The sequence below is a fragment of the Lygodium microphyllum genome, chromosome 29, assembly GCF_053477565.2.
Source record: "Lygodium microphyllum isolate KBCC chromosome 29, Lygodium_microphyllum_v1.1.10, whole genome shotgun sequence".
In the NCBI taxonomy this organism is placed as follows: domain Eukaryota; kingdom Viridiplantae; phylum Streptophyta; class Polypodiopsida; order Schizaeales; family Lygodiaceae; genus Lygodium; species Lygodium microphyllum.
Genome location: NC_141163.1, coordinates 4,482,093 through 4,554,181, shown reverse-complemented (window position 1 = coordinate 4,554,181; position 72,089 = coordinate 4,482,093).

Here is a 72,089-nt window from a genome sequence, read left to right as displayed (position 1 = left end):
AGAGAGAGGGTTGATACAAACTTGAGAATGTGCTCTGGCTTATATCAACCCTCTAAAGCTCTCTCCCAAAGAGAATTCAAAGCACCTCGGGGAAGTTACTATATGTATATCCTCTACATCACGTGTGTTGGAAGCCTACTTATAAATATCCTTATATGTGAATTTTTCCTAAATAAAACATAACCCTTTTCTATTCAATTTGTAAATAACCCCTTTATATTACATCCTTTTGTATGTAAAAAATGTATAAAAATGGTATTTTAAAAATACGTCCTTATTTTGAACCCACGTGATGCACACATATATTCATGAGTAACTTACCCGAGCAAGGCACATAACAGTGGAGAGGGTCTATATAGACTTGAGCACGTGCTCATGCTCTGTCCCTCTATCTTGCAAAGTTGCCTTGCCCCTTTTTGTTCCCTCAAAAGAAAAAGAGGGGTGATACAAACTAGACCACACACTCAAGCTCTTTTAACAAAGTTATATCAAAAGTCTTGCCAAAAAGAGATAGTGGATACAAGCTTGCTTATATGCTCAAGATCTATCTCAAAGGCATCTCAATGACAATGGATAAATCATGAAGCTATATTGCCAAGGTCATCTCCTATCAAGAAAGAGTTGAAAAAAGTTTGATACACACCTAAGCACGTGCTCAAGATTTATCCCAAATTACCTCATAGATAGAGAAGAGACTATGAATCTATCATGCCAAGCTTGAGCACATTATCAAGCTATATCTAAAAGAAATTTCAAAAAGTCATATAAAATAGAGAGTATTGATGCAAGCTTGAGCATATGCTCAAGCTTTTTCTCATAGACATATCAAAGGGGATGAGAAACTACCTTGCCATGGCCTCAATGAATGTAGAGGGGACACAACCACGCTGCCTTCCTCCCCTAGAAAGAGAGGTTTAAGAAAAGCTTGAAATCTTGTTTGGAGAGCTATCTCAATAGTCTTTCCTAAAAGAGATAGTTGATATGAGCTTGAGTATGCTCAATCCTTTAGACAGCATAAACTCATATCAAAATATGATAGGGTTAATACATTCATGAGCATGTGCTCAAGTTCTATCTCAAAGCACCTCAAAGATAGAGAAGAGGCTATGAATCTATTATCCCAAGCTCCTCCCCAAGAAAAAGAGGGTTGAGATAAGCTTCACCACATTGTCAAGGTCTATTTAAGAGACATTTGAAAAAGTCATATGAAATAGAGAGTGTTAATGCAACCTTGAGCATGTGCCCAAGCTTTATCTCATAAATATCTCAATGGGGAGAAGAAACTACCTTGCCATGGTCTCAATGAAGAAAGATGAAAAACAATCATGTGGCCTTCCTCATCTAAAAAGGAGTTGAGACAAGCTTGGGTACATGTTCAAGCTTTTTCTCAAGATATCTCAAAGTCATATAGTAGGAGAGAGTGTTGATGCAAGCTTGAGCATGTGCTCTAGACTATATTAACTCTCTAAAGATCTATCCTAAAGAGAACTCAATGACATATAGAAGTGAAGGGGATCTATATAGGCTTGAGCCCCTACTCACACTCTTTCTCTCTATCTTGCAAAATTGCCTCCCCCTCCCCCTCCCCCTGTGAAAGAAAGACATGGGACCGCATGCTCAAGCTCTTTTCCAATGTTATATCAAAAGTCTTGCCAAAAAAAGATAGTGGATACATGCTTGCATATATTCTCAAGCTTTGTGTCAAAGGCATCTTAATGATAATGGAGAATCCATGAAGCTTTATTGTCAAGGTCACCCTCTATAAAGCAAGAGTTTATACAAACTTGATACATGCTTGAGCACATGCTCAAGATCTATCTTTAAACACGTCAAAGATAGAGAAGAAACTATGAATTTATCATGCCAAGCATCTCCTTAAGAAAGAGAGGCTTGAGACTAGCTTGAGCACATTCCTAAACAAGATAGGGAGGGAAAATAATCATGCCACCTTCCTTAGCTAAAAAGAGCGGGCTGATACAAGCTTGAGCAGATACTCAAGCTCTATCCCAAGAGAGATCTCAAAATCAACTAGAAAAAGAGGGTTGATATGGGCTTGAACACATGCTCAACCTCAGTTTGAATATCTTGCCAAGCTCACCCTCCTTCTCTCAATAAATCCATGATTGATATAGACTCCAAAACATATCAAAAAAATCATATAAGAGAGACATGGTTGATATAAGCTTGAAGCTCTATCTCATATACATCTAAATGAGAAAGAAGAACTACCATGGTGCACTCAAATCCTATTAACCCTCCTTGTAAAGAGGGGGTAGATATAGGATCAAACTCTATTGTTGTGTCACTATGTGTTACATCTACGAAATTTAGGATGAGCTATTTGAGCAAAGTGGTGATGCTCTTGAGTAACATGGACATTTGCAATGGTTGGGATAAAGCATAATAGCTATTGTTCAAAGGCAAACCATGAAGTAGTGGAGGCCAACATATGCTCATTAAAGGTGTATTTTTTACACATTATTATGCTTTGCTAAACACCATATGCAATGGATTAAGTGGTGAATGATTCTCTATAAGCCTTGTGGAATGTGGAAGTGACCAAATACCTAAAGACAAACTCTCTCTCCAACTCTAGTGGCTTGCTTTGTGATTAGCTTTATGTTTGAGGATGTGTTAAGGGCTCAATCATCAACCCCTAATTTACTCCCATCTTACTTTTAACATAAATCTGTTCTGAACCTCTCCCCCATACTAAATACAAAAAATAACAATCTTCCTCCCTCAATACATCCATTGCGACACTATTGCATCACTTAAAACAAAACAGATACTCATTTCTCAAAAACCAAAAACAGGGAAATAACATAAAATTGTGTAATCACTAAAATTTGTTCTGATATTCATGGCCAGAAAGCTTTCCTTACCACAACACAGACTTCTCCCGCTTATAGTTATCATCAGATACGTTTTTTACATCGACAAAAAAAACCCCTTACAAGTGTTCTTTCGCAAAAGACACACACCCTTTGATATCTAATTCCTTACAAAGGCTTAAAAACATTAACTCTACTAATAACAAGACCCCTAATGTGTACTTCCTACCATGCCTTAACACTGGCACACGTGGTGGCTACTATTTTCCCAAAATAGTTAACTTGAACCCACAAAATCCCTTGTTTTTCCAACAATGATGATTGTGGTTTTTCGAAAAAGAAGCTTGAACCCGTTTACTGGTTTATTCAGCACTTTGCCCTTGAGATCAGCCAATTGAAAAGTCCCTTGGCCTAAATCTTTAAATACTCTATAGGGTCCAGCAAACCTCAATTTAAGCTTGCCTAGGTGCTTCCCTAACTTGGAGTTGTACATCAAAACCAAATCCCCTTTTTTGAAGAATTTATTTTTTAGATGCTGATTAAGCCATGCAGACCTTCTGTTCTGAATAACAGTGGCTACATAGGCATTGTGAAATCTCTCCTCATCTAGAGCCATCAACTGCTCCAGTCTCCTATCAAGTGAATCTTCCTGTGTCAATCTGTTTTCAATAGCTACCCTCAAAGAAGGTACTATAAACTCCATAGGTACCACAGCCTCTAAACCATAAACCAATCTGAATGTTGTAAGGCATGTACTCACTTTAAATGCTGTCCTAAATGCCCATAACGCTAAATTCAACTTCAGATCCCAATCTTTCCTGTTTTCTGAAATAGTCCTTTTCAAAATCTTCACCAGAATTTTATTACTACTTTCAACCAACCCATTAGCCCGTGGATGATAAACAGAAGACATCTTGTGGCTAATCATATGTGTTTCAGTAAGAACCTTTATCACTTTGTTTAAAAAATGAACTCCCTGATCTGACACAAGTTCTATAGGACAACCAAATCTGGTCATGATGTTATCATATAGGAAAAAGGCTACACTCTTGGCTTTGTTGTCCTTCAGTGCAACTGCCTCCACCCACTTGGTACAATAATTTGTAGCAACCAAAATATACCTGTTTCCTAAAAATTCAGCTGCTGGCTTAAATGGACCCATAAAATCCAATCCCCACTTCTCAAAAGGTCCTAAAGGTAAAATAGGGTTTTGTTTCATTCTATCATGATTTCTTGGATAGCCATCTCTCCGACATCTATCACAAGATTTAGCAAACTTGTGAGAATCCCTGATTACAGTAGGCCACCACAATCCACTCTGAAAAATCTTTCTGCTAGTGATGTCCCCTGAAAAATGTCCTCTAGCATTTCCTGTGTGAGCTTGCATCAAAACACCTGCCTATTGACTGTCAGGAACACATCTTCTTATAACCTGATCCACTCCTCTTTTGTATAAATAGCCTTCGATAACAGAAAAAGTTGCACTCTTCAATGCTAATTTCCTCTTGTGATCCTTAGTCATTCCCTTAGGAGAAACTCCTTCAGTCAGATAATTCAGCATCAGATCATATCAATTATCTGTTTCTATTATCTGAATCTAAAATAAATCTGCATCAGGTGAGTCATCTGAAATTCCATCAAAAATTTCTCCTGAATCCAATCTACTCAAATAATTAGAAATAATGTGTTCTCTTCCGCGCCTGTGAATAATTAAATAATCAAACTCCTCCAGCAACAATATCCATCTGACTAATCTCCCTGATGGTTGAGGTTTATTGACCAAATACATTAGAGCTTGATGATCAACATGAATAATAATAGGATTTCCCAACAAATTATGCCTAAATTTCTTTAAACCAAAGATTACTCCCAGACATTCCCTTTCTGTAACAGAATAGTTTCTCTCAACTCCTGACATGACTTTGCTGGCATAATACACTGGCCTGAACCATCCCTTCTGTTTCTCCCGCAATAATACAGCCCCCATAGCAATATCAAAAGCATCACCAAAGACATGAAAATGTAAATTCCAGTCAGGAGGCTACATAATGGGTGCCACTTGCAACATCTTCTTCAGCAATTTGAATGCCTTCTCTTGTTCTTCTATCCAAGTGTACTTCAGATCTTTTTTGGTCAGCTTTGTTAATGGGACATAGACATGAGACAGATATTTCAGAAATCTGCTATGCCATTTAATTTGACCCACAAATCTACTCAACTCCTTCAAGTTAGTAGGTGCCTTAGCCTTTTGGATAGCCATTACTTTTTTGGGACTCACCTGCATTCTTTCTTCTGATATGATGTGACCCAGTAAAATCCCCCTTCTAACTGCAAAGGCACATTTGGTTGGATTCAGACTCAGTCTAGCCATTCTGCATCTCTCAAAACATAATATGAGCTGAGACAGGTGATCGTCTGTTTTACCAAAAACACTGAAATCATCAAGAAAAACCCTCATGAATGTGGTAAGGTATGGTGCAAAGACCTTCTGTACCCATTTCTAAAAAGTAGAGGGAGCATTCTTCAAGCCAAAAACCATAACATCACTGGCATACACCCCCCATTTTGTTACAAAAGCAATTTTATCCATGTCTTCCTCTATCATGAGGATCTGATTATATCCACTGAACCCATCAAGAAAACTATACATTTGATGTCCTGCAAGTGTATCTAACAAAGTGTCTTGAAAAGGTGAAGGAAAAGGATCTGTAATAGTGGCTGCATTCAACTTCCTGTAGTTCACACAAATTCTTAGTTTACCATTCTTCTTAGGTACTGCACAATGGGTGATAGACATGTCACCTTCTCCAAAGGATAGATGAAGCCAACTTTTAGTCATTTGTCCAATTCCTCCTTTACAACTTTAGCATAATTTGGGTTCATCCTATACCTTTGTGAGATAACAGGAACTGCATCCTTCTTAAGACTGATCCTATGCATACAGAACTAAGGATCTACCCCCTTCATATCAGTATAGCTCCAAGCAAAAATATCCCTGAATTCCTATAAAAGTTCTCCCAAATCTGTTTTAAATTGTCATGCTGCATGAACACTGACCTTTACCATCTGAGGATTCTGATCAATACCCAAATTTAGATCTTGCAGGTCATCTTCCTATACTCTTATTGTCCTAGCCATCTATTCTTCAAAGGCTTTCTCTACTTGAATAATCTGATGGATATGATTTTCTCCTCCTATTCTGTTAATTTCATGTGAATATCCTCTTCCTCAAGAGTTTTCAGGACAGCCCCACTTTGTTATGGTACAACATCAGCAACTTTCTTCTCCTTGAACTGTTCTAAAATTCTAATAACATCAATGTCAAAAACAGGTACCACTGATTCATTCACTTTGAGGAAAGCATCCTCCTCATCATCATCCACTTCCTGGACCATATTCAGACCATGTGCATATAATGCTCTAGCTTCTTTGGGCAAGGTTGCAGTTGGTATCATACTCATATGTACCTTCTTCTTTCCCTTCCTTATTGTTATCTGTGCTGCCCTCCAATCTTGCCTGACTTTAACCTGCTTTAGCCATGGCCTTCCCAACAGAATGGGGTATGGACTGTCCCCTTCATCCATTTTCAATACCACAAAATTAACAGGAAAAGTTAAGCCTGAAACCATGATATGCTGGTTCCTGAGTATTCCCAAAGGCTGGATCCTTCTCTGGTATGCCATTTTCAACTAAAAGGGTGCTTCTTCTAAATCAAGTAGCTTCAGTTTTGAATATAAAAAGTAAGGTAAAATGTTAACACTTGAACCTCCATCCAGCAATGCTCTAGAGATTTCCTGTTCTTGAAAAAACACAGTAATTTTTGGCACCTTATAGTCCACATCCTCAGGTTCAACTTGGCAAGCTTCAGGATCATACTGATGTTCTTCTTCATAACTAAAACTCTTCAACACTTGTCTTTTAAATTCAGGAACTAAACTCAGAATTTGGTCCATTGTCATAGTAGTATTCCTCAGCACTTCCTCTGTCAATGCTGCTTCCTTTGTCTCTTGTTGATATATTTCCTCCTCTATTGTCAGTGGTATTTCAAGTAAGGGTTGCTGTACCTGTTTCCCAATAGAGTGTGTTTTCTGAATTCTCTGAATCTCCTTCACACATCCCTGTCTGACTTGTCTTTGCTTATCCCAAAATTGAGGGTTTTTCATTTCTTTATGAGAAATAACAAGATCAGCTACATAGGTGCTAACTTGTCAGAAATCTCTTGTTGCTACAAAAAATTAGAACAATCACACTGCACATGCAAGACACTCAAATCATCTTCCTGTTGCCTCTACACAACAGCTGCATGAACCTGTTTGCCTTCCTCCACAATTACTACATTAGCTTGTGGTGGCGTGTTCTGCTGTGCATGTGCAGGTGATCTCTTATTATTATATTTGATAATGGGAATACCCCTCTCCTCTCTATGCTTACACCACAAAGGGCAATTGGGTCCTTGCATGTGACCTAAATCTGCAAAGTAATTGCATGGATCATCAGGTCGCTGTTGATTGGGTGGTACCCAACTATTTCTTCCTTGAAATTTGTTTTGCTAGCCATCCATTGCCCTATTCTTGTCAGGTTGCACTGCATTAGCAAATGGTGCATTTGCCCTCTGTGCTTGCTGATTTGGGTTTGCCCTATTGTTAAGGTTATATCAACAGTTAGCATCAATGTGCCCCTGTTTTTTACAGGTATTACAATAGGGTTTCTCCTTTTTGGTAGAAGTGGAAATGCCCATGCTCTTTAAAGTTGCAAAAATCTGTTTGTTTAGATCCTGGACTTTATTTTTGGTCTTGCCCTTTCCTTTCCTATCTTTGTTTCCCTTACTGTTATTTTTCTATTTTTATCTGCTGCTCTTTCTCTTTCTTCTAGATCTCATGTCCTCATCTGAGTCCTCAGAGTTTGAATCTGAGCTAGCATCCTGTGATTCTGAATCTGATTCAGACCGTGTATCTGAGTCTGAATCTGTATCTTTATCTGAATCTGAATCTCTGCTATGTTTCTTCTTCCTTCTCTGTTTTGTGGTTCCCAGTCTCTTCTCTGCCCTTTTGGCAACTGCTACTAATTCATTGAAGCCTCTTGCTCCACTAGGGATCTCTATACTAGCTACTGATGTTTTGAGAGTTTCCCTTAGCCCATTGCAAAAGTACCCTCCTAGCATTTAATTTGTTGGTCTTTCAGGTGGTGCCAGCCTACCATTTAAGTCTAGGAATTATTGTGCATAGTCCTCCACCAGAAGTCTTTTCTGTTTCAATGTTTTCAACTTTTTGAGAATATCTGTTAGTGTTTTCCATTGTCTAAACCTAGACAAGAGAGCTGTCTGCAATGCCTATGTATCAAGGAAATGGGCTGCCCCATACTGTGTGAACCAATTCATGGCTTTATCCTCCAGTGTGGCATCAAATTGCTGCTTCTTCACATCATCACCATACAAAGCTCCAAGTCCACTTGCCTCCCATTTTGTGCTAAACTGAGCTACATGGGCATCAAGGTCTTCCTTTTTGGACTCACCCTTGAAACTGGCAAATTTGACGTTTGCTGGATTTGGGGGTTGTGCCATTTGTGCTAGCTATACAATTGTGGCAACCTGTTTTTTAATTGGTGGTTTAGGTAATGGTTGAAACCTCAACTTCCTTCTAGTCTGTTGCTGTGATTGGGACCATGCTAATGCCCCCAAAAATCTATTCATGTTTTTTCCCTCCTCTCCTGTTATTACTGGTACTTGCAAACTAGCAAAACCATCTATTTTAACTTCCTGACTGGGACTAGCTTCATCTGTTTGCACTTCCCGGTCACTCAAATACCCTATATCCAAAATATCCACCTGACTGCCACTATTTGATCTTTGATGCTCCTTCTATTTCAACTTCTCTTCCTGTTCTAATTTAGCCTATAATCTGGTATAGTATGTCCCAAACCCTTCCCCTCTATACTTCTCTACTGACATAAAACAGGGATCAAGTCTATCATCAGAATATGTTAGCACTGTCATGTAGGTGCCCAATGGTCACAATAATGACTATGATTTCCACGCCGATTTCTTCTCTTCACTCGGACCAGTCTAGGGGTATAACTCCACCCATAAGGTGCACAAAACTGCCAGAGATATTGTGTACACCAGACTTTTCTGAAGACACCTCCTGTGTACTCCAGTCCAAAGGGTGCCACCTATTTTGTTTGCTCTGTACAAGCCGCTTCTCTAATCTTTCGAATTACATCTAGAGGTAAATCAGGAAAATGTGTGGTAAAAAATTCATGATTGTAAACTTCAAAATCCTCTTCTGTTGTAGTCCAATTCTGAAACTCTTTGCACAATGTTTGTGCAAATATTTCATGCTCCTCCTCGTCAGTGTGCCACTAAAACTCCTTCAGCCAAGGATCCATGATTGCCTGTATTCTTCAATTCAGAAGGAAGAACACCTGTTCCATTCCCAATCCTAACTGCTCGTTTCCAATGGAACAATTCGCAGGATCGCCAGTGTTAAGGGCTCAATCATCAACCCCTAATTTACTCCCATCTTACTTTTAACATAAATCTATTCTGAACCTCTCCCCCATACTGAATACAAAAAATAACAATCTTCCTCCCTCAATACATCCATTGCGACACTATTGCGTCACTTAAAACAAAACATATACTCATTTCTCAAAAACCGAAAACAGGGAAATAATAGAAAACTATGTAATCACTGAAATCTATTCTGATCCCGCTTACAGTTATCATCAGATACATTTTTTACATCGACAGAAAAAACCCCTTACAAGTGTTCTTTCGCAAAAGACACACACCCTTTGATATCTGATTCCTTACAAAGGATTAAAAACATTAACTCTACGAATAACAAGACCCCTAATGTGTACTTCCTACCAGGCATTAACAGGATGCTAGCTTTGGGAGAATCCAAAAGTATGTGGAGGAGTATTAATCTTAGTAATGAATGGTGTTTTTTTAAGAAAAATGAAAACAAAGGTGATGAAGGTGTGTTTTTTTTTTTGCATGGGCTAGAAATTTGTCAGCTTTGATGGAGAAGAGAGCAGAAAAGTGGAGAAGACGTGGATCTAGAGGAGATTTGTTTTGCGTGAAGGACAAGTAATGTTGTTGAGGGATCGAGATCTTCATCTTGACAAATATTCAGAGCAACACGAGAACTATGGTTTTGGGGAGAGCATTGTGTAGTCAACACCAGTCTATGGGGGTCTCATCATGAGCGACAGTGCATAATCACGGATTGTTTGTTATGATGAAAATTCTAGAATATCGATAGCTCACAAGGAATAGGGATAACGGTGACTTGGATACTTGCAAGTCTACTAGTAGTGGATACATTTTTATCTTGATTGGTGGGGTAGTTTCTTGGTGCTCTAGATTGCAAAAGATAGTAGCACTTTCTACCATTGAGGTTGAATATATTTCAGCCACCACCATTGAAGCTTCAAAAAAAAAGCTATTTGGCTTGGTTGTTTGGTCAAGGATTTTGGGCTGCCCACTGAAACACCTATACTTGGATGTGATAGCCACAAAGTTGTATGTCTAGCTAAGAATGCCATGTTTCATGCCTATACCAAACACATTGATGTTTGGTATCATTTCATTAGATAGGTTCTTGATGATGGTCTAGTCACACTAACTAAGATCAAAACAAAGGATAAACCTGCAGATGTTCTCACTAAAATTCTTGCAAGAGCTCGACATGGGCATTGCATTGGACTAGTGGGAGTTGGTTAAAGGTTTTCTTAGGACCTTTAAGTGGGAGGTTGTTGGGTGTAAAGGCCCTTATGCTACTCCGATGTGTATATTACTTTACACATGTGAACTCACCCTTGTGGGTGAAAGTATACCATACCCTAAGTATAAATATATTCTTTTATTCTATGCGTACCACACTGGTACACACCTATCTATCAACGTGTGTGCTCTCTCTTTGCTTCCGCTGGTACTCATCATGTTGTTCATGATGAAGAAATGTAAAGAATTTGGTCTTGCAATTAGCTTGTGGGGTTGTGGAGCCTTGAAATTTTGTCACCTTACCAACTTGGAAAACATTCTCAGTAGGCATCTTGAAACCAGGGAGTTGGTGGCTACATGTGGGCTAAATGACTATATTAGGGCAACCAATGGGCCTATTCACTTTGCTAATTGTTACAATTTTGTGTAAAACTATCATCCTGAGACTAAAACTAGTAAGATGAGATACTAGGTAAGAAGAGAGTAGAAAATTAGGGAGGTAGTACTCACATAAAAATTAGTGGAACGAGCCTTAGTTCTCTATTGGAGATCAGGAAGCATGGTAAACCCTTTAAAACTCATCTGGTAGACAATAATGGAGTGATAAGCCTATACCTACTTCGGATGGTCGGTTGATTTCAGTTGTTTGGGAGGAGGATCTTAGGATATTTGCACAAGTTTTTCATCACTTGTTTACTTACAACAGAAGTAACACCCATACAGGAAGGATACCCAAGGACTTTATGGAAGATATCCTATTTGGTAAAATTGCTAAAGGGGATTTGAAATGATTTTTGGTCGGAACAAGTTTGTGACTCCCTTTGCAAGGGCACATCGAGACCTCCCCACAAACCCTAATGATAAGCCTACCACTATTGGGGCCAAGTTTTGCATAATCAACTATGGCAATTTTCTCACTATATTTAGTAAAATATACAGGATTATATTTACAAAATAGATTTTTAAATTATAATTTGAAAGAAATTTGTAAGTTTAGTAAAGTAAAAGGGGTTATTTTAAGGCCTTGTAGCATGTAAAGAAATGTTATTTCTTAATGAGTTTCTTAATACCATTCCAACTTATGTTATATAGATGATTTCTTGTAGGTGGACCCCCCAGGCACACAAATCCATCCATCTTTTCTTGAAATTTCCCTCCAAAAATCCAAATAGACCTTGTTGAATGCTTGCCCTAGCTCCTTTCAATACTACTTTGAACCAATGTGTATCAAATATGATCATGGAGAAGCTACGGGAATCCACTAAGATAACATGTTACAAGTTGCCAAAATACTCCATCTCATCTACTTTAGTATTTGGATTTGTAGCCCACAATCGGCTCTCTTGCTCGAACACCACAATCTGTTGTTGTGAAGCGTATTTTGTCGATGCACTCAACTCAGAAATATCTCCCATGTAACCACACCATAACGTAGATTTTGTACTGTAAACCAAAATGGTTAGATTAGTTGTGCATAAAATCTAAATATGACAACAAATAAAGCATGCGGTCACCTTCGGACTACATCTCCTCAAGAATTCCCACTCCTCCTTAGAGGCCTCTACCCCTTTGTGAGAAACTATGATCAAAGCTCCATGCAACCACCACATAGACATAGATCGTGGCATTTTCCTCATGCCCTTGGGATATCAAACTAGTTGATTATGTGTACCGCATCAAGATTTTGATCGTGCTCTCTCCCCCTCTTTTCTGGCCTACTCATAGCTAGCGAGCCACTTCTTCATGGGTAGATGCAACATCAAAAAACAATTCACTTTCTCCTCCGTGGCACCGCACCATCCATCCTTTTTTTGACCCCATTTCCAACCACCATATCTCTAGTCAGTCTATCATCTCCATTTAGCAACCATAACATACTATTGTTTGAATCCAGTGTCGGTAGCCACTCCGAAATATGCACTAGTGCCTCCAACACTAGCCACCTTTGGCCATGCTACCTTCTGGTGGCCGAGCTCATTGTTGCACAAAGCCCTTCATGGTTTTCATGAAGTACTCTAAGAAGAACATTCATTGCATATGTATGGGTCCCGCAATCTCCACTTCATCTACGAGATATACCAGGAGGTGAGTTTGTATCATGAGCATGCTCATGGGGTAGATACTTCTAAAAGGGACAGATTGTATCCACTGCTCTCTACTACCTTGCAAATTCAATAGAGGATGCCTTGATCTCCTTTTGTGAGATCCATTGCACTAACTTTGACAACCTATAAATTGCCGAGCGTATTTTTGGAGTGAGGCACCTTGTGATCGCGATCGGTAGTACGAACTGTCAAAAATTTGAAGCATTACGAACATCGAATAGATACTAAATAGCAAAATACAAAGGTTACTTGCTATCAAGGTTAGGACAAGCCTAGCATATCTTATGCCAATCATGGGATTTCAACCTTGATAGGTAGCCATCTTTAGAAAAAGTAGATGTGAGGGAACACATCATACCCGTCGGGGTGCGAATGGACCTCATAATTTGCTTCACCATCTACTTTTCTTTAGTGGATAGGACCCAAGGAGCATAAGGTAGTTGCAAGAAATTGTCAAGTGCCTTCATCTTGCCTGCCTCCTTCAAATCCATTCATGCCCCTACATTGTCTCTCTTTCCTCCGATATGGTCCCATAATAAGCTGCCAACATTCTTGAAAATATGCATGCGATCCCCGATAAATGGTTGATCTGTAAGTGGGTCCAATATGGCAACTCATAGAAAATAGAGGACTGTCGCATTCTGCTTGGATGTGACACCCTGTGGACTATTTTCAACTTGTACCAGCTTTGGGCATTCGTTCATACTAGAGGTTATTGAAGAAAACCTTCCCTTAGTTCATGACCCTCTAGCACAAGAAAGAAGCATGCCCTTGATATACCATCTTCTTCATCGTTTGTGACCTTTGGGAGTCTAATTATGCGCCACAAAATGGACATGCATGGTAACCTAAATGAGACTTATCACAATATCCCTATCTAATTAACACAAACTTGAACGAGCCATGTTAGATAGCAAAAATGAGAACAAAAGTCCACTTACTTGAGCACTCTCCAATCTCAAAAAGTTATGGATGGTCCACATGAGAATGACATGTATATTAGTAGACCACTGACCATCATACTTGCTCATGTCTTCTACAGTGACCCTCTCTCTCTCTCTCTACCATCTCTCTACTTCTCTCCAATCCTTTTCTCTCCCCTTCTCTTTACCTTTATCTATTTTTATCTATCCTCCTCGCTATTCTCTCCCCACTTCTCTTTCTCTCCTTTATTCCCTTTCTTTGTTTGCCTCCCTCCATCTCTCTTTATCCATTCCTTTTCTCTCCTTGTCTCTCTATCTTTATCTATCCCCCTCTCTATTTCTCTCCCCACCCCTCTTTCTCTCTCTCTTTCCCTTTCTTTATTTACCTCCCTTCATCTTTCTTTGTTTCTCTCTCCTCCCTCTCTCTCATTGTTTCTCTCTCTCTCCCCATCTCCCCTTTCCACTCTCACTTCTTCTCTCTCTTCCTTTCCTCCCTTATTATCTCTATTTCCCTCTCTCCTTCCCTCCCCATTCTCACTCAATATATCTCTTACAATCAAAATCAATGTAGAAAAAAACCTTAAAAAACAAGGATATTGAAAGACCCTCTCTCCCCACCTCTCTTTATATTTGTCTTCTCCCTCCCTGCCTCTCTCTCTCTTGCTCTCTATTTTTTTTCTCTTTGTTTCTCTTTTTCTCTCTCTTTATGTCTCCTTTTCTCCCCCTCTTCTTTTCATTCTTCTTTCTCTTTACCTCACCCTTCTTTTCTACCTCCTCCTTCTCTCTCTCTCTGTTGCCTCTCTCTCTATTTCTCTCCCCCCTCATTGTTTCTTTCACTCATTCTCCTCTCTCCCTTTCTTCATATCTTGTTTCTCTCTTCCTTTTTCTCTTTGTTACCTTCCCCCCCTTTCTTGTTGGGGGTAAAGGCGCCTCTGCCTAGCCACCCATGTATTACTACACTGACAGTACATGCCACTAGACACTACAGGTGGAGGGCACCCGTCACGATCACTTTATTATTTATTCTTTTAGTGACAGTTTGAATAAAGGAAGACCCGGCCATACATTGTGACTGTTGGAGTTCCCATTTAGTCTCTCTGTCTTTCCTTACACTTTCTCTCCCGCCATAGCTCTTCCAAGCAAGCTTCGATCCTTCTTACCTTTCAAATGGTATCAAAGAATGGTTGCTTGAGCATTCCAACTTGGTTCGTGACTCCTTCAGCTTCCTATCAATTACCTACACTCATTGGGTCTCCTTCTCGACAGCCATAGTCGATACTCGAGCAGCCTTAACAAACTCTCCTAAGCTCTCGTCACTCCCTGCCTTCCTGAGCACCTACCTGCCCACCCTCAGGGCATTCCTTTAGAGGTATCATAGCTCTCTTTTGTTATTTTACTTTGGTCCATAGGTTTTGTGAAGTAGGTCAACCATGTCCTCTTGCTTCTTGTGATGCTTACTCTCTACCGGTGACTTTGCTCTTCAAGAGGGAGCTCCTGGGGATCCTTGAGTACTCCCCCAACCTTTCCTTGACCTTCCATATGCCCTAGATCAATTGGGGCCAGCTTGAAGACCTTTAAAAAAAAAACGTTTTTCACTTGAGCCCTCCCTTGCCACTCATTGGCAGCTTGAAAACACTTCATTTGGCACTTGGGAACGCCCCCCTGATGCTGGACATTAGTGGTTATCATTGGCATTGATTTTTGACTAATTTACCTTAGTTGAGAACTATTTTCCATAGTCCACAGGCAGCCACAAGTAGTGTTACATCAACACTTTGTGTTTATGCTTGGTTGGCATTGACATTGGTTGCTCGATTGGGTCCCGAATACTCCTTGAATGCTAGGGGAATGTCTGCCTATGATATGAGATGATTTTGGGGCTGAATTTGCTCAGCCATTGACTATTTTACATAGTCCACAGTCAGTCCAAAATAGGGCAGCCCCTTGTCGTTGCATTTTACGATTATGCTGCTACATGGTCATTTGATGCTCGATTATGCCCAGTTGGTGCCTATACATATAGGAAAGTATGCCTATGGTTTGCCTATGGTTTTGAGCTTGGATTGAGTCACTATTTGCTCAATTTTGGACATTTATTTGCTGCTAGAATATTCAGGGCTGAAACTGTTTTGCTTATGTTTGGATATGTCTATTACATTCAGGCTTTATCTTGGATGTATACATTGATGTAGTGACTCTCGAGGATTGACATAGAGATCGGATTTGCTCTTGAATCATTGTTTGAGCTTGAGCTTGCTTTACATAGCATTTGGATCTTCATCTTTGATGTACTTATGGCATGTACTTTGCTTATGTCTCTGACCGGTCTTGACATGCTTGGCCTATGCCACTAGTACATGCGCGTTACATTGTTTGGAGTTGGATGCTACTGAGTGTTGCTTTGGCTTGACATTTGATTGCCCAGAACTTACTTTGGATATCTCTCAGATTTCTAGAGTTACAGTTTGGATGTACTTGATGTCTATGGATGCTATGTACTGATGCTAAATGACCTATATGCTCATGAGGTCTTATTGATGCTTGATCTTGGATCTTATGGCACTGGTGCTATCATATGCCCTTGTTGAGCTTCTTTGCTTGATATTTATGGCTTTTGTGCTAGTGGAAGCATCTTGCTATGCTTGACAGACATTGAGCAGGCGGTTTATGCTACTTGAGCATTCGGATCCTTGAGATTGGAATTTTCACTTGGATGTTGCATGATTGATATGCCATGGTCCTCACAAATGTACTTGGGCTGATTTGGGCTTTGCATTCCCTAACCATAAACCTTTTTGTGTTAGGTCTTACCAGTGTTATGTACACTTTTTCCTATTACACAGGGGTGTGTCGGCTTACTGATGGATTCTTTTGACATGCTTGGGTGTTTGCTCGATGTCCGTATGACTGTCACATGCTGATTTATGCATGCTTGATGCTGGTCATGCTTTGACAATCATTGGTTGACTTGATGCATTCATTTTGCCTACAGTTTGCTGTGATTGTATTTGGTTATAATTTATTACAGCAAGTAGTTATGCATGGATTGACGTGAAATTTTCATGCTGAATCATCTTGATTTTATGTACTTTTGATGGTACTTGGTAGGCATCATCATTAGCTATCAGATTGTGGTCATTTTGCCTTGGTTTTGGTGGTTTGGCTGTTTACATTACAAAATAGCAAGAAATTTTGAACTATCTACATTGTTTTGGACTATAGCATGGCATCTTCTTCTATTGATAGTGCTATCTTCAATATCACTAAGCTTGATGATATGAATTATGCCTACTGGAAGAGCTTGAAACTATGACTAATGTCGAATGGGATGAGCTTGATAAGTTATGCAAGTCCACCCTCATCTTGTCTCTCACTGAACATGTGCATTACAATGTGGTCAAGGAAGCACAGAGTGCTTGGCAGCTTTGGGATAAAATTAAGAACCTCTATGACAAGAAAAGTCTAGTAAGTCAGATATATTGGGTTGAAGCAGCTTATGGACCTACGCATGAAGGATTTTCTTGGGACTTTGAGTGAGTCATGGGATGTCTTCTACAATGCCTTATATGCTCCTGCTACTATTTTGAACTTGCATGATGTAGGGAGTGCTCTTTTGCAGGAAGAGATCAACTGTAAGAACTTGGATGCCTCTCACGTGTTGCATTATTTGACTGTTAGAGGTAGAGATGGTAATGAAAAGAATGACTATGGGTTTGGACATGGTAGAGACTCGCAAAAGTTTATGTCTAAGTTGCGTGGTAAGTCGTGCAACAAGTCTCATGGGAGAAATGCTAATGTGATATGTCATCATTGCGGCAAGAAAGTTCATATACGCCCATAGTGTCATGAGTTGCACAATGAGAAGTGCAAAGAGAATGGGAAAGACAAAGTACACGAAAAGTCCTTTGATAGCAACATTATGCCTATGAAATCCAATGTGAAAATCGAGAAGATCAATGTCATGCGGACTGATGACTTCAATGGGGAGTACATACTTGCAGCTAGTTCTTGTGATGCTACATCGTTGACTAAGGTTCACTCTATGTATGTGCATATGCGCAGTACTGGCTTTGGATTCTGGTGCTTCATTTCATGTTACACCATGTCATGAGTGGCTCCATTCCTACCGCACTATCTTTGGTTCAATTCGCTTGGGTGATGAGAGGTCACTTGCTATTGTTGGCATTGGGGATATACGACTCCAGTTCTCTACTGGCATTACTTTTTTGTTACAAGATGTACATCATGTACCTGCGGTTACATGCAATCTTATGTCTACAGGTAGCTTGATGATGCTGGGTTTAATGTTTTATTTGGAGATTTAGTGTGGAAGATCACCCGTGGCAGACTTGTGCTTGCAAGAGGTGCCAGGGCTAGCAGCCTCTATCCTCTTGTAGTTGATGGGTGCTCTGTTGACCATGTTTTGTCAGTCAGTTTCATCCCACATGTATCTCTTTGGCATGCCCATTTGGGCCATATGTCCTTGAAGGGAATGTAAATTCTTTTTGGTTTGCAGTACCTAGCATCCCTTGACTATGCATGTTTTGATTCATGTGAGCATTGTCTTTATGGCAGACACACTAGGAATACACATAAGAAGTCTGGTAGGACACACATGAGTAAGCCCTTGGCTTTGGTACATTTGGATGTATGTGGTCCCATGCCCTATCAGTCTATGGGTGGTGCAAAATATTTTGTGATATTCATTGATGAGTTTTTGCATAAAGTCAGGGCTTACCCCATTAATCTTAAGTCAGATGTCTTGGCTATGTTTCAGAGATGGCTTGCATTAGTTGAGAACTAGACTGGGGCATAGGTTGAAATGCCTTAGGACTGAGAATGGGGGAGAATATGTGTCACGTTCCTTTGAGCAGCTATTTGACAAGAGGGTTATTAAGTGTTAGTTGACCATCCCCTATACCCCACCCTAGAATGGTTTGGTTGAGCGGATGAATAGAACCATCCAGGAGCATGCATGCAATAAGCTTAGTCATGCAGGCCTACCACAGAGCTTTTGGGTTGAGGCAGTCAGTACAACTGTGCATGTCATAAATAGATCACCTTCCAGTGGTTTGGATCTCCAGGTTGCAGAGAAGGTATGGACAAGGAACCTCTGTCTTATGCATATCTATGTGTCTTTAGATGTGATCATTCTACCATGTGCCCAAGGACAAGTGTAGTAAGCTGGATCCTAAGAGTGTCAAATGCATTTTCCTTGGCTATGGAGATGCAGGTGAGATGGGTTAGGATTCCCAGGCATGGAAAGTCATCCACAGCCATGATGCAGTCTTCCATGAAGACAAGATGCATCGACAGCTTGAGAAGGTGGTAGAGATATGCAAGGTTATATTCTAGGAGGAACCGCATGCTCCTGCATAGCCGGTTGGACAACCTGTGTAGTAGCAGTTGGTACACGTGGCCAGGGTTGGTGGACAAGATACTAGACATGTAGCAGAGCTTGCAGTGAGACAGTCTAATAGAGCTAGACGTCCACTTGATAGATTTGAGTCCTTGATGCATTATGTCTTAGTTATAGATGTAGGAGAGCCTCTCACCTATGATGAGGCTATGCGCAGGGGTGATGTCACTCCGGGGAGAGGGCTATGTAGTCTGAGATGAACTCCTTGCATAAGAATATAACTCATGATTTGGTTGTGTTGCCTAATGATAAGAAGGCTTTGCTATGCAAATGGGTGTATAAGCTGAAAAGTATCCCTGGACACCCCAAGCCGGCTTATAAGGCAAGACTTGTTGCTAAGAGTTTTAAATAGGAGCATGGAAAGGAGTTGACTTTTATGATGTCTTTTCTCTTGTTGTCAAGATGATCACCCTTCGCTTGGTTTTGGCCTTAGTTGCATAGCTGGACATGTATCAGATGGATATCATGACTGCATTCTTGCATGGGGATTTACATGATGAGATTTACATGCAGCAGCCTAAGGGCTTTGCAAAACCTAGCAGGAAGCACCTAACGTGCAAGTTGAAGAAAAGTCTTTATGGCTTGAAGCAAGTACCTAGGGAGTGGTATCATAAGTTTGATACCTTTATACAATCACAGGGCTACAGTAGGAGTGCTATGGATTTGTGTCTTTACTCGAAGAAAGCCTGTGATTGCTCATTACTTATTTTGGTACTTTATGTGGATGATATGGTGATAGCAGGGAAAGCTCATGATGAGCTGGATGCTCTTAAATCTCAGCTGAATAAGAGCTTTGAGATGAAGGATTTGGGATAGGCCTCTCACATTCTTGGTATGTGCATTAAGTGCGACGGGCATCATGAACTACTCTACCTCTCACAGAGGGAGTACATTCATAAATTCCTTGAGCATTTCTGCATGCAAGACGTGAAGCCTATTGGATGTCCATTACCTTCTTATGTGAAGGTCTCATAGGCCGATTGTCCACAGACAGATGAGCAGAGTATCGAGATGGCCAAGTTCCCTAATGCATCAACCGTGGGTAGTTTGATGTATGCCATGATAGCCACTCATCCAAATATTGCCTTTGCAGTTGATATTGTGGCATGCTATATGGCTATACCTAGTAAGAAGCATTGGGATACTGTCAAGGGTATCATGAGATACCTGAAGGGCACAATAGATATGTGTATTTGCTATGGCAACCAAGATACACGAGTTGTGGGATACACATACTCTGATTATGCAGGACATGTAGATAGTAGGAAGTCCACTTCTGGCTATATATTCCCCTATGCTGGAGGTGCTATCTCTTGGATGTCCAAGGTTTAGAAGGGTATGACTCTCTCTACCACTGAGGCCGAGTATGTTGTAGCCATTGAGGCTTGCAAGGAGGCCATATGGTTGGGCCGTTTGGTCCATGACCTTGGGATAGATTCTATACCTACGTTGCATTTGGATTCTATGAGTGATATTCAACTAGCCAAGAAAACGGTCTTTCATGTGAAAACAATGTACACATTGAGGTGAGGTATCACTTCATACGTGGGGTCGTGAAGGACAAGTTTGTTGACCTTGTCAAGATCTCCACTGATGAAAATCCTGCCGATCTGCTCATGAAAAGCCTCACTATTGAGCACTTTGCCTTCCTTAGGAGATTGATGGGCATTGGATGAGATTATGTTTTTCCTCATCCTGTTGTACATATGTACATTGTATTGTATTTTCTTTTTCTTTTTCACTCCTCACTAGGGCAGATTCACTTTTAAGTGGGAGGTTGTTGGAGGTAAAGGCACATTTGCCTAGCAGCCCATGTATTACTACACTGACAGTACCTGCCACTGCACACTGCAATTGTGAGTGCTTGTCACCGTCACTTTATTCTTTATTCTTTTAGTGACAATTTGCATAAAGGAAGGCCCAGTCACACATTGTGACTATTGGAGTTCCCAGTTGGTCTCTCTCTCTCTTTCTTGCTCTTGCTCTCCTGCCATAGCTCTTCCAAGCAAGCTTTGATCCTTCTTCTCACCTTTTATTTCTCTCTTCCTCTCCTTTCCTTCTTCTCCCTTCCTTCCTTCTTCTCTCTCCCTCCCTACCTCCCTTTCTCCCTCAGTTTCAATGCATTTAATTACAAAGAAAAACAAAAAATAGAAAACACAAAAACAAAGCAAGAAAATGCGGTCCCTACGTAAAAGGCCCAAAGTTTAATTCTTTTTTGCCTCCTCTTCGCGATTTCCCGTCTTTCTCTCTTGCACACTTTTGCTTCTTCTTTGTGTACCATGGTGGTGGCAGTGATGGTGGTGAGGAACTCTCTCTCTCTCTCTCTCTCTCTCTCTCTCTCTCTCTCTCTCTCTCTCAAAAATGTTTTTGACAAATGCCATGCTCGGGTTTTTGGTGCTTTTTTTCTCAGACCTGCATCACTATTTGCATCGCAATTAGTATCACTAAGCATCACTATAATCATCACTAAGCATCTCTTAGTGTCACTATAAGCATCACTATCGCTATTAGCATCGCAAATGCAAATTTGTGATGCTTATAGCGACATAATAGCAATGTGGATAGCGAGGATACTATTTTGCATTGCAAATCATTGTCCGCTCTCGCCTCATTGCCTTGTAGTGATATCTAAATACCATGATTGTAGTATTGCTCATGCATGCCCAAAGGAATATACTTTTAATATATCTAAGCCATGATCAATTGCCAACACCTTGTATCTCATCCAGCACCTTGAGGTATGGCTCACACATATCCAAAGAAATAAATTTTTGGCATATATGAGCCGTTGTCTTGTCCAGCACGTTATGTCTTGAAAACATGAAAATATTATTTTTCTCTCACTACAACATATACATGCTATAACGACGTTTATAACGACATTTTCTTTATATATAAAAAATATCCCCGTCGTCGGTATTAGCATCCATATTAGCATCGCTAGAAAACCGTCGCTATTTGCGTCGCTATTTAGCGACGCACATACCGACGCTAATACCGACGAAAATATCGACGGTTATAGTGAATTTTTGACGCTAATACTGACGATTGCAGAATACTTTTCTGACGCTGATATCGACAGTTACAGAGAATAATTTTTTTTTGTGGCAGAGCTGCAGATGTAGCCCTGCCACAATTAGAGCCACATAGGGCTAAGAGACAATTCCTGCTGTCAAAGTTAGACAATCGATCCCAAATAATTACAAGACTTTGCAAACAAGTACTTTCATGACATTAATTAACAAAAATGTACACTACATTGATAAAGAAAATAACAGAACTTAAATTGAGAAGTGCTACTGCGACAAAGCAAATATGGAGTCATGCTACAAGATAGAAGTCCAAATCATATATACTTTGCTATTACATATGGAGGATAGAGGCCATAATGCCATACATAATACAAGATGGGGAGTAATCCTATGTAGCCTAATCTGCTCTCTACGACTCATCCGCATCAGAAAACTCATATCGCTGTAGTGGCATATCGAAGGGAGTCTACAACAATATATAATTGTGAGTACCAAATACAAACTGACATATAATGACAGATTTCTCAAATTAGGAATGATATTTATTACTACTTACCGGTCCTCCACGAGCATAGAGCTTCTCGATCAGGGCACTCAAACCATGCTTCTCCCCATATGTCACCTCCAGTGCAGTCGGGTCGCGATTCGTAAAACCTTGCTATGGCACACAAACATTGAAAAAAAACGTACTTGAGATTCATGTTCAAAATACATACATCAACATGGATGTCATTAAATTAGAGTACTCTACCCTATTAATACTTACAAAATCTGCCACGAATGTTGCATGGCCGCCGCTACCAAGGTGATGCACCGATCCTGCGTCCAAGCGCGCCTTTGATGCGTCCTTCTGCTGCTTCCACTTGTTTGGAGTGGATATCGCCTCATCCTAGAGATTACTCCATTCCTCTGTATCCAGCCACTCCGGCTTCGATTTGCCCTGCTTGACTAGTTCGTGTGCATCAAACTGCCTATGCGACTGATAGTCATGCATACTCGTCATCATTCAGCCTCTCGAAAATATATCATTGCTAGAGGGCTGAGGGAACTCTCGATACAATGTATCGATTATGTACTCCTTGCTGGCATCTGGGATCTCCTTCCACTTGTCTGTAATGTTGTGCTGAAATACTTGTTGGCACAACTCATGCATCCTAGAGATGACAGCTTTTCCATCATCATTCATGTATAAATGGCCAGAGGCCTTATCTATGAGATATGAGTAACCTGCAAGATTTTGCAAACGTGTACTTTCAGGACATTAATACAAATGTGTCAAACACAATTTGAATTGATAAGTGCTACTGCGAAAATCTTCATGCGAAAATACATACCTGGAGGAGTGGGTTTCGTGTACTTCTTGTTGGCCCTGGGAGTGATCGGTGGGGTGCGTGAAGGAGTGGGAGTGATCGGTGGGGTGCCTGAAGGAGTGGGAGCAATAGACATCTGCCTGCCACAGCCAGTGAAAGACGGTGTCGACTCCGTGGTGGTAATGTGATAAGTCAATCTGATAATGAATTGCAAGACATAATAAAACTAAGACTTAATTTGCAAGACTTCATTTTAAAATAATAATAATAATTAGATAATACAAAATACGATACTCCAAAAACATACAAACCGTCATGATGTAGTGGGAGGAACATTTTGATCGAGTCACTTTTGTTTAGGGTTCCACAATCTCATCTTGACATAGCTCAGCATACATCGGAAGGTCTATACAAAATTCTCCACAAAATGAGGACTCTCCTTCATTTTCAAAAAACCCATCCTCTATCTCCATAGGTGAGATGTCTTGGTCCTCCAGGCATTTCATCCTAGTTTCTTGTATGCCTTCTATCATTGCCGCTATTAAAGGTGTCTCTTCTACGATCGGTACGGGGGTTCTGGCAAACACTGGGATACTCCTAGATGTCATGGGAATGACATACCACCATTGAGGTTGTTGCGGATTAGGGAAAAAAACGACGTGATCCATATTACGATTAGTATAAAAGTCCACTTTGAGATTGCTAAAGCGCATCAAGTATTAGGGATGCTTACCTGCTCATAGTGATTTGGCAAAACAAATGTATCACTCAAATCGGACCACTTCTTCGTTGAGTCAATCTCAACAAAGCCACTCGGCCCTCGCCGAACTGTTGCACTTGCTCCTTCGAGAGTAACCTTGAACCATTGCACATCAAATATGGTAATGGAGAAAGTTCGATAGTCCACTGCAAGGATACTCTGTAAACATCCGAAATACTCCATCTCTGCAACTACACGGTTTGGATCTGTGGCACATCGTCGCCTTTCCTGCTCAAACATTACCATCACTCCACAGTCCATTGTCGAGCGTAACTTGTCAATGTGCTCTACTCTGAAATGTCGTCCATGTGACCATGCTGCACTATGGACCTTATACTGGGAGAAGGAACAAGTGTATTAGTTGCGATTTGCAGTATAGATTGTAATTTCTTGGGATTGCATACCTTGGGATTGCATCCACGTGAGACGTCCCACTCTTCTTCAGTAACTGTTTCTCCATCTTGAGATGCTTTGGTTAGGGTCTCATGTAGCCATCTAATGGACATGAGTAGAGGCATCTCCTCTAAGCCCTTCCGATATCGAATGGGCCGTTGCCACGTACTCTGTCGAAAGTCAGATCTTGCAGACTCTCGCACTCATCGGGAGCATCCTCATACCGTTGCAGCCACTTCTCCATCATAGCACCATGCAGCATACAAAATCGGTTCACCTTGGACTCCATGGATGTGTCCATCTTCTTCTCTATTCCATTTCCCACTAGGACATCTCCATTCAGACGATCATCCTCCTTAAGTGACCATATCAAGCCTTTGTCCCGGTCCACAGTGGACAACCACTTAGAAATGTACACCAAGGCCTCCGACACTAACCAACCTTCACCCGCTACCCTCAGGACGAGCCCGTTGTCACACAAATCCCTTTAAGGTCTTCATGGACCGTTCAAGGAAAAACATCCATCGAGTATGGACTAGACCTGCAACCTGCAATTCATCTACAATATGCACTAGAAGATGGGTTTGTATCGTGAGCATACTAGTGGGAAGATACTTCTCCAAAAGACAAGCAGTCTCTACTGCCATGCATTTTGCGGATCCAATCGATGATGTGTGAATCTCTTTTTGGGAGACAAACTGAACCAACTCGGACAATTTGTAAATGGCTATCCAAACCTCCCATGTCAGAGACCCCGTGATTACGATCGGCAATATGAACTGTGAAAACCATGATCTTAACATTGTGTATAAACAAACGGAGATTCTGAAATATAATATGCAGAATCATGCCATATGCAGCCTCATACCGTACATACTTGACACATCTTATGCCAATCGTGGGATTTGAGTCCTGTCAGTTGGTCATCCTTTGTGAATGCTATCTTGAGAGAACGCATTAGGCCAGTCGGCGTGCAAAAGGACTTGATGTTTTCCTTTACTCGTCGCACTTCATTGTCAGACAAAACCCGAGGAGCGCGCGGCAATTGCACTCGACCATCGGACGCCACTTACAGGCCAATATGGTTCCATCTTTCCCACTGCTTTCAAATCCATCCTCGCTCCTAGTGTGTCTCGCTGCCCAGTGAGGTGGTCCCATAGCAAGCTACCCATATTCTTAAAAATGTGCATGGGATCTAAAAGGTGGTTAATCTTCAGTTTTTTCCAATAAGTCAACTCATAGAAAATTAAGAAGCGTTGCATTCCACTGGGAAGCGAGTCTTGGTCCACCATCATGCGATCAAACCAGCTCAGTGCATTCATTCTCGCAGGATGGCGACCAAGAAATCCTTCTCTCATGACATGACCCTCTGGCAAAAAAACTCGATGTCCCTCAAATACCATCTTCTTCATAGATTTTGACATACGAGAATCCAACCTTGGTCCACACAGAGGACATGCATGGTAACCTGATGTGACTAGCCCTGCAGAACACACATGTACAATGAGGCATGTCATAATACCAATATCGCTCAAAGAAAAATAGCAAAATAAGAAAACACGCTTTACTAGAGCATTCTCCATAACCTGGAAATTCATGCATGGTCCACATAAGAATTGCCCTTATAGTTGCGGATCGCCTACCAATATGTTTGCTCATGTCCTCCACTACAATTCCCTCCCACAACTCCTTTAGCTCATCAATCAGTGGAGAGAGGTAGACATCCATATTCTTGACTTTGTATCGTCCAGGCACAAGCAAGCTGTGAAAAAGGTGTCCTTTCTTGGTGGAAAGCCATGGCGGTATATTGTAGTTAACAAGGACCACGGGCCATATGCTATAGGTGTTGGGGGTAAAGGCGCCTCCGCCGTGCCGCCCCGTGTATTACTACACTGACAGTACCCGCCACTGCACACTGCAGGTGGCGGGCGCCCGTCACGTCACTTTATTCTTTATTCTTTTAGTGACAGTTTGAATAAAGGAAGGCCCGGTCACACATTGTGACTGTTGGAGTTCCCATTTCTTGTCTCTCTCTTTCTTGCTCTTGCTCTCCCGCCATAGCTCGCGTGCAAGCTTCGATCCTTCTCACCTTTCAACTGGTATCAGAGCTTGGCATTCTCTTGCTCGAGCTCGACTCGGTGCTTCCCGACCTTCGCATCGACTCGCTTCACGCATTGGGTCTCCATCCCGGCAGCCATATCCGATCTCCCCGAGCTCCCGTCACTCCCCGGCTTCCCAAGCACCTTCCCAGCCTATTGAGGCACCTTCAAGGCATTGATACTGAGGTATTTGATCATTCTTTCACGGTCTTATTTCAGTCTACAGGTTGCAAACAGCAAGGGCAGCCATGGCTTCAAACTCTTGAAGCTTATTCCCCTCATATTGTGCCTTACACCTATCAAGGCTCAAAGAGGCTTGTCATAGGCCTTTGATAGGCCCTTCTTGAGCCCCCCATTACCCCCTTTTCAGCCCATGTGGAGCAGCAGCAAGTTCAGCACCAACAAGGCAGATTGCATCATTTTTTTCCAGGCTGTGAGCACTCATCTACTTCAGCTCCACACTTGGCCATTGCTTCTTGCTCTCTACCTTGATCAAGAGGGCTATAGACTTCATGTTTGATGTCATTCAAGATTTGGGCATTGGTCTTGATCATTCGGGGCTGATTTCTTCAGATTTGGGACTGTCATAAACTGTCATAACAGGCTGAAAACAGGGCAGCACCATTGGCATTAGCATTTGTTGCTTATACTCCATTCCGGTTGTGCTATTTGATGCCCGTATGCGGTCTACATGATGCCTAGTGCCTTGGGAATGTATGCACATGATTATGCCATGATTTTGGCTTGAAATATTGGCTGATTTGGGACTGTTATTTACTATTATACAGTGCTGGAAATAGGGCAGCCACACTTGGCATTGGCATTTGATGCTTATACCCTACTCCGGTTACCTTGTTTGATGCCCATATGCGGTCTATTTCCTACCCGGATGTATTGGGGATGTATGCATTTGGTTTGACCATGATTTTGGCTTGAATTCGGGGCTGAAATCTACTGTTTAGAACAGTAAATACATGCTGGAATAACAGTGGGCTGAAGGTACTTTACATGCTTTGGCACTTACCTACCGATACCGGATGTATGCTTTGAGCTTTGGCATGATGTCTCTGACATTTGGGGACGACTTGGAGCATATGTATGAGATTATGGGATGCTTTTGAGCTTCGCATTAGCTCCATCTTCACTGGCATTTGGACCGACTTGGCATGCTCATGGACCGCCTATGCCTCATGTCTCTGCTTGACAGTTAGGCTTTTGCATTACATGCTTTGGTTCGTGACATATGCTATTTGGTTCGTGTATGCCATACCGACATTTGGAGCTTGGATTTGGATGTATTTGAGCATTCCCGGCTTACTTGATCACTGATCTTGGTTGCTATTTGGATGTCATTGAGTTGACCGAGAGCTTATTTGGGCTTATGTATTGCTTCATGGTTAATACGACCGGTGCTTCATGTATGTCATGCTCTCTCGGATGCGCTTGATGCATTGACAGGGTCACTTATCACTGGTGCTTTCTCTTGGGTTGTTTGAGCTTCTGAGCTCGCTTTGTATGCCTTTTGTGCCAGTGGGAGCATTTTACATGCTTTCTTGACCTTTGACAGTTGCATGCTATTGGAGCACTTACATGTATTTGAAGCAGTTTATGTCTTGAGCAGCTACATACACATTGAGACTTTGGGATCATACTCCGATCTTTATGGATATGCATTGATGTACTCTTGGTTCACAGGATGCTTATGAGCTGAGTCTCATATTTGGATCTTTCTCTTTGAGCAGATACCTATTTGTGTCAGGTTTTGACAGTTACAGGAACACTTTGCCTAGAGTGTCTGGGGGTGTGCCTTTCACTGGCAGATGTTATTTTGACATGCTTGGTGTTGAGCTCATGTTCTTTTCACTGTCATTGGCCTTGCTTATGTCCGTTTCATGCCAGCTTTGGACCTAGCATTGTTTGCTTGACATTGGATCCTATTTTGGGACAGTTTGCTCTCTAGACTGCATACCTGCAATTTATTACAGCAAGTAGTTATTGGTGGACTGAGGTGTACTTTTCATGCTGAAATATCCTGATTTGGTGTACCACACCTAGTACTAAGTGGGCAGCAACTTTTGGCACACTTTGCTCACCCTTTGGACCCCGTTTTGGTCATTTTTGGGCAGTTTCTGCAGTAAAACAGCAAGCAGTTTTGGATTGTTTGGGCATTTCCAGCCTGCATAATGGCGTCTTCTTTGCATGATAGTGCCATCTTTAACATTACAAAGTTGGATGGTACCAACTACTCTTACTGGAAGAGTCAAATATGGCAGGTTTTGGTGCAGAAATCTCAGATTAAGCCACTTCGGTTGAGTGGGGAGCAGCCTGAAACTATGGACATTGACGACTGGCTTGAACTTGATGAGCTATGCAAGTCCACGATTGTATTGTCTCTCACTGAACAGGTACATTATAATGTATTTGAGGAAGCACAGAGTGCATGGGATCTATGGAATAAGATCAAGAATCTTTATGATAAGAAAAGTCCGGCGAGTCAGATGTACTGGTTGAAGCAGCTTATGGATCTGCGCATGAAGGATAATGCGACTATGTCTGCTCACTTGAGCCAGTTCCATGCTATACTGAAGAACCTGACTTCGCAGGATATCACCTTTGGAGAGGAAGTAACTCCTCTTTTCTTGCTTGGAACTCTGAATGAGTCATGGGATGTATTCCGCACTGCTCTTTGTGCCTCTAGTGCTACTCTAAAATTGGCAGATGTTGAGAGTGCTCTTCTTCAGGAAGAGGTGAATCGCAAAAACTTGGATACCTCTCGTGGTAGTCATGCTTTGACAGTTAGAGGCAGGAATGACAGGTATGACCGTGGTAATGGCCGAGGCCGTGACTCGCAAAAGGGTCGGTCTAAATCTCGTGGTGGCAAGTCGCGTAGTAAGTCGCGTGGACGCAATGCAAATGTCACTTGTCATCATTATGGGAAAAAGGGCCATATTAGACCACAGTGTCATGAGTTGCGCAATGAGAAGCGCAAGGATAAGGGGAAAGATAAAGTGCAGGAGAAGTCCTCTGATCGCAGCATAGTACCTGCGAAGTCCAACGTCAAGATTGAGGAAATTAATGTCATGCAGACTGAAGAGTCCAATGGTGGTGATGAGTTTATACTTGCAGCTAGTTCTTCTGATGCTTCACACTTGACTGAGACACCTAGTATGTATGCACAGTGCTGGTTATTGGATTCAGGTGCGTCCTTCCATGTGACGCCTTACCGTGAGTGGTTTCACTCTTACCGTACTGTATCTGGATCAGTCAAACTTGGAGATGACAGGTCTCTTGATATTGTGGGCTGTGGAGATATTCAGTTGCAGTTTTCCACTGGCAGTTCCTTTTTGCTCAGGGATGTACGTCATATACCTGCGCTTACGCGTAGTCTTATGTCTGCAGGACAGTTGGATGATGCAGGATTTCATGTATGTTTTGGGGATTCTACCTGGAAGATTACCAAAGGCAGACTTGTGCTTGCTAGAGGCGCCAAGGCTGGCAGCCTCTATCCTCTTGTTGTATCTGGGTCTTCTGTAGACCATGTTTTGGCAGTGGGCTCTATCCCACATGTATCACTTTGGCATGCCCGTTTGGGGCATATGTCTTTGAAAGGAATGAAAATGTTATCTGGTTTGCAGTATCTTCCGCCTTTGGATTATGCATGTTTTGACTCGTGTGATCATTGTCTTTATGGTAAGCAGAATAGGTCTACGCATAAGAAATCGGGTAGGCCACGCATGAGTGAGCCCTTGGCATTGGTGCATTCCGATGTTTGTGGGCCTATGCCTTGCATGTCTATGGGTGGCGCGAAGTACTTCGTTACCCTCATTGATGATTTTTCTAGGAAAGTGTGGGCTTATCCCATAAAGCAGAAGTCCGATGTCTTGGCAGTTTTTTAGAGATGGCTTGCTCTTGTTGAGAACCAGACTGGATATAGGCTGAAATGCCTTAGGACAGATAATGGGGGAGAATATGTCTCGCATACTTTTGAGCAGTTTTGTGATGACAGGGGTATTAAGCGTCAGTTGACCGCCCCTTACACCCCACCCCAGAATGGTTTGGCTGAGCACATGAACATGACTTGCATGATGAGATCTATATGGATCAGCCTAAGGGCTTTGCAGAACCTGGCAGGGAGCACCTAGTGTGCAAGTTGAAGAAGAGCTTGTATGGCTTGAAGTAGGCACCTAGGGAATGGTATCATAAGTTTGATGCCTTTATGCAGTCACAGGGCTACAGCAGGAGTGCTATGGATCCGTGTCTTTACACGAAGAAAGCCCGTGATGGCAGTTTGCTTATCTTGGTACTCTATGTTGATGATATGCTGATAGTAGGGAAAGCTCATGATGAGCTAGATGCTCTTAAATCTTAGCTAAAGAAGAGCTTTGAGATGAAGGATTTGGGACAGGCCTCACATATACTTGGGATGCGCATTAAGCGCGATAGGCATCAGGGACTTTTGTATCTCTCACAGCGGGAGTACATTCATAAAGTCCTTGAGCGCTTCCGCATGCAGGACGTAAAGCCTATTGGCTGTCCATTACCTTCTTATGTGAAGGTATCACAGGCCGATTGTCCGCAGACAGATGAGCAGAGGGCCGAGATGGCCAAGATCCCTTATGCATCAGCCGTGGGCAGTTTGATGTATGCCATGATAGCCACTCGTCCAGATATTGCACATGCAGTTGGTGTTGTGGCACGCTATATGGCTACACCTAGCAGCAGACATTGGGATGCCGTGAAGGGTATCATGAGGTACCTGAAGGGCACAGTAGATATGTGTATTTGCTATGGCAGCCAGGATACAGGGGTCGTGGGGTACACTGACTCCGATTATGCAGGACATGCAGATAGTAGGAAGTCCACTTCTGGCTATGTATTCACCTATGCTAGAGGGGCTATCTCTTGGATGTCCAGGGTTCAAAAGTGTACGGCTTTGTCTACCACTGAGGCCGAGTATGTTGCAGCCACTGAGGCTTGCAAGGAGGCCATATGGTTAGGCCGTCTAGTTGCTGACCTTGGGATTGATGCTACACCTACACTGCATTCGGATTCTATGAGTGCCATTCAGTTGGCTAAGAATCCGGTCTTCCATGCGAAGACGAAACACATTGAGGTGAGGTATCACTTCATACGTGGTGTCGTGGAGGACAGGTCTGTTGACCTTGTCAAGTTCTCCACTGACGAGAATCCTGCAGATTTGCTCACGAAGAGCCTCACTACTGAGCGCTTTGCCTTCCTCAGGAGGTTGATGGGCGTTGGATGAGATGTCACCTTTCCTCACCTATGTACATTTGTACTGTCTTTTCTTTTTCTTTTCTCTCTCACTAGGGCAGATTCGCCTTTAAGTGGGAGGTTGTTGGGGGTAAAGGCGCCTCCGCCGTGCCGCCCCGTGTATTACTACACTGACAGTACCCGCCACTGCAGCAGTTCCTCCACAGGGCCAGGATGTTGGACAGGTAGTTAGACAAGCAGCAGAGCCTGCGGTGAGACGGTCTGCTAGAGATAGACGTCCACCTGACAGATTTCAGCCCTCTATGCATTATGTTTTGGTTACAGATGCAGGAGAGCCTTTCACTTATGATGAGGCTATGCGCAGGGGTGACAGTCACTCCTGGGAGAGGGCTATGCAGTCTGAGATAGACTCCCTGCATAAGAATGAGACTTGGGATCGATCCTTCTCACCTTTCAATAGGAGGTGGAACGTAAACCAAAAGGATTTACCCCATCCATGGCAAGACCGAATCATAGATTCCTCGCCTCCTTTGCAAAGTCAGGGAAAGTCTCGTCAATGTGATGCCATACTTCTGAGTCAACTGTATGCTGTACACCATCAGTGGATCGATTTTCCGCATGCCATGTAGTCAAATTTGCAAAACTCTTGGTCCGAAAAATGTGACGAACACACGATATCATCGAAAAGTGCCTCAAAACCTTTTGCGGAACAGTCTGTCCTTGCAAGTCATTTCGATACCTGTCTGCACCACACTTGGGACATGTGGCCAACAATTCAAACTCTCCTCGGAAGAGAACACAATCATTGGGGCAAGCATGAATGCAATTATAATCTATGCCTAGCTTTCCCAGCACTTGTCTTGCATCGTCACGAGACTCAGGCATCGTGTTTTGGATAGGCAAAATATAAGATTTCAACATTCTACAAATTGTAATGAAGCACGTTATTAGAGTGCTATATAGCACATTTTAATGGCTTTCAATAAAGAATCATACACATCATAATATACCTGAATAGCTCTGTCACACTCGCATCGCTCCATCCATACTTTGTTTGTTGCTCAACAATGCAAGAAGTGTCTTCAAACGGGATACCCGACTCCCATCATACAATGGAATGGCAGCCTCTGCAATTAAAGGATCTTGGGATTCCGAGTCCATCGGAAGCAATGATTCGATCATGTCCTCTAACTCGAGCTCCAAAAAAGCAGGAGGATCGTCCATGTCTCTAGCATTCTCACCCATAGAAGGGGGTTGAGAGTTATCACCTTCTATGAGAAAGTTAGTTATCTCGGACGGCATTTGTATAGAGTGCGGACGAATCCGTCTTACTGGATGCAAGAGATCTGCGGACTGCAATGTATCGACATGGCCTTGACCCTGTAAAGGGCGTTAAGGAGCTAACTTCTAAGATAACCCCAAACTGTTATACTTAAATCAATTACATGTCATATAGTAATGAGAGAGAACTTACCGCAATCTCGTAATTCAAGACTGCTTGGTCGATTATCTCAACTCAAAACTCTCCATACCGTTGCAGATGCTCTATGGACAAACGACGTTTCCGACGAATGGCCAATTTGCATTGTGTGCATGGACAGGGGACACGTTGATTGAGCCAAGCCTCACGATCACCACCATGTTGGGCGTGAGTACAAGACATCTTGACTGCGATGTAATGGAATGATAATTTAATAATGATTCTATATTGTATATTGGGACCACTCCACTATATATATTTCAGGTCTTTTTTTTTTAATTTTCGTACCCATCTCTTTGAGTTCGGCTCTAAACTTATCTATCTTTGAGGTCGGCTCTAAACTATGCTCACACACATACATTTTCGTACCTACATTGCAAAGAATAAAAACCAACACAATAAAAATTTTGAAAGCACTCACTTCCATTTCTCTCTCTTTCAATACTTCTTAACCTACATTGCAAAGCAACACAAAGCAACACAAAGATCGAAGACAAACCAATACTTTCTAACCTACATTGCAAAGCAAAACAAAGATTGTAAAGAAACCAAAACAGGGCATACCGTCGTGCTCTCTTCTTCCTCCATGACCTCTGCGTGCGGGCGACGCTCCTCTCCTCGCGTGCGGCTCGCGGCTTGCTTCCTTGCTCACCTCCCTTGCTCACCTCCTTCTCTTGCTCACAATCCTTTCTTTCTCTCTGCCTTCGCGCGCTCAAATGATACAAACGTTCGGGTTTCGGCGAAATTTTGCCGCAGTAAGTCATCGATATTAGCATCGGTATCTGCATCTTTAAAAACGTTGGTATTTACCGACGCAAATACCGACGTTTTTAAAGACGCAGATACCGAGGCTAATAACGACGCCGAAAAAAAATGTCGCAACTTAGCGTCGCTATATGTGTGTACCCTTGTAGTGTCTGTCTTTGTGTTGTGTCGTAAAATTACACAAAGGAACCTATGATAATGGGTTAATTAACGAATTTTCTTTTATATGTCATAACTTAATGCGATAGATAATTAGAAAACTAAAGAAAACCATTTGTGGGTAAAATGTGGTAGAATAATGAAGCCTGGAACCAGTGCCTTGTTTTTCGAGCAATGTACACATCTACGTTGAACTCCATGGATGATGAGTTGGAACTGTCCATCTATCCGCTTGTGGGATACATCTTAGCAGCCCATCAAGAGGAGGGTCTAGAAGGCTCTGCCTGGCACTCACAAGGAATGACACAAGGCTTGTGATCTAGGTCTTCACGAGTCTGCCCTGAGCAGAAGTGTCCGGCCGTTCCCACTTGGGATCGACCTGAGTTCAGGGTTCCTTTCCTATCAGCAAGGTCTCTAGGAAGAAGCTAGCGTCGAGCTCTAGTTGTACCTCCTTTCGTAGGAACAACAAAGTCGAAGCGGTTTTATGCTACACTTGGTTCATGGAGAATGGGAAACGAGAGGGATACAAAGCTCAACCTCTCTGCCATACGGCATAGTCCCATTCCTTTCCCCTAAAACAGAATAAACCGAGAATTCTATATCTACTGACACTAGGTCTTCATGGTCTTATTATCTCATCATTTGAGAAAAGTTCCCAGCTTATCGGGACCACCCTTCCGTAGGACGGACCTAAGTCACGTCCACCGCACTTTCCTCAGTTTCCTTTAGTTATCTAATTACCTACCACATTATGTTTTGACATGCAAAAGCAGCTTCCTTAAGTAATCAAATTAATCACGGGTTCCTTCATGCAACTTAGGCACTGACACAAAAACAATGTCAAGCAAATTCCTTTTTCTCCAATATCTGCTCTTTAGTTATAAAAATCTTGGAGTACATCCAATATCACGCCCGAAGGCTATCCTAGCAATCTACAGGATTGTTGCTCCAAGTTCCGCCCATTGACTAGTACATAGGCCTTGAGATCCCATCTCGAGTCACGTCGACCTCTTGTGCGGGATCCGGAGGCAAGGGATTTACAGCCAGAGCCTCCCGTGGCACCCAAGCATCCTCCCGCTCCAAGCAGCACCCATGGAGAGACCTCGGTGGGTTAGGTCCATATACCCGGCGCAGCTAACAACCCCCTTGGATAGGGCCAAGCAGACAGTCGGAGGTAACTATTCCTGCCTCTCCCTCCAGGATTTCAACCTGAAGCATTAAGTATTTTCCTCTAATTAGTTCCTTGAGCAAAGAGATTAAATAATTTACCTAAGTACAAGCACGAACATTTCGGAGGTCGTTTGTACGACCAACTGCAAAGGTGTGACTCCTTTTTTGTCCGATGCTCCTAGCATCCGATCTTGGGTCTTTTCGCGACCTGGCAAGATCACAGTAATTTCAAACAAGATTACGCAAGCAAATGGTCTTGGTAAGTTAACTTATTTTTTACTTGCCCTTTTCCCTTGGGTTTTACCTTAGGGTATCATAGTCCCTAACTCAAGCATTAGCTGCTCAGTCAAGGCAACATACATGCCTTAGTCACAACCCAACCAAGGGTATTTTAACCTCTAATTCCAACCAAGCTTAGTTAACACACATGGCAACACATGATTCTTCATTTAGACTTTCAAGATGCAGTCTAGATCCATGCGATCCTTCCAATTCTCTTAGTGTGATTCTATGCAGGATTTCTCAATCAACCTTAACCATCATGCACATTGTGTGTTTATTATAGTTGTACCTCGTAAACGACTTTTATCTCTCTTTATTCCTAGCAATGAGTGCTTTTTTTAAATGCATTGGATCACTTGTGACTTGCATCTATGAAAGTCTAGGGTTTTGTCTAATGATGCAAGTGTATCTCATGAAGAGAAATTAACATTTCATGTGTTTCTTTTAACCATGATTGCGAAACGTGAATTCTAAATGACTATTCATGCACTGAACTAGTTAAAAAGCTATCGTTTTATGTGAAGTAAGGTGATAACCTTATAATTTTATGTGTGTAAAAGCTATCATTTCATGCATAAAATCTTATGCGAATTCCAAACTCTACCATTTTGCACATGCAACTTAGCACTTAGAGTAAATAGAATCCTAAGACTCATTCTTGTTCCATGCACGTCCCCAATCCTTTCATCTCTAATACCTAATTAATTTTAAATCTTAGAACCTGGGTTTGATTTGTGTTTGTTGCATTGGTCGCTCCACTCGCCTCTCTAGCATTACCAGTGGCTTTGGCTCCTACACTTACCGTGACCTTCTTCTTGGGAGCCATTCGCCTCGTGGAGATTTGATAGTCTGGACCTTAACGGATTTCGGGTTGACAGGTTCAGGTAGGAAAGACCGCTGGATAGGGTCCTTCGCCAAGAGGGTGGTTTGGGTGTGGCTCCTTGTAGCTACTCACCAACTCTCACTCCCTCTCCTTCTTTCTCTCTCTCTCTCTCTTCCTATTCTTTTCGCTTATCCTCCTACTCTTTCTCTCTCTCTTCCACTTCTTTTTCTTTTCTCTTATTCTCCTACTCTCTCTCTCTCTCTCTCTCTTCTTCTTCTTTTTCTCCTCCTCTTCCTCTTCTTCTCTCCTTCTCCTTCTCTCTCCCTCTTCCTCCTATTCTCTCTCTCCCTCCTTCTTTCTCTTCTCTCCTTCTCCTTCTCTCCATCTTCCTCCTCTTCTCTCTCTCACTCCTACTTTCACTTCTCTCCTCACGAGCCGAACTCGATGGCAATTAGGGGGGAGGTGGCTTTGTTTAGAGGGCCTAGGGAGGGTCCTGCGGCGTTTAGTAAACAGGGGGGGTGACTATGGTTGAAGGCCCAGGCGCTCATTTCAGTAGGACGGGGGGGGGGGGGGGGGGGGGGGGAGGAGCTCTAGTCAGAAGTCCCAGGGGGGGTACATTTGCCACGAGGGGGAAAGCCTTCAGTCCGAGGCCCCAAGGGCCCTGCGTAGCAGCTGGCCGGGGGGTGATGGAAGGGGGGGCGTAGCCTTTATTTGTTGCCAAGCGAGGAGGGGGGAAGCCTTCAGTCGGAGGCTGCAAGGGCCCTACGCAGCAGCTGATGGGGAGGGGTGACGTAAGGAAGGGGGCGTAGCCTCTGCCTGCCGTTGGGGGAGGGGAGACGCCTCCCCTTATATAGGGGAGGGGAGGAGGTAGGTGACATGGCCACCCCTCCCATCTCGAGGTTGCATGCCTCCCCCTCCATCACCACCACTCCCACTCTCTCTCCCCCCTGACATGCTATCGGCGGGGAGAGAGGGGGGAGTAAAAAAATTTGTACTAAAGATAACAAAATTTTCTATTTTTGAAATTATAGGGGGGTTCCTATGGCATGTTACATGAGTGGAGAAGAGAAATGGTGAGGATACTTGATCACCTATATGATCCATCCCTCGTGAATCGCGAAAGAAGATGGTTCTGGGATGAGCGCTATTGTTACATCGAGGCCGATAGATTCTTCGACATGCAGACTAATCTAGAACACCTTGAATGGATGGAAAATTTAAAAGTAGTTGAGGCATTTATCTTTTTTCTGTCCAGAAGGAATCCACTTATGATTACCAATGGTCCACAGATATGTCTAGACTGTTATGTCTATGACAAGGTACTGAAGGTAATCCCAGCCGACAGGATTATAATCCAAGCACGTCACAAGGATCGAGATTACCATATCCATGGTTTTTGAGATCTGCCATTTCCATAGTATAGGTTTCTGGACATAGATAGCAATTGGCCTACTTTCTTCTACATGAATGTAACTGATATCCATCCCTGAAAAAGAAAGATATAATGATATCCTATTTTGGAAATTATACATAGCTATTCTATCGATGCTGATGTATATCTACTTGTAAATATCTGCCATTTGCAAATATTCCTTACTTATAAAAATCATAACATATGGCTATACTGATTATAAAAGATAACATCGACTAGGTTTTGTAAAAATATTGTGCTCTTTGGCCCATCATTGTTTTATAAAACTAGTAAGATATGTTAATGTGAAAACGAAGCTGAAAAGTTTAAAGCACTAAAATAATGTGTGAAACTTATGATAACCCGGCTAATACAACGTCTATCACTAGTCTGATTGAAATTCAAGAGAAGAAGCATCTCCTTAAGCAGGTTAAGCCACCGGAATTCGATGGCAAGGGCAAAGACGTTGAAGCCGAGGCAGAGATTTGGATTGAGACCATGGAGGACTACTTTAGTGCCACATGAACTAGCCTTGCTAATAATGAGGCTATGATCACCAAGTTGAAATTGACCAGTGAGGCACGCCAATGGTGGAAATAGTGCTATAAAGACCAAGGACTTGTTGAGATAGCTATCACCTAGAAAAAGTTGAAAGAAGTTGTCTGTGGTCAATATTTGCCACTAGCTTATCGCATGCTAAAAATGAATGAGTTCTTTCACTTAAGACAGTTGGGAATGATCCTGGAGGCATATTACTCAAAGTTTCTCTCACTGCTTAAATATGCAAAGTTTCCATATCCAAATAGACAGTGATGACCCAAGGTGAGGCAAGAAAACCCAAGGTTCAACTAGCCAAATCATCTCACATAATAAAAGGGTTAAGAAAAGGACTACAAGTGTATCTCATAAAATTAAATAAGGTTGAGTAGAATAAACAAGACGAGGGAGAGCCATATTGGTTGAAGGAATATGATGACATCTTCCCAGAAGAGCTAACTGAATCACCACCTCCAAGAGAAGTTGATCACGAGATCAGACTTGAACCAGGAGCTGCTTCAATTGCTAAGAGTCCATATAAAATGTCTATCCCTGAAGCATTCGAGCTGAAAGAGCAACTCAAGCAGTTACTAGATTAAGGATACATCAAACCCAGTAACTTGTCATGAAGGGACCCCAATGGTGTTTCAAAATAAAAAGGACAGAACTCTCTGCCTTTGCATTGATTATCGAGGTCTAAACTAGGTAACAATCAAGAATAAACATCCAATCCCAAGAATAGATGAGCTACTTGATAGGCTGCAAGGGGCAAGAATCTTTTCCAAGATTGATCTTTGATCTGGTTACTACCAAATAAGAATCAAGGAAGGAGATATCCCCAAAACTGCCTTCAATACCAGACATGGTCATTTTGCATTTCTTGTAATGTCTTTTGGTCTAACTAATGCCCCTGCTACATTTAATAGATTAATGCATGACATTTTTTGACCTTATCTTGATGAGTTTGTCCTAGTCTTTTTTTATGACATCCTAGCATACTCCAAGAGAGATGAAGACCATGAGCTGCAATTGCGCATTGTGTTGGACACCATGAGGACGCATAAGCTCTATGCGAAGAAAAAGAAGTGTGCCTTTTTCAAAAGACAGATGGAATATCTCGGATTCATAGTATCTATTGAAGGAATCTCTGTAGATCTAGCCAAAGTTAGAGATGTTCAAGAGTGGCAACCTCCAACGATAGTTATGTGTAATATTTTTGTAATGAAATATTAAGTGACCCTAAACCCCGCACACTCCGCACAAAAATGCATCCCAAAGTAATCTCCCGCATTGTAAATGTTGGTGGCTAAGTGCTCCCTCTGCGCGAATTAATAAACTCTAGCTCCGTGTCGTTGGAAGACCGTGGCTTGAAACCGCAAGCCCACATGGCAACACCCTTCACGGGAAAAGGAAAATGGATAATGGTTAAATTTTGTGTAAATTTTTTTACTATTAATCCACTCCCCTCAGCCGATGCATAGTGGGGAGATGGAGTATGGAGGGGACCTTGAGTTATGTGGAGAGCATGGGGGAGGGAGGAGGCATGTAGAGCCACATGTGTGGCTATCTCCCCCCCCCTTTATCCTATATGACCCCCCCTAAAGCTTGAGGGGGCGAGGGAGAAGAGGACGTGTTGTTGCTGCCGTGAAGAACCGCCTTCTGCCTATGGCCATACTGTTGCCGTCGCGCTGCTGCCACGCCCTGCCGTCCTCACCCACCATCATCATCATAATCTCCTTCATCGTCGCCAGCACCACCCTCCTCATCATCACCTCCATCCTCAACTTCCCTCTCCACGGTCGTTTTCTGTCAATGAAGCATTGGAAGCTTCTTTGGAAGCTTCTAATTTAAGCCTCCATAAGCCCTGTTCTCCCATGCCTTCCCCATGAATTTTAAAACCAAGTCCCTAAGGCCTGTGTCCTGTGCGGAAGGAGGAGATATCGGACAGAAGTAGATTTGATACATGAAGTGACCCAAAGGAGAGTTGCTGGAATGAAATTACTATGTGAAATGGCCCCCAAACAAAAGATGAAAGGCGCACACACGGGAGCTTCCAACCCGAGTTCACGCATGGACAACTCTATGAGTCCTCATGACTAGGTTCCAATTGTATTCTCGCATGAAAGGGATGCGTTAAGCATGATGGTTTTTAGGAAAATTTAAAAACATTTATTCATACGTTTCACAAGGTGCATACCGATTAATTGAAAATGCTCGCACTCCCGTCGACAAGGGTAGTTGCAATCTTCTTGAACGTATAATGCATAACTTAGAAGATGATATCGTGCTAAGAAGGATAGAGCTTATGTCGCATGTTGCACTTATGATTTAGATTCAGGGACGTTATTCGTATAGAGGATAATCTTAGACGCCCAGTGAATGTTGTCCAAAGAATCGCAATGCATGGAAAGGAAACTATGAACTTTGCCAGCTGCATGCGAGGATGCTTGCATTTTAGGTCGGGTTAAGTGCTGAAGGAAGCATTAATTTAATGTTGGAATCATGGTATTCGCTCATGCATGGAGTCAAAATTTGAATGCATCTCCATCAAAAATATTAAAGCTTGAATTCAATGCATTAAATGAAGGGTTTATGGGCATAGTTCTTGATGTAAATCAACGTAGGGTTTATACGAGTTAGCCCTAAATTGTCAATCGTTATAGTTTAGGCAAGGAAAAGAAATGGACATTGTACATCTTATAGTTGCATTGAAGGAAAAAGTCTATGAATCGCATATTTTCATGGAATGTTGTACCTTGAAATTATTTACATCTTTTTAAGAAAAGTATTTGCATCTCTAAGGAGAGACCACCTCTTGTCGCAAGACAATTAGATCGATTAGGTATGTAACGTTCCAAATTTCTTTTTCACGTAAACTACCCTTATAGGAAAGGGGGATATCGATATGGCAATTTCTTGAGGATAATGCAAAATTTATTTATTTTTTTTAAATCCCCCCCAGCTGATAGTCATGCTGGAAGGGGAGGGGAATAGAAACCATTCGGAAGCTCCTCGGTGGGAGCTCGCAGGAGTGTGAGTGCCATGCATATTGACACGATAGAGAGGGAGGATCCCCCTCCCCTCCCCTATTTGACCAGAGAGAGTGCACTGCTGTGAGGGTGGACGGAGGAGGAGTTCGGGTCGACGAGTACTGGCTGCCGTGACGCTAGGCAAACGAGAGTGAGGCAGTCTTCGCATGAGAGGAGACCAAGAGCTGCTGCGGCAGCGTAGATAGGCACCACCAAAAGGCGTTTGCCCTGTCGTTGAGGTCCTACGCCAGCTCTGAGGGCGGGCTATCGACTGTACCTCCCTGCCACGTGAAGCATAGAAGCTTCTTAAAAGAAGCTTCTTAAGAGGGGGCTAATTAAGCCCCCTTTCTCCCCCCTTGTATTCCCTTTTAATACTTCACCCCCAAGTTTTTTCTTAAATCCTCCTAAGGCCTTTTCACCCCCCCCCCCCCCCCCCCCCGTGCTATAAGCCCCCTTTCACCCTTCACCTTTCCCCTTGGCTTGGAACTTACCCCCGTGTTAAAAATCACTAGGCCTTTATAAGTCCTTTTTTTTTCCCCCCACCGTGCTTAAAACCTTAAGCCCCCATTCCCTTAACCTCGAAACTACATCCCCCCCGTGTCTGAACCCCCTTTCTAATGGGTGTTAGAAGCACCATATTTTACCCATTAAGCCTTTTTCTTAGGCCTTAAAGACCCTTTTCCTCCCCGGATGTAACCCCCTATAAGCCCCTTTTATTTGGGCTTCAAAACTATTCACCCCTTTTTTTCCCCCTTGTGTTGCCTTTCATCTTTTCCCCCCCTAGGTTTTAAAACCCCTAAAGTCCTTTTCACTCCCGTGTCCAAAGTTTTCCCAAGGCCTCTTCTTATGCCTTTTAGAACCACACACACACACACCCTTTTTCCCGTGTATATACCCCTATAGGACCTTTTCTTTAGGCTTTATAAACCTTTCCCTCCCAAAGAAACTAAGACCTTAAAGGTCTTATTACCCCTCTTCGTGGCTAGACCCTTAACTGTTCCGTGCCTTTCCAAAATACCCTTGGACTTGGTTTCTCCCCTACTCGAAAAAGAGAAAAAGAGTATTGACGTGCAAAGGAGCGACGGTGGAATTTTGAAAAGGAGTGTAAAGCTGCTTCCACGTTCGAAGGACTACAACGGCGATGCCTCCTAAGAAAGTCCAAGGAGTAGCTACGGGAGGATCATCTCCCAGTATCCATGTAGATATCTCACCCCAAACCCAGGTTTTTCCTTCTTAATTTTATATCGGTTTTAATTCAACCGTGCAAGATGAATTGTTATGGATAAGATATATTTTGTCCTAGTTATTTACGACGAAGGAATTTAGTTTAATTAAACATGCAAAATAAATAAAGTATAAACATAGTTTTCCTTCAAATAGCATTATGCATTGAAACGAATTATGAGCAAGATTATTTGCCCACTAAAGTAGTGTACTTCGGTTAAGCCTAGAAGGTATAAAACTGCATCTTGCACTATTAACCCCTATTCTTTTTACAACGAATCATCATGGAAGGTGCGAATCATGAAAGGTTTCTTACGATGCTTAAACTCTAGGAAGTTATCATTGCTAACTGCATAACTTAGCAAGGGAAAGATTGCTTATTTGGCATGAGTTTTGTTCACAAGGAAAAATGAAGATTAATTGAATTTACCTAACCTCAAATCAATAAAGTTTAGGATTGAAAAATCAATTGACACATAGATAACAAATCTTGCGGAGGTGATCTCGATATTACCTTCTAAAAGTTAACCAAATTAATATAAACTTAGAAATACCTATGCTGCGAAATATTCATTGGGAATGAATTAAAATCCAAGAAACGTTTACACCTTAAATACTTGCCCACATTCCCTGATTGTAGGGTTAGTAAATCGTAAACGTAAAAGAACTAGGGTTTGTCCCTGAGTTTCTTAAAGAAAATAATAAAAGCTAGGAAACCCTAGGTCTGACAAATGTCATCTTAAAGAAACTGAAACGGATTATTTCATAACTCCATTATTGCATAGCACGATGCAAGACTTGCACGGCAAGTACGAAGTCATATGGTCTTGTGATTGATTCACAAGAAGAAAGGCTAAATTCCCACAACAAGGATGGGGGATCCTTACGCAAGTTATCTTACAAGAGGATGTATACTTTGATATCCTTCTAAGTAAGGAAGGTTAAAAACTGGAAACTGAAGTATCCAATGAACTTTAGGGTTTGACCAAGTTGGGTTAATAGGGTACGCCCTAACCCAGAATATAATGGATCTTGCCAAGTTGCAAGACACCCTGGATCGAGTGCTGGATGCATTCGAAAGGAAAGATTCCTTCCTTAGCAATTTGCCAACAACAAAGATCGATCAATGGAAATGTTTGTGCTTGTTAGAGATTTTAGAGCATTATTTGACTTGTTTAACCAATGAATTACAAAGTAAATAAGTATCTATACTTCAGGTTGAAGGCCTGAAGGGAGTGGCAGCTTCAGTTATCCCCGACTGTCTGCCTGACCCTAACCAAGGGGGTTGTTGACTGCGCCAGGAACGTGGACCGAACCCGCCACGAGAGGTCTCTCCATTGAGCGCTACTTGGAGCAGGAGGACGCTTGGTTGCCAAGCGGGGCTTTAGCCGTAAATCCCTCGCCCTCCGGGTCCTGCACAAGAGGCTAACGTGACTCGAGATTGGATCTTGAGGCCCGCATACTAGTCTTTGGGCGGAAACTTGGAATAATGATCCCTGTGGATTGCTGGATAGCCTCCGGGCGGATTGTGGATAAGCCTACGGGCAGAAATTTTGTATTTCAAAGATAAATATGATGATATGTTAATAAAGAACTTGTCTGATATTGTTTTTCTATGTCACATGATAAGATTACGTGAAGGAACCAGTGCTTAACGGATTAATTTAAAAAGCTAGTTGATACATGTCCAACTAATGTGTTAGATAATTACATAACTAAAACAAACCGAGGAAAGTGCAAAGGATGGGCCATGGGTCCGTCCTACGGTTGGGTGGTCCTGGTTGGCCAGGAACTTTTCTCAAATCTTGAAGAACAACGGGATGATCGTCAAAGGACACGAACAATGGAAACATTGACCTAGAGTTATGTCTTACCCGATTTACGCTGTTTTAGGGGAACGGAATGGGACTATGCCTTATGGCAGAGAGGTTGAGCTTTTCATCCCTCTCGTTTCCCATTCTCCCTGAACCAAGTGCAGCGTGAATCTGCTTCGGACCTGGCGTTTTTGCGTAAAGTAGTTCGCTTGGGTCCGACGCTAGTTGCTATTAAGAAATGACCAATCAGGAAAACCCTAATTCCAGTGGATCCTAACTGGGAATGGCCAGAATACTTCTGCTACGTGGCAGACGCGGAAAGCCCTAGATCTCAAATCCCGTAACATTCCATGGGAGTGCCGGGCGGAGCTTTCTAGACATCCTTTCCGATGGACTGCTAAGACGTGTCCTGGATGATACTAGTGGACACATTACAAGATAAATTGCTTGTGATGGTGTAACCCAAATGATGATCATCTCAATGCGCTAGGTAGAGCTAAGCCGCGATAAAATTCTGCCTAGTATCGCACTCGAGAAACCGACTTAATATTTCCGACCTCAAAGGTCCTACCCACATTCACAGAATGTTAGGGTTAGTTAAACGCCCATGTAAGAACGATCTAGGGTTCTCACCCTAAGGATCAATTGGCCAAATGCTAGACTTCTGCAAGGAAGTTATGAACCCTATGTTGAGAGAGAGAGAGAGTACGAGAGAGATACACAAGACATGCTCCCAAAGAATGATTCATATTGATGTAGAGTTAGTATATATAGGTGAGACCCAAGTCAAGTGAGAGATAATATATATAGTTGTAACATCCCCACTCAAACAAAGGTCTCTGGCTGCGAGTGAAAAAACCCTTGGGGAGAACAAGGGAAAAACCCGAGCCCCTACACATACCTACGATACAAAAATGATTTACTATAAAGTTTTCTTGAATACAATGATACATACCTCAATCAATGAGACAAGAACTTGGAACAATACCAAGTTCATGTCTTAATGAGCTAAAGCGAGCTTCACTAAGAGCTTTTGTGAAGATGTCTGCAACCATTTGATCACTGGGACAATGCTCCACCATAATGGAACCTTTCTTGACTTCATGTCGAACATAATGATAATGAATAGCAATATGCTTTGATTTACTATGTTGTATATAGTCTTTGGTAAGACTAATAACACTTTGGTTATCGCATCGAAGAGGTGTACTAGATGATGAAGGATGTCCCAAATCTGCAAGTAGTTGTCGAAGCCAAACTAGCTCGCGAGCTGCTAATGATGTAGCAACATATTCGGCTTCAGTTGTAGAAACCGCAACACATCGTTGTTTCTTGCTGGACCAAGAAACCAAACATCCATTTACAAAGAAACAATTCCCACTTGTAGATCGCATGGATAAGTGTGAACTTGCCCAATCAGCGTCTGTATATCCAATAAGGTCAAGAGAAGTTGAAGAAGATAAAGAAGAATCCTCTCGACGACGATAAATAAGACCAAATTCCTTAGTACCCTTGAGGTACTTAAGAATACGTTTTGCAGCACTCCAATGAATAGTGGAAGGGGAAGAAAGATACTGTCGCAAAAAGTTAGCTGCAAATAAAATATCTGGTCTTGTGTTTAAACCAATAAATTGAAGACAACCAACAAGATTAGCAAAAGGTTGATGAATGGCTGATTCTTCATTGCGTGTTGTAGATGTACCCTTGGTAGAGCTTGAAAGAATGGGAGTGTTAGCAGAGTGCGCATTTGTCAACCCAAACTTCTTAACAATATCATTAATAAACTTTGTCTGGTGAAGAAGAAGAATGCCTTGTTGTCGGTGTCGTTGAACTTGAATACCCAAACAAGAATGTATCTCACCAAGATCCACCATTTCAAATGCAGTCGATAAAAGCTTCTTCATAGCAAAAGCAATATTATTTGACACAAGAATAGTATCATCAACATATAGAGCAAGAATAATAAAATATTTATCCTCCCTTTTGATGTAAAGATTTGGGTCAGCAAAACATGCAACAAAACCTTTAGATGTGAGGAACTGATCAATCTTAATATACCAAGCACGAGAGGCTTGCTTCAATCCATATAATGCACGATGAAGCTGACATACAAGATGCTCCTTTCCTACAATCATAAAACCTTCAGGTTGCTCCATATAGATTTCCTCTTCAAGATCTCCATTGAGAAAAGCTATTTTAACATCCATTTGGTGAATTTCTAAATCAAATAGTGTTGCAAAAGCCAAAATCATACGAACAGTTGTGGAGCGCACAACGGGAGAAAATGTTTCTTGATAATCTACTCCTGCAATCTGTGAGTAACCTTTTGCAACAAGTCGTGCTTTGAACTTATCAAACGAACCATCAGCTTTGGACTTGGTTTTATAAACCCATTTACATTTGATAGGAACACGATTTGGGGGGAGTTCAGTTAGAATCCATGTACCTTTGGAGATTAAAGAATCGTACTCAACTTGCATAGCTTCTTGCCTTTGATCCCTTTGAGACGAATTGATAGCTTCCATATACGATATTGGATCCTCTTGGATAGACATAGCATCATCAAAGACATCATATTCAATAGAATAGAATCCATGCTCTATCTCAATAGGAGGATCAACATAGATCTCCAAATTTTCATCAATCTTCTTTGGAGGTAAAGGAGGTTTATGATCATCAGAATTAGTAGAATCACAAAGCAAGTAAGGAAATGCACTAAGCAAAGATTGTGTATCATCTGAAACATCTGACGACCATGTGCCACCCATAGTCTTCTCATCAAATATAGCATCACGACTAATGATAACCTTTTGAGAAGAAGGATCATAAAATTTGTAACCTTTGGAATGATCTGAATAACCAAGAAAAATAACCTTCAAACCTGGAGGATCCAACTTATGTCGAGTGTCCTTGGGCACATGAATGTAAGCAATGTAGCCAAATGTGCGAAAGTGAGAGACTGAAGGTGTCTTCCCTGTCCAAATTGTTATAGGAATTTTACCAGCAGGTGCAGTAGTTGGAAGATGATTTTGAATAAAAACAGCTGTTAGAAGTGCTTCAGTCCAAAACTTTCAAGACAAACCAGAGTGTATAAGCATGCAACGTATAGCATTAAGAATCGTGCGATTTTTGCGCTCAGCAACATCATTTTTCTTAGGAGAATAAGGAAATGTAAACTCATGATGAATACCTTGATCCTTACAGAAGTCATCAAATAGATTGGATACATATTCGCCGCCGTTGTCATTGCGAAGCGTCTTTATAGAGAATCCTGTTTGAAGCTCCACACTTTTCTTGTATTGTTTAAATATAGATAAAGCCTCAGACTTATGTCGAAGAAGATAGACATGTGTGTACCATGAGAAATTATCAATGAAAGTTATAAAATATCGATATTGAGACTTTGAGGCAGGAAAAGGACCGCAAATATCGGTATGAACCAAATCCAAGAGAGCACAAGAATGTGATGAAGTAGAAGTGTGGAAAGGCGAACGATGGTGTTTTCCAAGTGCACAGTACTCACATATTCCCATACGTGGATGAGATTTAAGATCCATACCTTGCACAAGACCATGACGATGAAGATCAAGAATTTTGGCAAAATCGGAGTGTGCAAATCGTTGATGCCATAATTTGCAATCTGCATCTCCAGGGGCAGTAACAACATTTGCAACTGTATCATTCAATGATAGCTCAAATAGATTACCATGTCGAGGAGCCACTGCTATAGTATTCCCGTCTTTCTCTATACGACATTGATTATGTCTTTCTCTGTACGACATTGATTATGATCAAAGCCAACAAACAAACCAAGATCAACTAGACGAGCAACAGAAAGAAGATTTCTTTGCAAATCTGGAACATGAAGAACTCCTCTTAATATTCTAGTGGATGAAACAGTCCCCAGATATAAATCACCCACTCCTTTGACTTGACAAGTCGTATCATCTGCAAGGTAAACAAACTTCTTGACATGAAGAGAATGATAATTGTGAAGCCACTGCGATTGGTATGTCATGTTTCCAGTGGCACCTAAATCAACGATGAATAGAGAACCATCATGAACATGAAGTACCTTTTCTGGAGAGATATCATAATGGACGAAATTGAGCTCCTGATGAGTATGATCATCATCAGTTGTAGTTTGTTGAACAATATAAGTTCGAGAACGTTCTTCATCATATCTGCATTTATAACAACGACGAGATGGATGATCTGTATGTGTACAATAATCACAAAGAGGAAAACTTTTGGACGAGCGAGGTTGCTTTGTAGTAACTCCATGCTCCTCATTATATTGACGTGCCCAGCAATCAGAAGCCACATGACCTTTCTTATCACAATAAGATCAATGTTTGTTAGGATAAGCAAGACGAGAAGATTTACTACCTGGATTAAGGCATCCACCCTGCTGAAAACGTGAAGCAGGACGCTTGCGAGCAACAAAAGCAGCATCAAAATCCCTTTGTTCCCAAGTGACCAAAACAGCATCAGTTTTTTCCAAATGATGCTCATGACGTTGAGAATATTCAATAAGAGATATACATGCTTTGTCAAAGTGGATATCATCCTTGTTAGACAAAATAGTGATGATATTGTCATATAAAGGATCTTTGATGGTATGAAGAAGTTGAGTAACAATCTGATTTTTAGCAACAGGAGCACCGGCAGCACCAAGCCGATTGATAATGTCTTTAAAAGCCTCGATATGAGAGTGCATAGAGGTACCAACCTTATATTGAAGATTCTTCAAACAAGTTTGGAGATATAAAATTTCGGTGACCGATTTCTTCTCAAACGTTGAGATAAGATACTCCCAAATTGCATGAGAGTTTTCCATATGAAAGACATCCAACATAAGTGAGTCAAGAAGTGTAGACAATATATAACGACGAGCCGCTTTGTCATGACGAATCCAATCAGTATGATCAATTTTCCATTGTTCAAATAATGGACCATCAGTAATCACAGAATTGTTATTCATCACATCAATAGGTTGAACTGGGTAAGACAGGTCGCCCAAAACAATATCAAATAATTCGTCACCTTCAAGAATTAGCATCATCTTTGCTTTCCACCCAGGAAAGCCTTGTCCTTGGAAGAATGGAACCGAACGTTGGCCAGACGGATATCCATTAACAATTACGCAATTGGCCATGCCTGTATGTCGAGAGAAAACAAATAAGATGAGATCGCAGAATCTGCAAACCATGATCAAGATGAGCGTAGTTGAGACGCATGACAATCAAAATAGGGATATGCACGTAAGAACGACAAAAAGTATTGAGTGACTAAAAAGAAAGCCCAAAATAGAGAGGCGTAACATGCAAGACGAGATGACGCATATAAGAAAAGTGCTATTTCGGTCGAGCAAAGAACGTGAACGATAATAAAACATCACTAAAAATAGCAAGATGTTTGCTTGTCGTAATCAACATCATTAACGAAGATGAGCGTTTAATAAACTGTAATTGGGGATTATCGAAATGTAATTAGAAATACAAATTTAAATAAAGAATCGCAGATTTGAGCAGAATTGCTGTTTTTAAAGACAAAATTAACTAATACTTATAATTTGAACAAGTTCATGTATCAAATCATCACTTGTGCAAATAATTCAATCAAGTATAAACAATGAAACAACTTATCTTCCTTGTTGTTGCTACGCATCCATAGCTCTAATACCATGTTGAGAGAGAGAGAGAGTACGAGAGAGATACACAAGACATGCTCCCAAAGAATGATTCATATTGATGTAGAGTTAGTATATATAGGTGAGACCCAAGTCAAGTGAGAGATGATATATATAGTTGTAACACCCTAAGGGGCCAAGACGTTCTCGGCCTAGCAAGGTTAGGGTTGGGTCGGGTCAAGAGGACTCGCAAACCCTACACCTTGACCAAAGGTGTTCTTGACCAAGGAATACCATGCGATGGGAGAAATGATCCCACAAGATAGGTGCGATGCTTGTCTCATGCAACAAGTTGCAATGTTATATGATTTTGTGTTAAATCACAAAATAGTATTGCCACTCCTTAGAACAAGGTTGGCGAGTTCTAAGTACAAGTCTAATTTTTCTAGAGGACAAGTAGACATCTTGCTACATCACTCTTCTGTGAGGCCGAGTTGCCAAGTTAGAATAGTTATGAATTGCCTAGCAAGCAATTGACCAATCAAAGTAGGGCGACGAGGTTGCCCAGGATTTACTGTCTTAGTTTAAGGAACCTAAGGTGTTTGTTAATTTGGGTTAACACGGTATAAACCCTAACCCAAGGATAAAAGGGTAAACAAGCAAGAAACCCTTGGGAATCTTGCCAAGTCACAATTGATCCCGGATCGAATGCTGGATGCATTTGGAGAGAAAGAATTATACCTTAGCAGTTGGCTGTACAAACGACCGTTGGAATGATTGTGATTGTATACTTAGGAGCACTGTTAGTTCTTCTTTGCTCAAGGAATTAATGTTGGAAAAATAATTAATGCTTCAGGTTGAAGGCCTAGAAGGAGAGGCAGCATTAGTTACCCCCGACTGTCTGCCTGACCCTATGCAAGGGGGTTGTTAGCCGCACTGGGTATTGGACTGAACCCGCTGCGAGAGGTCTCTCCGTGGGTGCTACTTGGAGCAGGAGGATGCTTGGGTGCCAGGGGGGGCTTTGGCCATAAATCCCTTGCCTCCGGGTCGTGCACAAGAGGCCGACGTGACTCGAGATTGGATCTTGAGGCCCACGTACTAGTCTATGGATGGAAACTTGGAATAGCGATCCTTGAGGATTGCTGGAATTTCCTTCGGGTGGATTATGGAATTTCCTTCGGGCGGATTATGGAATTGCCTTCGGGTGGATTATGGAATAGCCTTCGTGCTGGATTATATGATGTATTCCAAAGACTGATAAATAAAGATCAAATGTTGAAAAGGAACTTGTTTGACATTGTTTTTCTATGTTAGTGCCTAAGTTACGTGAAGGAACTGGTGAATAATTGTCTAATTAAGGAAGTTGTTTTTGCTTGTCAAACTAAATGTGGTAGGTAATTAGACAACTAAAGAAACCCGAGGAAAGTGTGGTGGATGTGACCATGGGTTCGTCCTACGGAAGGGTGGTCCCAGTTGGCCGAGAACTTTTCTCAACGGAATTGACAGCAAGGTAACAATGACCTAGAATCTAGAAAGCTAGAGTTCCGATTTATATTATTTTAGGGGAATGGAATGGGACTATGCCTTACGGGCAGAGAGATCGAGCTTCGCATCCCTCTCGTTTCTCATTCTCCTTGAACCAAGTGCAGTATAAATCCACTTCGATCCTGATGTTTCTGCGTAAAGTAGTTCATCTGGGGCTCGACGCTAGTTATCTTCAAGGAACTTGACCATTAGGAAAACCCTGATTCGGGTCGATCCTAAGTGGGAATGGCCGGAATGCTTCTACTTCGTGGTGGCAGACTCGGGAAGACCTAGATCGCAAACCCCATGACATTCCGTGGGAGTGCCGGGCAGCGCTTTCTGGATTCTCTTCCCGATGGGCTACTAAGACGTGTCCTACAAGTGGACAGGTGGACACGTTACAGTTGGTATCAGAGCGAACAACCGAGGATCTAATATTTACAAGGAAACTTAATAAAGAGAAGTAAAGCAAATGTTGCAACTAAGAATATTTCCTTACTTACTTATCAATGCTGACTTGTAGAGTCGCAAATCATGGAACAAATTCTTGGTGTTTCAAGTTATGTTTATGACTGCGATGCATGCTTCGGATTATCGACGAAGGCTAGGTATGATGAATATCCTAGACCGCATCTACAATCCTTCACCCCTGTACATGGAATGGAGATGGACGGGTGATTCAAGAATTTATTACATAGCTGCCCATCGACTTGCGTACCTTCAGACCAACTTGAAGAGAATCAAGTGGATGGAGGACTTAAAGATCGTGAAGCTGTTCATATTTGTTGAGGCTCACGCAAACACAACCCTACATGTCGGTGATCGAAAGGTCAAGCAGAACAAGTATGTGTACGAGGGAGTGACTGGAATAATCCCTACCGACAGGATCAAGGTGTTGGGATGTTATGAGAAGAATGGGTATCAAAGGGAAGGATACCCTAATCTTCCTATGACCTATCGATACCTGAAAATCCATGACCCCAATCCATATTATTACTTGGTTCCTGATCCGGGTTTTTTACAACCCGGATTACTACCACAAAATTTTGGCCAAAGCCCCTATCAAGAGCTTACCATATCACTTTGGGTTTACTCTTCAAGCACTAGGTATGCTACATTGCTTCTCGATTATGATAACTCTAGCAAATGGGGGGAACAAGTTCTTAGAAGGCATGTCAATGTAAAGGGTAAAAGGGATGGTTATCTTAGTAAAGATGAAAATGGATTACACCTAGGAGTTGAGTGAATGCAAAGATTTTTCAAAGGACTAGCCTCCAACTACACATGGGCTGCGTCTGCATCACTAAGATTTGGAATCTATCACCATCATTAGAGGACACCTCACCCTAGCACACAAGTCAATATCCACATCATGGTGTCATTTGGATCTTGCACAAAATCTTACAAGCATGGACCCCCTTTTGTCACATGCTTATATATATTTATATACATATGGGGGACTAAAGTCAAAGCAGCTTTTGAAAGCCATTTTTTATAATCTCAATAACTCCCAAGAAAAAACGAACTTCAAGAAAATTTCCGCTAAGCCCAATCGGTTTCGACCTGGTCTACAAAGTTGCAGAAGAAACTTTTTTCAAATTCCTCACGGATTTGAAGTTACGAAAACGCAGACTGCTGGCTACATGCAATTTTCTTCTCTCTTTCACCACACCAACTTTCCACTCTATCCTTCTTGTAAATATATTATAATAATGTGCTTTGGGCACCCACCTCTTGTAATCTAGCTCCATTTCTCTATGTTGTCTACCACCACCCTTGGCTTCTTGCATGATGACCAAGGTGGGGACTTGTCCCATTCACTATGCTCCATATTTTCAAAGATGCCATACATCATCTAGGATTATGTTAATCAAGAAGATTAGCTTAATCTAATCCCTCATGGAGGCTATATAAAGAGCCCTTGGAGAACGAAGAAGTGGGGGAAGAGGGAAGAAGGACAATGACAAGTCCATGAGAGCATTCTAGAATACCCTCATCTCTTTGAGGGAAGCTATGAGTGAGTTCTTTTATTATGTAACATAATGGCAAGCTTCCTCTACCTCTTCTCCTATTATCTCTCTCTCCTCTCATCTCTCTCTCTCTTATATTTCAATATGGTGTTTAGTACATATATTCTCTCTTGTAAATTTGTGTCTTGGTTCTCTTGATTCTCTTTGAGAAAAGGGAAAGGAGGACAATGACAAGTCCATGAGAGCATTCTAGAATACCCTCATCTCTTTGAGGGAAGCTATGAGTGAGTTCTTTTATTATGTAGCATAATGGCAAGCTTCCTCTACCTCTTCTCCTATTATCTCCCTCTCTTCTCATCTTCTCATTCCATGTAGCATAATGGCAAGCTTCTTCTACCTCTTCTCCTCTTGTCTCCCTCTCCTCTCATCTCTCTCTCTCTTATATTTCAATATGGTGTCTAGTACATATATTCTCTCTTGTAAATTTGTGTCTTGGTTCTCTTGATTCTCTTTGAGAAAATGGATGTCCTAGCCCATCCTCCCTTTGGCTAGGTGGTGCCCCTCTTTAGTTCTCTTAGTGAGGATTGGAGGTTGGATGGGTAAGAGACAACCCGTTCATCATTTCAGGCCTCATTTTTGGTGCCCCCGCTGAGGACATTCTCAACCACAATTCTCTACCTCCTTATGTGGAATGATACAACACATGGTGTTGCATCCTCTACAACAAGTTCCCCAAGTGGCTCTTCCTTAACGCCTTCACCAACTATTTTTGAAGCTGGTCCAAGTCCACGACTCCCAGAATTGTCTCCTAAAGAAGCTCAAGAAAGAAAGTATGCCTATCGGATGACGGCACGCATGTGGGTAAAAGGTGTTCACTTTAGAAATTCCATTATTTCACAAGGAAAAAAAATATGTTGCCATCAATTTTTAGGTTCTCATAATTGTGGTGAGTGTTTTGCAAACAAAGTGAAAGCCCTTCCGAGAGGTCCTCATCTCCAAATCATCAAATCCCTCTCTCTCTCTGGCCTAATCCACATCAAAGGAGGACAACTATGCATGAACGGTGTGGAGTTTTATAGAAGTGCAAAGTATGGAGACTACCTTCAACTATTGTTAGCTCGAAGGTTGGGTGTGGTTGAAAAGGTGGCCATCACACCTTATGAAATATGTGTCACCGAGGATGGACACACCAAGGTAAGAACAATCACTGGTGAGCAAATTGTCCGTATAGCAAAGTTGGGGGGTTCCAAAAATAAACACTCTGGAAAAAATCCTTCATAATTCAAGAAAGTGCATTCCCTCTACTCCCTTAAGTAGTCTCCACTCATGAATAATAATAATTGCCCAAATTTCTACACCTTTCACTCTGTACAAAACATCCGAGTTAATGTATACATCAGTAGGAAGATTTTCTTCCAGCAGCGTCTTGTCATGTACTTTGGGGCTGAAAGATTAAGGGAGATTCTTGTATTACCAGAACCTATAATCTTCCCAATGCTAGACTACAATGCATCCTTCAATGTACATGTATTTATCCTATTATAATAGTTTCTCATGAATCAGAACGAGTTGTATGGACCTATCCGTCCACTTGCTATGCAAACTGTGCATATTGTAGCTAGCACAAAGCTTAGATTCCAAGGCATTATTAGAAGCATACTGGGGCCTAGACGTCTTGCTGAAATCAATGCATCTGTGAACCCATTCATCCTTCCCCTTATAAAATACAACTTAAGTCTAGACGTTTTCATCTTCATACTCTACTAAGGCAACATGGCATTTCCAAGTTTTTTTTGGGCACAAAGGGGAGAAAGCTCTAGATTTTTTGGATGACTTAGAAATGGCATTCCTAGTCACAGACCGGGATGATGAAGCAACCAAAGTACGGGCCTTTCGTTTAGTTCTAAAGGGTGATGCTCGAGTGTGGTATCAAGCTCTCCCGGAGGCTACAAGGGGTAATTGGGAGGATCTCAAGACCGCATTCATGCACAAGTACCAAGATACAGAGCCACCTGAAGATATTTGGAGACAGCTCTTAGATCTTCGCCAAACCATAGCAGGGGAATACCAAACCTATGAAGGCATGTTTATAAAATTGTGGGATAAATGGACAGCATCTTTAGCCGAGGGAGAAAGAGTACCTGATTGCCTTAAGAAAGATTGTTTTCTAGCCGGACTCCATCCTCTACTAAGGGAGAAGGTCAAAGGAAAGTTTCCCACATCCTATGAAGAATCAGTCACTTATGCGAGGGAGAAAGATAGAAAATTGAAGTATCAAGCCCAGTTGAAGGGGGGAGTTGAGCCCATGCAGGTTTTACCAACCATGCCAAGGCCTAGAGAAATAGCAGAGGCCCCAACTGAACCGGAGATACCACAGCAAGAGCTCCTACAACGCATTACTAATCAACTTGAAAGCCTTTCATTAAATTTGGTGCAAGGAGTACGACCCCCTCCCCTCATAAATGAAGGCAATTGAGGTCCAAGAAGACAAGAAAGAGAGTATGTTTGCTATAATTGTGGGGAGACTAGCCATGGTATGTACTTTTGCCCTCATCCCAGGCGTTTTTCAGGAAATGGGTTCCAACCAAGAAGGAGAGGACAACAAGTGACACCACCTAGGAAAAGGTTTGTTCCACCGAATCCAAGGCCTCCACCACCGGTTCAAGTTCTCCAGCATCCTCGACCACTTGCAGAGGTGCCGCCCTTGCCTGTTCAACCGCTAGAGAATCATGATGTTAGGATAATTAGTTTAGATGAGAGTGATGTCAAAGGGAAGGCCAAAGTAGTAGAGGTTGAAGCAATGCCGGTGAAGAAAGCCCGGAGAATTGAGAAAATGGAACCTACACCACCAAAGGAGGTTGAAAAGATGGAAGAGGAGGCAGAGTCATCAATGGCTACAAAGACACGCAACAGTAAAAAGATGAGGGCTCGCCCACGCCGACACATTGAGCCAGATGATTTTTCCCTGGGTAAAGGTACTAAAGCTTATGATTTTCTTGTTGATGTGAGGAATCAAGGGCCAAAAATTTCATGGCCACAATTACTACATCTATCTCCAACAGTGCGGCGACAATGGTCAAAGATGGTAAGCATTAGACCCATGAAGAATAGATATGTGAATGCAATCCAGGCTAAAAAGATGAAAGATATTGTGCCTCTAGTGGAAGCCGAAATCAATGGACAGAGAGTGTCAAAGACATATGTGGATGGAGGTGCAGAGATTTGTGTCATGACGGAAAAGTTGATGCATCGTTTGGGATTAGAGGTAAATGAAACTACTAAATTTGGGGCCAAAATGGCTAACAATGTAGTAGTAAATTGTTTGGGAGTTATAAAGAAAGTCAAGGTAAAGGTGTGTGGAGTGCAATTGGAACTTGACATGTATGTGATGCCAGTGAAGGGGGACGGCTATCCGCTCATTCTTGGGCGACCATGGCTAATGGGAATGAAAGCCAAACAAGATTGGGAAACAGGGGCTTTAGAGCTAAGGCCACAAAAGGGGCTGCATAAAAAATGGAAGAGCACTATCTACAACATGAAGGAGGGCCGACAGGAGGATCTTGTGTTAGAAACCACCGCTGATGAATGGAGTTCCAGCGAGGATTGGTCATCTATGACAGAGGGAGAGTCTTCTAATGAGGAGGAAGAAAGCTCTCTAGAAGTGATGGGGATTACATTAAAAGGGCCTTCTAGTAGTGAAATTCCGCAGCAGCTTCCAAAGGTTGAGAAGGAGGGGTTAGAAAAAATGTTGGCTAAGGATCTATCAGTTCAGGAGAAGGCAGCCTACATGGAAGTGGTGATAAAACACTCTGCACTTTTTATTTCTGATTATGAACATATCACAGGTGTGACAGCAGTACAACATCACATTAATCTAAAAGAGGGAGCACGGCCAGTGGTGCAGCGACTACGACGATTGGGAGTAGTTCAACAAAACGCTCTACTCACTGAGGTGCAACGACTTTTAAAGGCAGACTTTATCTATCCAATAGGGGATTCAGAGTGGGTTTCACCTGTGGTGGTGATACCCAAGAAGAATGGAAAATGGAGGATTTGTGTGGATTACAAGCCGCTAAATGCTGCAACTAAGAGAGATCACTTTCCTCTTCCCTTTTAGGATGAAATACTCAACGAGGTGGCCAGGCATGAGAGATACACTGTTTGTAATGGGTATTCAGGTTATTTTCAGATCCGAATAGCTGAGGAGGATCAACAGAAGACCACCTTCATTACAGCTTGGGGTTGTTTTGCTTACAAAGTAATGCCATTTGGGTTAACAAATGCCCCAGCTACCTTCCAACGATTCATGAATTATGTCTTCCAGCCATATTTTGGGAAATCCATCAGGGTCTTTATTGATGATTTTTGTATTTATAGTTCTAAGGCTTTACATCTAGGAAAGGTGGATGAAGCTTTCAACCGCCTTGCACAAATGGGGGGGCAATTAAACCATGAGAAGTGTCGAATTGGCGAAAGTTGTGTAACTTTGTTAGGGCATGTCGTAAGTGAGAGGGGCATTGAAGCAGATCCAAACAAAGTTAAGGCCCTATTGGCGGTGCCATCACCATCTTCTGTGAAGCAACTAACCTCTTTCATTCACAAGGTGCGATATATGGGGCGGTTCATTCATCTCCTCTCCCAATTAATATTTCCACTGCAACAGTTAATCCACTCTGAGGAGCTCTTGTGGAGTGACGAAAGCGAAAGGTGCTTTCACAAGGTGAAGAAGGCTCTTAGCACCCTTCCTATAATTTTACAGCCTTGTTGGGATCAGGATTTTTTTGTCAATCTGAGTTTTGGGGAAGATGCTCTAGGGGCAGCACTAATACAAAAGGATGCTAAAACTGACCTAATGAGGCTGGTTTACTTTTCTAGCAGAGTAATGATAGCATCAAAACGAGGGTACAAGATGGTTGAGGTGATGGTTTTGTCTCTAATGCTTGCTATAAGAAAGTTTCGTCCTTATCTTCTCCCTAGGCCATTCACAGTGATCACGACAGAAGAGCATTTTCCCTATGCCTTACAACACATGGATGTTTCAGCTAGAATCGCTAAGTGGGTGATACAACTCCAAGGGTTTGACTACACCTTCAAGGTGGAGGATTCTACTCGAGCTTGCCTAGCTAATTTGTTGACCCATAGATGCCATCAAAAGAAGGAAATGGAGAAGGGAAAGGTAAAAGAGGAGACACCTCCTCTTGAGGAGCCGCCACGGGTGGAGAATGCCCATGCCCTCTACTTTGATGGAGCCTACAAGCGTGTTAAAGACAAAGCGGCAGCAGGAATAGTTGTGTTCAGTCCCGAAGGTGACAAACTTTATGGAGAAGGTATCAACTTGGAGGATGTCCATTCTAACAATGAGGCAGAATATCAAGCCTTGCTTTTAGGTTTGAGGTGGTGTCTTTCACATGGTGTCACTCGGCTTAATGTTTTTGGGGATTCTATGCTCATTGTTAAGCAAATGAAAGGAATTTGGGCTTGTAAAAATGATAACTTAGTAGTGAAAATGAGGGAAGCTAAAACTCTCATGAGAAAGCTACAGAAAGCGCAAATCTATTTTGTGCCAAGGCACACAAATGGCGACGTAGATGCTCTAGCAGCTGAAAAATTGAAAGAGGTAATGGTGGGCATCATTACAGTAAAGCTTCCCTTGTTTCAGGGTAAGTTTCAACTACAAGATGTGCTTTATTTTCTTGAGCAAGGTGAGGCACCTACACATATGAGTAAAAGTGAGAAAAGGTGGCTAGCTACTAAGGCCACTAAATACCGCTTGATAAATGATGTGTTGTATTGCAAAGGAAAGGATGCAGTGCTTAGAAGGGTGCCAACAGCAAAGGAGATTATGGATGTGATTAAGAGCTGCCATGAAGGGGTTTGTGGCGGACATTTTGCTCAAGAAATAACCAGCAGGAAGATTCTTCAAGCCGGTTTTGTGTGGCCTAGTCTACATCGAGATGTGCAACATTGGTGCCGCACTTGTGACAATTGCCAAAAGGCCGGACCAAGGAAGCTAGTGCATGAGGAACAAAATCCCATAACTACATATGGCCCATTTGAGAAATGGGGGATTGATGCAATAGGGCCACTCCTACAAACTCAATCTGGCAAGGAATACATCATAATGGGAGTAGACTACATGACGAGGTGGGCAGAGGCTTCAGCAACTAGTAGGATCACAGCCCAAGAAGTGGGAAAATTTGTGTTTGAAAATATTTGTTGCAGGTTTGGCACACTTTTGGAAATTATCTATGATCGGGGTCCTGGTTTTAGGGCGAACCTAGTAGGGGAGCTAATGGAAAGGCTAAAAATCAAGCACAGGCATTCTACTCCCTACTATCCACAGTGTAATGGTTTGGTCGAAAAAGTGAATGGGCTGATTTGTAAGATAATTACCAAGCAGGTACACATGCACCCCAAGCACTGGGATAAAAAATTGAATGCAGCTCTTTGGGCCTACAAGACTTCATTCAGAACCTCACTTGGTTATACTCCATTTCACCTCGTCTATGGCCAAGAGGCTTTGCTTCCTATAGAGGTGGAACTGGCCAGTTTGCGTGTTTTACTAGCGAGTCAAGAGAAGAATCAAGATAAGAAGTTAGAGGAAAGGATCTTGGATCTAGAGAGGCTGGAGGTAGATAGAGAAGCAGTAGTCCAACACTATTCCATGCAGGCTGAAGAGAGGAGGAAGACCTTTAATAAGAAGTTGGCTAGCAAACACATAAGGGAAGGATCACTTGTGCTACGTTATGATAATCGCTTTGATAACAGAAAGGATGCTAAACTTGTGTTCAAGTGGGAAGGGCCATTCATGGTCATAAGGAGATATTCAAATGGCAGCTATAAGCTAGGTGACATGGATGGGAAGGTTCACAAGACAAGGGTAAATGGATGGCGATTGAAGCCTTATTTTCAAAGAAATATGAACACTTTGGAGCAGTCATTCAATGAAGAGCCACCAATGAGGGGGTGCAGTCCTCCTTGCTCTATTGGACCATCATTATCAAGCTAGAGGCATGAATACCTCTAGCCTAAGGGGAGGGCTAATGATCCGGGTTTTTTACAACCCGGATTACTACCACAAAATTTTGGCCAAAGCCCCTATCAAGAGCTTACCATATCACTTTGGGTTTACTCTTCAAGCACTAGGCATGCTACATTGCTTCTCGATTATGATAACTCTAGCAAATGGGGGGAACAAGTTCTTAGAAGGCATGTCAATGTAAAGGGTAAAAGGGATGGTTATCTTAGTAAAGATGAAAATGGATTACACCTAGGAGTTGAGTGAATGCATAGATTTTTAAAAGGACTAGCCTCCAACTACACATGGGCTCCGTCTGCATCACTAAGATTTGGAATCTATCACCATCATTAGAGGACACCTCACCCTAGCACACAAGTCAATATCCACATCATGGTGTCATTTGGATCTTGCACAAAAGCTTACAAGCATGGACCCCTTTTGTCACATGCTTATATATATTTATATACATATGGGGGACTAAAGTCAAAGCAGCTTTTGAAAGCCATTTTTTATAATCTCAATAACTCCCAAGAAAAAGTGAATTTCAAGAAAATTTTCACGAAGCCCGATCGATTTCGACCTGGTCTACAAAGTTGCAGAAGATACTTTTTTCAAATTCCTCACGGATTTGAAGTTACGAAGGCGCAGACTGCTGGCTACATGCAATTTTCTTCTCTCTTTCACCACACCAACTTTCCACTCTATCCTTCTTGTAAATATATTATAATAATGTGCTTTGGGCACCCACCTCTTGTAATCTAGCTCCATTTCTCTATGTTGTCTACCACCACCCTTGGCTTCTTGCATAATGACCAAGGTAGGGACTTGTCCCATTCACTATGCTCCATATTTTCAAAGATGCCATACATCATCTAGGATTATGTTAATCAAGAAGATTAGCTTAATCTAATCCCTCATGGAGGCTATATAAAGAGCCCTTGGAGAACGAAGAAGTGGGGGAAGAGGGAAGAAGGACAATGACAAGTCCATGAGAGCATTCTAGAATACCCTCATCTCTTTGAGGGAAGCTATGAGTGAGTTCTTTTATTATGTAACATAATGGCAAGCTTCCTCTACCTCTTCTCCTATTATCTCCCTCTCCTCTCCTCTCTCTCTCTCTTATATTTCAATATGGTGTCTAGTACATATATTCTCTCTTGTAAATTTGTGTCTTGGTTCTCTTGATTCTCTTTGAGAAAAGGGAAAGGAGGACAATGACAAGTCCATGAGAGCATTCTAGAATACCCTCATCTCTTTAAGGGAAGCTATGAGTGAGTTCTTTTATTATGTAGTATAATGGCAAGCTTCCTCTACCTCTTCTCCTATTATCTCCCTCTCTTCTCATCTTCTCATTCCATGTAGCATAATGGCAAGCTTCTTCTACCTCTTCTCCTCTTGTCTCCCTCTCTCTCATCTCTCTCTCTCTCTTATATTTCAATATGGTGTCTAGTACATATATTCTCTCTTGCAAATTTGTGTATTGGTTCTCTTGATTCTCTTTGAGAAAATAGATGTCCTAGCCCATCCTCCCTTTGGCTAGGTGGTGCCCCTCTTTAGTTCTCTTAGTGAGGATTGGAGGTTGGATGGGTAAGAGGCAACCCGTTCATCATTTCAGCCCTCAATTCCCATAGCTGAATGTGACACAATCTTATTCTCCCCAAATTGATATATCAGCTTGTTCCATCTTCCCAAACATAATTGTACTTGAAAGGGCTATTCCCATATGAATGAAATAAACTTTTTTATCAATAACTGACATTGCTGTAAGTGTTGGTGTGGAGTTAAGTGATTAGGTTACTTGACTAGAAGCTGAACTGGGCATGTTAATGTAATGTGAGAAATGCTTAGCAAGTTTTAACGTAAAGAATCTTATTGCCCATGCACAACCTCAAGTGCAGATTCCTAGTCCGACCGCTACACCAAGTACGGCTGTAATTCAGGAGAAGAAATTTCTTCTCAAACAAATCAAGCCACCAGAATTTGATGGTAAAGGAAGGACCGTCCAAATTGATGCCGAGATCTGGATCGAATCCATGGAGGATTATTTCGAAGCAATAGGTACTGCATCCGCTAACCAAGCAATGCTCACCAAGCTAAAGCTTATCGGCAAAGCAAGACTTTGGTGGAAGTAATGGTGCAGAGACCAAGGGATCTCGGAAGGGTCAGTTACTTTGGAAAAGCTAAAAAGAGTTGTGCGAGGGAGATATCTACCACGTGCCTACTGCACACAAAAGATGAACGAGTTCTATGAACTGAAGCAGCTTGGTCTATCTCTTGATGTATACTATTCAAAGTTCATCTCTCTTTTGAAGTACGCGCCACAAATGGACATGACACAACATGTGTCAAAGTTTTGTGCCGGATTAAACCCACCTATAAACACCTGCCTCAAATCAATGCCCCCAATAGATCTTCAGGATGCACTCATTCGAGCTGCATCCATAATACAGGAGGTGCAGACCAGGCCAAGAAATAACAAGACTTGGTCTTACAAGTATCAGAAGAATAAGGGAGTGTACAGGTCTCAGGCCAAGAGAGCGCAGGGCCAAAATCAGGGACAAAGGAAGAAAGCCAGGACCAACACTGTAAATAATTTCATTCCTACCCAAGGTATTGGCCGCAATCTTCGTTGCTTCCATTGCAATGATCCTAGTCACTTTAAAAGGCAGTGTCCCAAGCTTAGCAAAGGACAACGTCAAGGACCATCCCAAGGAACCGTCCGTGGCCAAGGAGCCACCGTCAAGGCCAGAGGGAGAACCTTCAGTGTTGCCAACAAGGAGCTGTGTGATGAAGAAGACCCATCCATGGAAGAAAACATTGAGAGGGCAACAATTCATGCTGCCCTTCACAAGAAAGGACCGAATTGCCAATTCTCGGTGATTCAGACTCCATTGGATTATCAAGGTAAAAGCTTCAAAACCTTGATTGATTGTGGCAGTACACATTCCTTCATTTCACTAGTTTGTGCAAGAAGATTAGGAATAGCCACAAAAGATGCACCTACCTTACTTGTGGAATTAGGAAATGGTCGTGAGGTCACTTGTACCAGGCAAACTGCTAAGGTGAAATTCCTGCTGGGTGGAAAGTCGACTTCGGTTAGATTCAAGGTTATGAACCTAGGTATCCACAAGTGTTTGCTCGGAATGGATTGGCTTAAACCTAATGATGCTCACATTCACTGTGGAAAGGGCTAAGTTTCCTTTCAAAATTCTGAAGGGGAACTGGTCACAACTCAGGGAGAGGCTGGTATGCCAAAAATTCAACTGGCCAAAGCATCTCGAATAATGAAAGGAGTTAGAAAAGGGCTACCTGTCTATTTGATTAAGCTAAATAAGCTAGATCAGAATCAGGAGTCTAGGGAAGAACCTTCATGGCTAAAGGAATACGGATACATATTTCCTGAAGAGCTGACAGAACTTCCTCCTCAAAGGGAAGTCGATCACGAAATCAAGCTAGCGCTAAGAGCTGCACTAATTGCAAAGAGACCATATAGAATGTCCATCCCGGAAGCGATTGAGCTGAAGGAGCAACTCAAGCAACTGTTAGACCAAGGCTACATTTGTCCTAGCAGTTCACCATGGGGAGCTCCAATGCTGTTCCAGAAGAAGAAAGATGGAACACTTCGGCTATGTATTGATTATTACAGAGGATTGAATCAATCAACCATTAGAAACAAATATCCCATTCCAAGAATAGATGAACTTCTTGACCGTCTTCAAGGTGCGAAGATCTTCTCCAAGATTGATATCAGATCTGGATATTATCAGATAAGAATCAAGGAAGAAGATATCCTAAAGACAGTATTCAGCACAAGATATGGACACTTGGAGTTCCTGGTCATGTCATTCGGGTTGACAAATGCTCCTGCTACCTTCAACAGGCTAATGTAGGATATCTTTAGGCCCTACCTTGATGACTTTGTACTCGTTTTCTTTGACGATACCCTAGTCTACTCCAAGGAGGAAGAAGATCATGAACCCCAGCTTTGCATTGTCCTTGAAACAATGAGGGCACACAAGCTTTATGCCAAGAAGAGGAAGTGTGCCATTTTTCAAGCAACAGATTGAATATCTGGGATTCATTGTATCAACGGAAGGAATTTCAATAGATCCGGCCAAGGTCAGAGACGTTTTGGAGTGGCCAACACCAAGAACTGTCAAAGAAATATGTAGTTTTCTTGGATTGACAGGATGGTACAGGGCCTTTATCAAAAACTATGCTTTGATTGTAGCATCGCTGACCGATCTACTGAAGAAGCAAGTATCAATTGTATGGTCACCTGCTAAACAATCCAGCTTTGACAAACTAAATTAAATCTTGGTATCAACACCCATCCTGAAACTTCCACATCTTAGTAAGGAGTTTGAAGTGATAACCGATGCTAGCACACTTGCCTTAGGATGTGTGCTTATGCAAGAAGGTCATCCCGTAGCATACTCCTCAAGGAAACTGAAGAGCCATGAAAGGAACTATGCTACCCACAATCTGGAGCTATTAGCTGTCATCCATGCCCTCAAGCTCTAGAGACACTACTTGCTAGGTAACAAGTTTACCCTAGTGATGGATCATAAAAGTCTTAAATGGATTTTTACCCAGACTGAGCTCAACATGAGGCAATGTTGATGGATTGAAGTGTTGGAGGAATATGATTTTGAAATCAAATACCGGCCTGGAAAGGAGAATGTAGTTGCCGATGCACTCAGTTGCAAGGCATTTTTGAATTCTCTGATTTTGCAAGATCCATCAATAGCCAGATCTCTAGCCACAAAGGTATCCATGCCAAACAACCCAATTTTTGAGCTAGCTAAAGAAGAGGCATGCCATGACCCAACCTATCAGAAATTGCTAAGGGAGATCCCTATCAAGGATCAAGACCCGAAGCTACAAACAAAGTATCAAGAAATCTTTATCAATAGTGGACTTGTCTACTATAGAACGAGATTATTCATACCGGCAAGCCATTCACTCAAGCAAGGCTTAAAGGTGACATTCTCAAATATGTCACGGAATGTTTGTCTTGTCAACACATTAAGGACGAACATGTCAAAATGGCAGGGAAATTGCAACCACTTGACATTCCCCAAATGAAATGGGAATTAATTACTATGGACTTTGTTATTGTCCTGCCCCAAGTTCAGGGAGGATACAACTCCATTATGATCATTTGCAAATAATTCATTATCCTTTATTCGGTGAAGGGGTGTTCCCGTGGTGGAGCCACGGTTTCCTATGCACAACGCGGGGGGTGGGTGTTTGTTAGTACACGAGGATGGAGCACTTAGCCCAAAGTTTTTCTATTGTGGGAGGTTACTTTGAATCGTTTTTGCGCGAGATCTAGTGGCCTTTAATATTTTGTTGTAGAAATATTACAATGCTCAAGCTTTCATTAACACTCTCTATATCATATGACTTTTTGAAATATCTTTTAGAAAGACCTTGACAACATAGTAGCTTGTCTCAACACTCTCTTCTTGTGGAGGATCTTGTCATGATAAATTCATAGCCTCTTCTCTATTTTTGAGGTGCTTTGAGATTGAAATTGAGGATGTGCTCAAGCACATATCAACCCCCTCATATTTTGATATGAGTTTTAGGTTTCTTAGGGATAGAGCATACTCAAGATTTTAATCAATTATCTTTGAGGTGCTTTAAGATAGAGGATGACACCTAAGCGCACATGCTTAGATTTGTATTAAGCTTGTATCAACTGTCACTTTATAGGGAATGACTTGGCAATATGGCTTCATGGTTTCTCCATTGTTGTTGAGATGGCTTTGAGATAGAGCTTTAGCATATATGCAAGCTTGTGTCCACTATCCCTTTTTGGCAATACTTTTGAGATAACTTTGGAAAAGAGATTGAGGATGTGATCCATTTTGTATCACCTCGCTCCTTTTGAGGGAAGGGGGAAGGGTCGAGGAAACTTTGTAAGAAAGAGGGATAGAGTGCAAGCAGGTGCTCAAGCCTATACATAGAGTCTCTCCAATTTTATGTGTGTTTTAGTTCCCTTTGGGAGGACAGAGCTTCAGAGGGCTGATATAGGCTTGAGCATGTCCTCAAACTTATAACAACCCCTCTCTCTCTCTCTCTCTCTCTCTCTCTCTCTCTCTCTCTCTCTCTCTCTATATATATATATATATATATATATATATATATATATATATATATATATATATATATATATATATATATATATATATATATATATATATATATATATGACTTTGAGATCTCTTGGGATAGAACTTGACCATGTCCTCATGCCTGTATTAACTCTCTCTTTCTAGATGAGGAAGGCAGTATGATTGTTTTCGCTCTCCCTCCATTAAGATCATGGCAAGGTAGTTTCTCCCCCCCCTTTCAGAGGTCTATGAGACAAAGGTTGAGCACATGCTCAAGCTCTATCTCAACTTGCATTAGCACTCTCTTTTTCATATGAATTTTTTAAATTTCCCCACATGCTAAAGATTGCATTAACACTCTCTATTTCATATGAAATTTTGAAATGTCTTTTAGATAGACCTTGGCAACCCTCTCTTGGCAACAAGGAGGATAGTGTCATAGGCTTTTCTTTAACTATAAGCTGCTTTGAGATTGAGCTTGAGCACGTGATCATGCTTCTATCAGCCCTCTCTTGTTTTGATGTGAGTTTCAAGTGTGTTAGGGATAGATCATGCTCAAGCTTGTAACAAATATCTCTTTTAGGAAATACTCTTGTCATAGCTGTCAAAAAAAGATTGATGTTCTAGTCCTATCTTTCTAAGGAAGAAAGGTGGCATGATTGTTTTCCCTCTCCATTCATTGATACCATGGCAAGGTAGTTTCTCATCCCCCATTGACATGTCTATGTAACAAAGCTTGAGCACATGGTCAAGCTTTCATCAACACTCTCTATTTGATACAACTTTTTAAAAATGCCTTTTAGACGTAGTGTGAGAGCATACTCAAGCTAGTCTCAACCCTCTTTTTGTTGGGGAGGAGCTTGGCATAATAGATTCATAGTCTCTTCTCTATCTTTGAGATGCTTTGAAATGGAGCTTAGCACGTGCTCAAGCTTGTATCAAGCTTGCATAGTCTCTTCTCTAACTTTGAGGTCCTTTGAGATAGAGGTTGATCAAGCTTGTATCAAACTCTCTTTTTATAGGGGAGGACCTTGGAAATATAGATCCATGGTTTCTCCATTGTCTTTGAGATGCCTTTGAGATAGAGCTTGAGCATGTATGCAAGCTTGTATCAACTATCTCTTTTTAGCAAGACTTTTTTGATGGCTTTGGAAAGAGTTTGAGCATGTTGTCCGCTTTGTATCAATCATCTCTTTATTTTTTGGGAAAGGGGGGGAGGAAAGAGCATGTCAAGATAGAGGAACACAATGTGAGTAGGTACTCAAGCATATATAGACCCTCTCCACTTTTATGTATCTTTGAGTTGTCTTTAGGAAAAGGCTTTAGAGGGTTGATATAGGCTTGAGGATGTGCTCAAGATTGTATCAACCCTTCTTTCTCTCTCTTTATGCAACTTTGAGATCTCCTGGGATAGAGCTTGAGCATGTGCTCAAGCCTGTCTCACCTCTCTCTTTCTAGATGAGGAAGGTGGTAGGATTGTCTTCTATCTCCCTTCATTGAGACCATGGCATGGTATTTTCTCCCCCCCCCCCCCTTAGGATGTCTATGAGACAAAGCTTGAGTGCATGCTCAAGCTTGCATTAACACGCTCTATTTCACATTACTTTTTGAACATTCCTTTAGACAGAGCTTGAGAACATGCTCAAGCTTTCTCAACCCTCTCTTGGTTGGGGAGGAGCTTTGTATGATCAATTCATAGTCTCTTCTCTATTTTTGAGGTGTTCTAAGATAGAGCTTTATCATGTTTTTAGGCATGTATCAAGCAAGTATCAACTCTTTCTTTACAAGGGAGAACCTTGGTAATATAGCTTCATGGCTTCTCTAGTGTCTTTGAGATGCCTTTGAGGCACATCTTGAGCATATATATGCAAGTTTGCATCAACTCTTTCTTTTTGGCAATACTTTTGAGATGAATTTTCAAAAGAGCTTGAGCATGTGGTTGAGTATGTATCACGGCTCTCTTTGTGTCAACCCTCTCTTTCATGGGGAGGAGCTTGGGATGATATATTCATAGTATTTTCTCTATTTTTTAGGTGCTTTGAGATAGAGCTTGAGCATGTGCTCAGTCATGTATCAATCTTGTATCAACTCTCACTTTATAGGTGAGGATCTTGAAATCTCTTTTAGGCAATAATTTTGAGATAACTTTGGAAAATATCATGAGCATGTGGTTCAATTTGTATCACCCCTCTCTTTCTTTTTGTGAAAGGGGGAGAGGGAGGCAAATTGGCAAGATAGAGGGACAGAATACTAGAATGTGCTTAAGCCTATATAGGCCCTCTCTAATTTTATGTGTCTTTGAGTTATCTTTGGGATAGAGCTCTGGAGGGTTGATATAGGCTCAAGCACATACTCAAGCTTATATCAAACCTCTCTCTCTATTTGTGTCACTTTAAGATATCCTGGGATAGAGCTTTAGCATGTGCTCAAGCCTATCTATGAGATAGATCTTGAGCACATGCTCAAGCTTGCATTAACACTCTCTATTTGATATGACATTTTGAAATGTCTTTTAGATAGAGCTTGAGATGTGCTCAAGATTATCTCAATCCTCTCCTTCTTGAGGAGGAGCTTGGCATGATAGATGCATAGCCTCTTCACTATCTCTAAGTTGCTTTGAGATACAACCTAAGCATGTGATGTGGCATGTATTAAACCTATCATATTTTGATATGAGTTATAGGTGTACAAATTTTTCATAGGAAAGTTATGAACTATTTTCATAGTAAGTATAGATACTAGAGTCTACCCACTAAGATCTTTCACTAGAGTCTACCCATTAAGAGTATTTATAGATACTAGAGTCTACCCATTAAGAACTTCCTTGAAAATATTGAAGTCATTTTGTAGTGGTTCACAATTTTAGTTGAAATGATACAAAGAATTTATGCTCGGATTAAGACATGTGTGCATTGTCAAGTCCATAGGATCAAATTGTGCTACTTGATTGCTACATCCAAACTCTATCAAGGCATATACAATGTCATACATGTAAATGCTATTATCTATTCATTAAAATTAATACAATGACCCTATGTATGGATATGCATTTATATACATACATGTTATCATTATTAAAGATATATCTTATTCTTTTCCATTTTAAGGCATCCCTTCTTTGTATCAAGATGGAACATCAAAATAATCTTTTAGCCCTTCAATGTTTGAATTCCAATACATTGTGGCATTGCCTATATATAAAGTGGGATTGCTATAAACTTGATGCATTTCCATTTAGAAATACATTGAGGGATTCAATACATAGTTTGAGCATCAAATAGGGCACATTTGTTGTACACCATAATGAAATCTTGATTGAATATACTTGATACATCACTTGGATGTTAGGCTAGATTTTGTTCTTATTGGAGAGATTTTATGATTTATCTAATACTTTCAAGTTCTTATTGGGTAAATTGCAACAAATGATGCTTGATATCTTGAGTAGTATGAGCATTCAACATGAAAACTTAGTAAGAAATTTCCTTCCATTGACTGGTCTACGCAACAACTTTGTAAGAACATTGCTTCCATTGACTAGCATGCGTAACAACTTTGTAAGAACTTTGCTTCCATTGAGTAGTCTATATGAAAATTTGGAAGTTTTCCTTGCTTGATAGCTTGTTTCTAGGCTTGAAGCTCATCATTGTAACCACTTTTACATCCTTGAGCTATTTACATTTGAATATCTCAAGGGCATCATTCCACAACTTGTTGACAACCTACCTCACCTCCAACATGCTTCACCTATACCCCATTGATCCCATAGACATTCCTCATTCACTTGGCCTATCAAACAAACAAGGTTTCTCTAGGCTTGATCACATGCTCAAGCTCTCTCTCAAATATATCTAAAAGAGAAAGGAATGGAAAGAAGATACAAAGAACGTATCATCTGAGAGGGTCTAAATAGGCTTGTATCAACCCTCCCTTTATAGAAGAAGAGCTTGGTAATATTTTTCCCCCTCTATCTTTGTGCACATGGAATAAATTTTATCCCCTCTCATGGAGATGGCTTTTAGACAGCGTGCTTGAGAATGTTTGCAAATTTGTATCCAAACCCTATCTATTTGAAGCGACCTTTTCATATGCATTTGGAAAAGATCTTGAGCATGTGCTTAACCTTGTATCAACTCTATCTTTATGGGGGAGGACCTCTAAGTGTAACATGGTAGTTTCTCCTCTCTCATTGAGATGTGCAACTTAAGCATGTGCTCAGTCTTGTATCAATAGTGTCTTTCTTATATGAATTTCTAACATGTCTTTAACATAGGACTTCGCTACACTACATGCCCAATCCTTTATTTTTGGGAAAGGAGTGCAGCATGGTAGTTTATCCTCTCTCATTGAGATGTATAACTTGAGCACATGTTCAAGCTTGTATCTGCACTATCTTTGTATATGAATTTCTAACATGTATTTGAGATAGAGCTCTAGTACATGCTCAAGCTTGTATCAATTCTTTATTTCTAAGGGAGGAGCTTTGCAAGATAGATTCTGAGTTTCTCCTTTCTCTTTTCAATGTATTTGAGAGAGAGATTAAGAGTTTGATCAAGCCTAGAGTAACCTTATTTGTCTGATATGGCTTTGATGTGTCTTTGAGATAGAAGTGAGGGAAACTTGGCAAGATAGTTGAGCTTGAAAGGCTATATAGATCCTCTCCACTTTTATGTGACCTTGAGGTATTTTTGGAACACATCCTGTGAAGCACATTCTCAAGCATGTATCAACGGTAAAATTGTTTCCCCTCTATCTCTAAGTGTAGCATGGTAGTTTCTCCTTTATCATTGAGATGTACCCTCTTAGTTTTTATGTGACTTTGAGAGGTATCTTTGGGAGGGACCTTGAGCATGTGCTCAAGCTTATATCAACCCTCTCTTTATGGGAGAGGAGATTGGTGATATATTTTTCCCTCTATCTCTGTGCACCTAGAAAAAAGTTTCTCCTCTCTCAGAGATTGCTTTTAGACAACATGCTTGAGCATGTTCCCATGATTGTACCCAAACCCTATATATTTGATATGAGCTTTTGATATGCCTTTGGGAAAGAGGTTGTGAGCATGTGCTCAAGCTTGTATCAACTCTATCTTTATGCAGGAGGAACTCTAACTCTAAGTGCAATAGGATAGTTTCTTCTCTCGTATTGAGATGTGCAACTTGAGCATGTGATCAAGCTTGTATCAATAGTGTCTTTCTTATATGAATTTCTAACATGTCTTTGAGATAGGGCTTCACTATGTGCTCAAGCTCATACCAATCCTTTATTTTTGGGGGAGGAGTGCAACATAGTAATT